This window comes from Tachysurus fulvidraco, chromosome 19, assembly GCF_022655615.1.
Source record: "Tachysurus fulvidraco isolate hzauxx_2018 chromosome 19, HZAU_PFXX_2.0, whole genome shotgun sequence".
Classification (NCBI taxonomy): domain Eukaryota; kingdom Metazoa; phylum Chordata; class Actinopteri; order Siluriformes; family Bagridae; genus Tachysurus; species Tachysurus fulvidraco.
The window spans coordinates 14,001,864-14,073,952 of NC_062536.1; the positions used below are offsets into that span (position 1 = coordinate 14,001,864).

The window sequence follows — 72,089 nt, forward strand, 5'->3', positions numbered from 1 at the left end:
TGGATAGAAAGCTTCAAATAACACGGGTCTTGAATGATAAATTGGGAAGGTGAGAAGAAAAGCACTACAAGTTATGTCAATTCTATGGTAAATGGATTGAAAACAAGTAACACCCAAGCAATGCCGCTCGCGCAAGTCTATATTTATCCTCGCTTGTATTTCTCGATGATGATGATGATGATGATTTCTCGAGGGGTGCACATCCCATACGGTGCATTCAGGTATATTGGGACATCAGATACATCTTAGAAGCATGGAATTTCTTGTCGGATAAGTTAAAGCCAACATTTTGTTCCTAAACCACTGAAGTCGAAATGCTTGCGAAATGATATGACATCATATTAGTAGGTGTGATAAACATCAAACTGGAAGCCAACCATCCATCTATTTTCTGTTCTATCCTACACAGTGTTGCAGGGAGCCTGGAGTCTATCCCAAGGGACTTGGAATGCATAGTGGGGGACACCCTGGACATAGTGCCAACCCATCAGAGCCCGCGACTGCACACACAATCACACCCATACCAGTCAGCCTACAACAGCTTTCTGGACAGAGGAAGGAAAGTGGTGTATCTGTAGGAAATCCCCAAAGCACAGAACTCCCCAAATGCAGAAGAGAGGTAGGAAGCAACCTCTGACACAAACCTAGAAGGGTGAGGTAAACATGTTATCTGTGACCCCCCCCCCCCCCAAACTGGAAGCCAACATAGTTATGAGTCATATGAGTCATAGTCATATACTGTATACATACATATGATCTGGTGAGCAACTTTTATTTAGTAACTGTCTGGCATGGTTGTCCAGACTATGGTTCAGGTTAACTGCGGCAGTCTTAAAATACAGAATATGATTAAATTATGTGCATTAAATGGTGTTGTTACTGTACACTATTGAACATATAGAACATATTGAACATTATTTAGTCCTACTACTGGTTTTGCCAAGATTTTTACTTACTGATCATGGATGTCCAACAAATGTCTTCGGCCTTGTCCCCAATGCACAGAGATTTCTCGTTTCTCTAAAAGTTTTGATGATGTTATGCACTGTAGATGATGAGATTTGCAAAGCCTTTGCAATCTGACGTTGAGGAACATTGTTTTAAAGTATTCCACAATCATTTTACGCACTCTTTCACAGATTACGCACTCTGCATATTCTTTCTTCTGAGAGACTCTGCCTCTCTAAGACATCCTTTTATAGCTAATCATTTTACAGACCTGATATCAATGAACTTAATTACTGTAGTTGCTAGATGTTCTCCCAGCTGAATCTTTTTTAAATCTCTTGCTTTTTCAGCCATTTATTGCCCCCATGCCAACTATTTTGAGCTCATTTAGTGAATAAAAGTGTAAAATTGATCTGTTTAAACATTTTTTTCATTCAAATAAAAAAAAACAACAACATCCCAACATTTCTGAAAGTTAGTTTGTAGTATACTACTCTCTTATCTTGGGTTATGCTACTGTAATGCAAGAAATAAATTATAAATTGGGATGTTGAGTAGCTTTTAGTGTTTTATACTGCTAATATTATAACTAATATTTCTCCTCATCTGTTCATACAAAATGTAAGTAAATAGCCATTATTGTTTATTTGTTTTATTAATGACAAGAAAGCTTAGAGCATAAGAAAATTCAAATGATGTCTAGATACATCTGAATTCATCCTAAATTTCACATGTGAATCTATGATCTCACAAATAAATAAATCATGATCCTTGTATCTGTTGTGATATCTTTATGTTTTTATCTGTAACATGCACCTACATATGTTTTAGAAATGTGAATATCTTTAAAAATATTAAAGGTTCACTGCCAAGTTTGTCATAGTTCGTTCACATTTTGCTGGCATTTGGGTTTTGCAGAACTGGGTACGTAACTGCCTATACAGTAGTTTAAAGTTTTAAAGGTGCATTTTTCTAGGTAAATAAAACGAAAAAAAAAAAACGAAAAAGAAAAGCTACAGGTAAGTTGTTTGCTTGTGGGTACTACCTCAGTTTTTCTAAGCAGGTATGTGATTATGTTATATAAAGTATGATTACAGGTGAATAAAGCACACAAAGATGCATTTGACCATGAACTAGTAAGCGTGATATTATATGTGAATACGAATGATTACAAATGTCAGCCATAAAACGGGGTTCATTTATTTAACTCGATCACTCAATTATGTGCAATCAATCTCACATTGAATTGTACAGTAGTTTGAAAAAAAAAAAAATTCAACAAAACAGAATGTGTTGTAAAGCTATGCAGAGTTAGAACCAGGAACCAAAAGAATACTCTAAATATGAACATAATGTGCTGTGATCATAAGGAAATTCTCCTCCTCTGATTGGTGTCACTGGATGCAAATCATTTGAGAAAACCTTGTTTCAGCCGGTGTGTGATTCAATCCCTGACTACCTTTAAGCGGCTGTTAGAAATGCATTAGGCTCTACATAGAGTAGATGTGGTTTTATAGTTATATGTATTAGCTGACATGACTCTGACCTACCTGCTTTAATTGTAAAAGCTCTTTCAATAACCTGATTGAAACATTCTTGTTAAAACCTCCACACTGTTGTCTCTTGATGACGGAGTTTCTAGTGCAAATACAGTATAGCTCAGGAGCTCCACTGAAGGACACACACCCACCCAAGCAAAATGACAAAGTCATGCATTGCATAAACCGACACAACCGACAAGCCGACCTTATTTATTGTAGTGTCCAAGGATCCATTGTATTATTCAGTTAGCTGAATACATGTGCTATCCATCCTTGAATCAACGTGGGCAGGAAGAATTTCTTGTATTAGAGCAATAAGTTCTTATACAAATAGAATATTTGATATATGTTCTTCTATGCAGTATTCCACTTATGTTAAACACCATCACACTTTTTGGAAAAACTGATGCTTTTCAGATTAAAACTAATTCAGCCTAGAGCATTTGCCTCCCACTTGGCCTTGAAACACACATGATGGTTTATTGGTTAAGGGTAGTTACATTCATGCGTCACTAAAAGATGAGTTATAGTTCGGTTCTTCTTGTTTAATATTTCAGCATTTTATTCAGAAGACTTTATGTTTATATAGTTTATAGCTCATGTATTAATCTTTTTAAAGATGTAAGAGGTCAACATAATGATTGTGAGGACAACCTCTCTCTCTCTCTCTCTCTCTCTCTCTCTCTCTCTCTCTCTCTCTCTCTCTCTCGCTCTCTCTCTCTCGCTCGCTCTCTCGCTCTCTCTTGCCTGAGTCTGAGAATTTGTTTTGTGTTCTCTCTGCTTCTTTTCTGTCTGTGTTTGCTGGACCGTACCCTCAAAACACACATTCACCATCCCCCTGCACATGAGAATGCCATTTAGAAACCTTTAAACAGGACACACAAACCCATGGTGATAAACTAACAAGACAACAGACAGGGATGTGCCTCACAGAACCAAACCAGAATCACAATGAAGGTTTGAAAAGAAAAATATCAAATTAATTCAAGTCTTCTCAGTCACCCAATTTTATTTATTCCATGCAATTAATTAGTTATTTGTCCTCTACTATTCATCAAGCATAGTCCTCTACTATGCTTGATGAATTTAAATTTTCAGTGACAATGTGGTTTGAAAATAATTTTGTTTCAAATTGCAAGACCGCAGCTGGTCGTTTTTGAATCGTATTCCCCTTCCTATATTCTAATTTGTCTTGAACCCAGACTGTGAGAAATGAAAAATCATCATGCAGAGCTTGCTATTAAACAAAAAAATAGGCTTGTTTGTATTCCCTTTCCGCCAATGCCAGTAAAACTTTATTAAACATCTTATCAGAGCCTGAATATCAATTACTGATGACATCTGGTACATTAAATGCCCACAGGGCTGTCTCACTAGGCTCTTTGCACTGGTTCAGATATGACAGACACAGATAAAAAACCTCTTACTCAATATCCATGTTGGCATATTGGATGTTGCATAGGAAGTGGGTGAATTTGCCTTGTGCCCACTTTCTGTGGCATTCTGTCTTCTGAAGAAGTTTTGGCCTTTATGAATTACAGATATTGAGTAGTGTGGGTTTATGGAAATGAGGACAAAATGAGAAATCCTAGATCTGGTGACCAAAGACAACCAGAAGCGTAGTATAACCACTCATTTCATTAATGTCCTACATAATAGTATTGCCATTTTGTGTTCTCTGGCATTCCATACAGTATTAACATTTTCCTTTCTTCGATTAGACAGTATTTCTGTCTTTCTTCTGCATCGGGTATTCTTTCAGTAGCAGCACTCGCAGCTTATAAAAAAAGGACACTGCAGTCTATTGGAAGACATAAATAAGCCAAACAGGCCTGTCTAATCAATGAAGCTCTTGGCTTACTGTGGAAAACATCAAATTAACCTAGACACAGAGGGTCAGACAACACCTTCATCAGCAGATGCTGTACTTTGCATAATGAAAAGGACACTTGTGACAAATCCCCCTCTTGCTTCACCACTCTGTCTGACCAGGAAATGGTGCCCGAGTTTGCTTTTTAAGGCAACGAAAAGGAAATTTTGGAAAATGTCACCGTTTGTATTTGCATACTTCCAGCCAACTGCTTATACCAGCATCTCTGGTGCTAGTGTGCTAAAGTAATGAAAAGCTTACAAAATATTCCTATACTAACACCTGGATTAACAAACAAAGCCTTCATAAGTTTACAGCCATTTTAGAATAGAAACACTAATCAAACACTAATGCACAGACATTGTCACAACGGAGCTTTGCAGAAATCCCAAGTAATGAGATGTGAAGAGAAACAAGACTCAAACTTGTAGTTAGTAGAATTATAAATCATTTCTGTATACAGGAGAGAATAGACATCATGATGTTCAGTATGAGAATAATGCGAATAAGTGTGAATAAGAATTAATGAGTGCAGTGACAGCACAGTATATCGTCCACATTGTTTTGAAATGCTGGACTGTTCATATACTTACAAAAAAAGGTACCAAAAATGGTGTTTGAATATATGAATGTTTGAACTGTAGATAGTTTCTTAAGAATACCTTCAATTAATTGTTAAGGTGCATAATGGAATTATAAAGTCTTCTGCAGGTATATTTATACTTTTGTACACTGGAGACAAATTTTGTATAAGCTATGTGTAATTAAATGAGTAGAAGACTGTTGAATTCTTCTTGGGTATATGAGATTAAACCGTCGTACAGTATTTGCTGTGCAAATGATTGATGCTGTCCTGTTTGACAGTAAAATATTTTAGCTGCGCACATTGTTACTCTGAATGTATCAGCAAACTTATATAGATAATACAGTTTTTCATTCATTTACCCAGTGTTTCTTTAATTAGATACAGATCCACCATGACCCTGAGCAGACTAAAGCAAATCCCGGGAAAACTACGTCAGATGTTAAGCTAGTCAATCACAGTTGTACATCTGATGTACATTATTTAGCCCGTAAGCAGTGCAAGGTGGGATTTTATGAGCACATCAGGGCTCTGTGTAGGCCACTGGAGTTTCTCCAACAGACTAGTTTTCATGAAACCCACTTGTTAGTACAGGCAACAGATTCAAACTGTTGCTACAAAGTTGCCATAAAGTAGGAAACATACAATTTTCTATAAGATATTTCAACACCTTTCTGTGGAGCCCAGGCACCAAAACATTAGGGGGAAAAACAACAGCCCCAGACTATATCCCTCCTCCTTAAACGTTACTGTTGCCATGCTTCATTCCTGTAGGTACCCTTCTCCTGACATCTGCCAAACTCACTTTTGCCCATCAGACTGCCAGATAGCGAAGCATGATTCATCATTGCAGAGAAACCATTTCCACAGCAGACAGCATGTTCCACCAAATCCATTGGCAGCATGCATTATACACCTCCTGCTGATGTTTTCCATATACTGATCCTGAAATTTTGTGAAGCAAGTTAATGAAGCCCATGCCCTGATGTACAGCTCTTGACCTGATGTTGATCCAGAGCAATTTCAGTAGTGAGTAGTGAGTGTGTCTATCTGGAGCCTTGAATCTATCCTAGGAGACTTGGGTACAAGGTGAGGGACACCCATCCCAGAGAACAACCTCACACACACTTACACACCTATTCACACACTCCAGATATTTTTTTATCAGCCTCTTTGGACTGGGGAGGAAACTGGAGTATTCAAAAGGAAACTTTAAAGTATGGGTAGAACATGCACACAGGACACATCTATCTATTAAATTCAATTAAATTCAATTCAAATTTATTTTTATAGCACTTTTAACAATTGACAATGTCTCAAAGCAGCTTTATAGAACATAAAACTAAAACTAAAGGTTAATATAAAAGAATAATATAAAGATTAATATAATACAGAAATTCAAGATTAATATTAGATATATTTAAATGTGTTTGTATTTATCCCCATTAAGCAAGTCTGAGGTGAGTCAGGTGACTGTGGTGAGGAAAAACTCCCTTGAATGGTAGAGTAAGAAACCTTGAGAGGAACCATACTCAAAGGGGAACCTCATCCTCATTTGGGTGACACTGCAGGGTGTGATTATAAATATACAGTCTGATAAATGTTGTATTGATGAGGAGGTTGTTGTCCTCAAAGACCACACGGAGTTGGCAACTGGAGCTGGTAAATCTCTAGATGCCTCAGGATCCTCACAGAGTCACCCTCATCTCAGTGGAGGTCCAAAATCTTCATGGCACTGAAGACAATTGGAGCTGGTACAATTTCTGGATTATGGGATGTATTATGTGTACAGCTGACTAAAGAGATGAGTTTTTAATCTACATGTAAACTGAGAAAGTGTGTCTGAGCCCCGAACACTATCAGGAAGACTATTCCAAAGTTTGGGCTAAATACAAAAACACTCTACCGCCTTTAGTAGATTTTGTTATTCTAAGAACTACCAGAAATCCTGAGTTTTTGTAAATCTATCTATCTATCTATCTATCTATCTATCTATCTATCTATCTATCTATCTATCTATCTATCTATCTATCTATCTATCTATCTATCTATAGCCGTCTATCTATCTATCTATCTATCTATCTATCTATCTATCTATCTATCTATCTATCTATCTATCTATCTATCTATCTATCTATCTAAAGCGTGCATGTGCTGATGAGAAATGCTGATATGGATGTAGAGTGGAATTGGATGTGCAGTAAGATGAATGGTAAGTGGAGCAGAACGGCCTGCAGCAGAGGGGCGGGATGGAGCCGTGTTTCCACCCCGCCTCTCACTGCCCCTCTACTCGGACACAAGCAACAAGCTGCACTCTCTCTCTCTCTCTCTCTCTCTCTCTCTCTCTCTCTCTCTCTCTCTCTCTCTCTCTCTCACACACACACACACACATACACACGTTGTCGGGAATAAAAAAAAGAAGAAAGAGGATTTTCTTCGTCTTGGGTGAGTTTAATTTTCATCCTAAATTGCGGTGCGCTTTTTATGGGCTACTTTCCCCGACATGCACAATGCAGCAGAGAGAAACGCAGGTGCTCTGCGGTACACAGCCTGCACACGCTTTTCTACACTGTGACTTGTTTTGTAGCCTATTGTAGGTTTGATCGAACTCACAGGGAAGTTAGTTTCCTGCAAAACAAACAAGCAAAAAAACCAAAACAAAACAGCATTCTGACGACCGCAGGAGGAAGTGTCCTGCTGTAGGGCGCAAAAAAAAGCTTATATTTCCGCTTCTCTTTTAGGAGCTTTTATATAATGTCATAACAGACATTGAAGCCAGTGATGGTGCAGAAACACTGGAGGTTTTATACTCTTTTACACCGCGTTGCCAAGAAACCGCAAGTGTTTCCCCTTTAAACACCCAATAGTTGTGTTGCACAGCCAGGAAAAAAACCCTAAAATAAATCTTACTTAGATATTTGGCAAAGAGAAGCCTGTTTAAAACTGTGTCTGCACTGGAAACTTCCAGTATTTGTACGTAAACCCAATTCGAGGAGAAAAATCCATGAAAAAGTATCAAAACAGACCAAAAACATAAAAATCCCTGGAAATCAATATGACTAAAGTAGCTTACTAACCAAAAAACATTTTGATTCAGATTGTCATGACTCAACTTCCTGCCCAGTCTTTAGATACAAAAATAGTCCAGTGGAAAATCCAACTTGGCACAGAAGTGTGTATGGTTTTTTGGATCAACTTTAGCCAAAAACAATGACCATTAACATTAACAAACTGTTTGGAAATGAGTTCATATTTCTAAAATCTTCAGTTTCACGTTATTTTGACTCTGTTTACTGGATCTGCTATGGAAATAGAAGAAAAATGCAATGCAAAATGCAATGGAAAGGTGCAAAAACATTTATAGATTTAAGTTGAACTGTAGCCTTGAAAACAGATCAATATGAACTTCTTGGGAATTGGGCTAATAAGCAGTTAGCAGAAAATCTTCCATTTTAAATAATATTTGCTGTGTTTCTTGTGTCACCAATGGAAACTGAAGGGAGTTTCCAACCTTTGAGAAGAAAAATAATTCAAAACAAAATCCCACTGTGCACATATGTATAAAGTTCAAATACGGGGAAAAAATCTTCAGTAAATTAAAATCCTTGGGAATTGGGTTTATATCTCAGTTTATAATAGAATTTGCATCATGTATTCCCTGATGAAAAATTCCACATGGTAAATCTCCAATTTACCGGCTGCTAGAACAAGCTGATTGTTGATATATACTCCTCCAAAGGAAAGTTTTTGTATTGCTACTATGACTGAAACATTATGGATAAGTTGTTTTCAAGGAAATAAAAAAGTTAGAAAATAGCTGACCAGTTTCTAGAGATGGTCTACCAGTTTGACCAGCACACAGTGTGAATAATATGTGGTTGCAATTGACAAAAATATTATTTTAGAAGACGCTAAAGAATATTTTAAAAATATTTTCAAATACTGTATGTGTATTTTTTAATTTCAGAGGCTCCACATATACCTTTAACCAAAAAGCTTCAAAACTCAAAGGGAAAGGTTTGTTGATTGAAGACACTCAGATGGGCTGAGTGAAAAATCTTACCCAGTAAGGAAGCTTATTAAACGCAATCAAGGCCAAATTTGAAACTTTCAAAACATTTATGAATTGGCCCGGAATTGAGTGCATAAACATTCAGCCCCAATGCAAGCTGTTTGGTGTGGAGATAAGAAAGCCTTTAAAACAAGAGCATCCCACAAAAATAGCAGTCACTTCTCCAAGCATCATTAGAATTGTGTGTTGTGATCAAATCCAAGCAATTTATTTTCACGGAAACCACTGGCAAAGAAAAGCCTCCAAGCCCATTGTGGAAGATCACTTTTTTCTGTTTTGTGGTTTGTGGTTCAAAAGCTTTTGTGAAGATGGTAGCATCATGAAATGTGTAATGTGAAGTAATACCCCCCCCCCTTACAGGATGAGGCTCAGCTGTTCTTCCCTCCAGCAGAGACTCTGCAATACTTTAATAAAATAAAATTTAAGACTTAAGAAAATATTAAACGCTGCATGTTCGATTGATTGTTGCTTTTTTGGCATTGTCAATAATTATGCATGAATTTATATATGTTGGGGTAATAATAATTTAATGTACATATTGATGGTAGAAAATACAATAAATGTAGGATACAGTAAAAAAAAAAACCTCAGAATGATTGAAGGTAGAATTATTGACATTTTATGTGCAACTTTATCCCATAATGCACCAGGGAATGGAAACAATATGGATATCAAATAATATCAGGATAATATATATAGTATAAAGTTCATCAATGGTCCCACTTGTGCTGCTGTCTCAAACCAGTACATCCAGCTGTTCACATTGTAGCTTTCTATTAATCGTCAGTAAACCTCTGGGATAAGGTTGTTAGTTTTCTGGACTATTTAATGTTTATTTGTATTTATTATTCAAAATAAAATCTCCTGATGAAGCACCTTGGAGATAAGGGAATAGTTCTCCATCATTTAGCCCTCTAATGGATCCATTTCTTCTTGACACATCCCGTACATGCATCTGAAGTAAATAATAAATACACCTAGCAGCAATAAGCAAACCTGAGGCCAGTGTTATCTTGTATTTGTTCTGTCCTCTGTTCCTGAACCAGCTGTGCGGATTTGGGTGGGTTTTTTTTTTTTTTGGTGTATATTTTTGACCACTTCTCCCCAAGCATGCTTATTTCAGAGGCCATTATTTGCCTGTTGTTTTGACACATGCTGTTTTCATGCTCAGCCCTCAGATAGTCTTTATCACTTGTGTATGCTGGCAATTCATGGGCCACAGCTAGTAATTAACATGTCACAGGAATGAGCAGTTTGACTGCTGTCTTTCCATTTAAAAAAAAACCTCAATCCAGTCATCAGCCTCCTGGTGCTGCTGTTTTTTTCTGCCCTTTTCCTTCAGTTCTGTATTAGTCTTGCATTTTAATTAAATTTTATTTATATAGTGCTTATTAATTTTGGGGTACTGATGGCACAGTTGGTCAAGGTTCAAGCCATTGATCCCAAGATCAGGGTTCAAGCCATTGTTGGGCCCTTGAGCAAGGCCCTTAACCTGCCCCAGTGGCCCCGTATGATGGCTGATCCTGTGCTCTGAGCCCAACATCTAAAGCTGAGAGAATTCCACTGTGCTGTAATGTAATAATGTAATAATAAAGCTGTCTTCTTTTTCTTCTTCTAATTATCACTACACAGCTTTGTCCTTAATTCTACTTCAAATAATACACCGGCTCTATAGTTAAGTGTGTTTTGATTTTAATACTGAACAATTCTGTATCATTGATGAGTGAATGTAAATTTCAGGAAATTTTTTTTTAATCATAATTTAATAAAAAAAAAAGATTCAATGTGAATTATAGAAACAGCCCAAACTCGTCAGGTGTTGCGTCAGTTTTCTGCCTGGCAGAATTGCTTTATAACAGCTTTCCTTCTTCAAATACGACTTTAGAAATGTTAAAAATACAGGTTTATGTCTTTAGTCGATGTGAAGTATCATTCTCTTATTATTCACGTATTTATTGTTGCTTATATTTAGCTTATAAAATCAAAGCTAATGTGACTAATGTAACGTTTCACAAAGTAATGACTGTAATGATAAAGGCTAACGTTGGGGGTTTGGATTAGCATTTGCATACATTTCTAGAAATTTATTTGTAGAAATATGAAAGAAATTTGAAGCACATTACACTAATTTGTTTAAATTGGTGCAATTTTTATTAGATAGTATTGAGCTGAGAATCAGTCTTGATTCATTACATACTAAAACCCAGGAACAGAAATATGTATATTGTGTATATAATAATAATAATAATAATAATAATAATAATAATAATAATAATAATAATAATAATTCAGTTGATTTAAAATGGAAAAAAAAACCTAAAACAAATGCATTCTGTTTCCACTTTTGCTAAATCGTTGTAATTTATAAAACAAATGCCAATCTTTCCAACACTTGGCGCTATCATCATGTAGCCATACATAATAAGCTTTAATGTGACCTGCGTAACCCTTTTGTTCAGCAGGAAAAGATGGGGAGCATGTATAAGGATGAACAGGATGACTGGGTGACAGTCTGTCTCAAGTACCTTCTCTTCGTCTTCAACTTCCTGTTCTGGGTGAGTCTGGAGTGAGCGTAGTGTGTGGTGTGTCTGTCTTTATGCATTTCAGTGTTTAAGGAAAAAGTGTGGGAGTTTGACCTGGGGGCTAAAACTAGAGTCAGAGAAAATGAAAATAAAGACTTTACAAAATCAAATCATTGTTGGTGAGACTCAGGTGTGTGTGTGTGTGTGTGTGTGTGTGTGTGTGTGTGTGTGTGTGTGTGTGTAGGTTATTCTTAAACAGTGAATGATTAATAATAGAGCTCAGTCAAGCCCTTATGGTTCACAAAAGCCCCTTTTATGAAGAGAAATCACTTTTAAATTGAATGGGAGGGAGGTTGAGCGTATGTTTATGTATGTGTGTGAGTCATTGTCAGTAGCGATGTGGGGGCAGACATACAAGTCAGTCTTTTGTTTTCCTACCACCTCTCAGCTCTCAGTTCCTCTCTGCCTGCCAGCATTTCTGGCTTCTGATCAGGCAGCTCAGCAGCACATAAACCAGAACAGCACCCTCTAGAGTCAGATTTGTTTGTAGATTTGTTTTAAAGCTAACGGCAAAAAGCTAACCTTGGTATGAATTCTCAACACCTTCAAGTGTGTGTCTGTGTTGTGTATTGATTCCCTGAGATTGTCTTACAAATATATCTATAGACTGAAATCACTTTGTCGCTGATCCTCAGGGAAATTTGACAGCATCAAGAACAGGCTGTCGAGCAAGCAGTGAGCAGCTATGCTCAGGGAATGAAATGGAACAGTTCTTCTTTATCAATTTCACATATGAGTGGTTCGGTGGTGTGTAAACAAAAGATTAAAAAACAATCAGAATGAAAAACCTTTAAAAAAAGTTTAGGTGTTACATTAAGCTAGGGTTAGCTTTGTAAGAATAAAACACGTCACTGAAGCTCATTCAGAAGTGTTTTTTTTAAATATTTCTTTTAAAACATTTACAACAGCAATGGCAATTTTTTAAATGTATTATGTATTTTATTAATTTACTAATTAATATTAATCATTAGGATCAAAAGCTTTTTGTTACATGCACTGTGAATCGATGTGTATGTGACTTTTTTTTATTATTTTACTTTATTGTGAAACTTCTGTGGGATAAGTTATTATTTACATTCTGTCAGCTATAGAGGTATCTCTAGTTAATAAGAGACAAAATACCTCATATTGTCAGTTATCTCTCTGTTACACCTTCCATAACAATAAAATAAATGTCTTATTAGAGGAAGCTTCAGCATATCAACAATGTTGTGTCTTGTTAAATAACATTTCTTTAATTATTAGTCATGGATTATGGTGAGCGTTTGTCATACATGTCCTTGCGAATGAGCTGTTACTATAGAAACTATACTGCATTAGAAAGAGCACATTAATCTAACTCTTGGGCTGCGGTTATTGTGTGTAATATTTTGTTCACTCTGTTAAACTCTGAGCCTCTCCAGGGAACTACGAAACTAGAGAACACAGATGTTTTCTTTTTTTAGTCTGAAACAAAGCTGGCTTCAGCACTGAAGTGGGCAGAGTGGTATGTGGGGTAGCTCATCAGGCAGATGTCCCCGGAGGGTGGGGTCTGATTCTCTGGGGCTTTTGTTTGGATTCAGAAGGAAAGGGAATGGAGGGCTGGAATGTGGGAGAGTTCACTGGAACTTCCTTGAGCTATTATGATGGCAGGGTGGGCTAAAAATGAAAGAATGGAAGTGAATGTTCAAATTGAACTAGAGTTTGAAGATGCAGTGTGTAGATGACTGTATTTTTTTAACAGCTCTATTAAGCATGTAATTTTAAAGATAAGTTTAAAGAAGAAAAAATGTAGAATACTTTGCAATATTGACAATATTGTAGCTAGTATTTATTTATTTATTTACTTACTTATTTACTGACCTATTTATTTATTTATTTATTTATTTATTTATTTATTTATTTATTTGGGTTTATTTGTTTTGTTGTTTAGTTGTTCTTGCTGTTTATTTATTTATTGAATTTATCTATTTATTTATTTATTGAAGTTAGTTGTTCTTGCTATTTATTATTTATAGTATGTATTTATAATTATTATTGTAATTGGGTGTGTTTGTTTGTTTGTTTATTTATTTATTTATTTATTTTAATAATTACTTTTTATTTATTGGGAATGTATTAATTAATTAAGTTAGTTAGTTAGTTAGTCAGTTAGTTATTACATTTCAGTTTTCTATTTTTTTTTTTGTGACCCAGAATATTTTGCTAGCCTAGCCAATTAAATAAGAATGCAAATATATATATATAAAAAATAATTTTAAATACACACAATAATGTATAAACAAATTTAGGGTAAAAAGTGGATTTTGTGTTTAAGGAAAGAAGGTTGATTATTATATTAATGTAATCAGCTGCAAGACAATATACACGATTATGAAAATATTTATCATTTCTATAATAATAACTAACACCAGAGCTAGACAGCAGATTTTTACATCATTTATTTCTAACAAAACAGATGAGAAGAAAGATGTGTATGATACCCTACATTTTGGAAGAAATTGAGAAAATGAGCATTTTGATGGAATGACGAAATTGTTTTTTGTTAATTAAAAGATATCTCATATCTCTCTCTCTCTCTCTCTCTCTCTCTCTCTCTCTCTCTCTCTCTCAGATGGGGGGAGGGGCTGTGATGGGGGTGGGAATCTGGACCCTGATTGATAAAGGAGATTATTTGAGCCTACTGGCCTCTAGCACATTCGCCGTGTCAGCCTACATCCTCTTGCTGGCCGGCGGCTTGGTCATGGTCACAGGATTCCTGGGCTGCTGTGCTGTCATCCGAGAGCAGAGGAGCCTCCTGTCTGCGGTACACTCACACATATAGATCCCACACCACTGGTCACTCATGTCCAGCATCTAAAGCTATTAATCACTAACATGACTGGCAAAAAAAAAAAAAAAGGAACTGATAAATCATGTAATTACATGTCTTGTTAGTCGTTATCTTCCTGACCATTATATGGCGGCCTGCTGCTGATTCTGAGCATGACTGTGTGACAAATGAGCCGACACACGTCCCACTCTCCTCCATTTTTTTAAAGCAAGAGAAAGTGGATGTGACTACGTGGCTATTACAGCTGTTCTATTTATAGCTGACCCTCTCTATTGCATGACAGTCAGTTAAGAAATGGTGCCAACATAAGATGTATCTCATTCTTTCTTTTGCGCCATTTAGATTGCATGGTTAATAACAGCAGCTGGATTTACTTCCCCGAAAGCGTGATGTAAAACTCTGCAAATGAACTATGTGTGTATTTAACATTCTGCTTACCTTAAAAGGAAACATCTCATACTGTCTTTCCCTTACATCTAATCATAAAAACAGAAACACACACCCACACACACAAAATCACCATCACACTGGTCACAGCTTAGAGAGAGCGAGCAGCTGTACAGCACTGTAATGACTGGCCTTGAGTTTGCCCCTGTAAACGTTCTGCCTCCTGTCTTGCTGACAGGAATTATCCTCAGCCATCTAAGTGTGTGTGTGTGTGTGTGTGTGTGTGTGTTTGTTTATCTATGTTTGTGCCAGCTGTTCTTTTGACATTGACGCTGCCAGTGATTGTGTTCTGTTTGTTTGTTTTTTCTGTCCGTCAATCACTCTGTCAATCACGCTAATGAGAACTCTTCATCCCTTACACACCGTACACTTTATTGTGTGTTTCTAACATGCGCTTATAATGTTTAAAATGATGTGTTTGACACAGACTAGAATTTGATGGGTAACAAAATTATTAGCACAAAAAAAGAAAATATAAAAAAAAAAGTATTGAAAATATTTAGTCAAACAGTTGCCTTAGTACTATATTGTGATGGAACGTTGCATGTATTAAGTAAGTTAGAAAATGATTTAAAACGGATTGTTTAAGCCGAGGCTTCATCACGCGTATTATTCCGCTTCACACTCATTTCAGTGTAAAATACAGAACAGCCAGATAATTCTCCTTTGAGCAGTAAACCGTTCTGTGCTGTGAAAAACCTTAACAACAGGTAACACGGTAAAACCCGAATAAACACTGACAGCACTTTTTCCACGAGAGAATCATTTTACTTGTAAATGAGATAAAGCTTGACAAAGACTTATATAAGTTCTATACATGCAATGAATATTTGAATGAAAAATAAAACAAGACAACAACGACACTTTTGATCTCATAAATCTATAATAGTATTATCATAAATTCTTATGAATCAGGATGAGCCGAATTGTGCATGTTTATAGAGTTCGAACTTGACTTTCAAGCAGCCAAAAGACCTATAGTGTAGCATAAAATGCTATTGATGCTAAAGCATCTGCGACAGTGAATTCACATGTGACCATCTTTGTAAATAGCTGAATTATGTATGATTGTAGTGCTACAACTTGGCTTTTATGTAGACGAGTAATCCCTATTGACTGTTTAGCTTATAGAAACCTAATCTTTTGACAAATTGCAAAACTGACTCTATTTCAGTTGTTCTGTCAGTCATGAAACTGTGATTTCTTTTGTTATTGTGATGTCATTCTTTCAGAATTTACACTTCACTTAGGAACTAATTAAAAGTGAAAAGACAAATGGGTATCTTTTTTTTTTATCGGTTCGTCTCACAACTAGTGTAGATGAAAATGGAGATAATGCCCGACTAAAAGATGCCTCATACATTTTGCATGGTTCTGGGAGTGCATAGGCACGTAAGTGATGGTCAAGGAGACAGTAAAAGACAAGGCACTGGTAGTAGTGCTGAAGAGGAGTTTACAGCCTGTAGGCGATTTTACGTTGCTAATTAATGCAGATTGTTTCATTTAGCTAACAAACAAAAAATATTCTTGTCACCTTTTGTGTACATTTCATTATTACAAATACATGTCATGTTTCTCTATGTTGTATAAGTCTCAGACATTTTAAAAGTCTGGCTTGTGTAGACTAGAGTAAACAACCCGGTTTGTAGGTTGTGTCTTTTTTTTTTTTTTCCCTCAAAGTCTTTGTACAGAAAAGTCATACGATTTACTACAATTATAGGTGCTGTGTCCGGATTTTGTCTGGTTACTTTTAAATGAAATATGGTGATAGTACAATATATAATGATCAAATATTTTGATATATTATACTGGGTTGTTTTATCGCTTCCCTAAAATGCCTAAAGACTAAATTCGGTAGATTGGATACATGTCCAATTAGATAACGAATGACAAAACATGACAGATGACAGAACTGGAATTGTGTACTGAGGATACACAACCTGAACTAAGTAGATCATTAGGAACTTGAAGCACTTCATTAGAAATCATGATTGCAGCTGGATATCTGTCTGGAAGTGTGTGTAGGTGTTTGTAAGTTCACCGTACATCAATCTTCATATGGTGTAAGTGAGACATTGTCATATAATGTGCTTCTCAGCCCCTATAGTTTCATTATTGAGCTTATTGAATTAATAATTTAGTCTTTAATTATTAATTCAACTAATGACTTTGTATAAAACTGTTGCTGTAACATGCTTACTTTTTTTTTTGCTCTTGTCCTCCTGCAGTATTTCTCCTGCTTGCTAGTGATCTTCCTGGTTGAGCTTGTTGCTGGAGTTCTAGCATATGTGTATTATCAAAAGGTGAGTCACACACACACACACACACACACACACACACACACACACACACACACACACACACACACACACACACACACACACACACACACACACACACACACTTAAGCATTAACAAAGACACACAAACAAACGATCAAACTTGCAAAAAGACACACACACTAACATGCAAAAAGACACACACTCACTTAAACATACAAAAAACACACTAACTCAAACATGCAAAAGGCACACACACACACACACACACACACACACACACACACACACACACACACACACACACACACACACACACACACACACAAACATGCAAAAACACACACAGACATGGGAAAAGAAACACACAAACTCACTCAAACAAGCATAAAGACAAACACAAACATGCAAACACACACGTACAATCTCACTCAACCATGCAAAAACACACACAAGCTCACTCAAACGTGCAAAGATGCACACACACTTAAATTTGATGACTCAAATATTCTCCATTTAAATTTTATTTATTTATTTTTTAATAAGTGCATCACTCAGGAACCTGAAGTGCACTTCTGCTTGTTGGAATTTTAATGTGTAAATACTACACTGGTGGATGTGGTAGCCCATTGCTCAAGGTGTTGGAGTACCAATCAGAAGGTTATGAGTTTTAATCCTAAGTCCACCAACATTTCAACATCATACAGCATCACAAATGACTTCTCATGAGGATTTCAGATCGCTCTTTTACCGACTGCACCTCTTCGTTTCCCAATCATCAAACCCTCTCACAAAAGTCTTCTTGTATTTTAGTCAAAACATCCCACATTTATTTGTCTTCATCTCTCCTCACTTTCTCTCAGTTGAGCGAGGAGCTGAAGCAGCATCTGAGTACGACAATGACGAAGAACTACGCTCAGCCAGGGAAGGAGGGCATCACTCAGGCAGTGGACAGCCTGCAGCAGGACGTAAGACAGTCCACATTAAAATCCTGACCACCAGGACATAGGGCCATAATTTAAAACCTTGCATGGGGAAATTATTATTATTTTTTTTAACACAGATAGTATCAGTATACTAGTATTATGTAAGGATGAGTATATAATGAGTCAGTGTGGTCATTCGGTTAGCAGCAATTAGAACAAGATCATGTCAACATAAAATCTAACATATTTGATAAACAGGAATAATACTGCTTTTCCATTGTCAGTTTTTATATATTTCTTATTTATATTATTTTGTTTACTGACAAAATAAATTAAACAAGTAATCAGTGATTCCTACAAGGAAATTTCCTGTTGGAATTTTATTATTTTCTTTATAAATAATATATTAAGTATACTCAAAGTCATATAACATTATTATATATACATTAATATAATAATATTAATGATGGTAGTTACTAAATAATATTTGTTTAAATGAGTAACTGTACAAAAATCTATGATTTTTTAAGGAACAGGTTTAAGATAGTAAAAAGTTTCTCAGATCTTATTTGACAAATTCTTCAAATTCGTGCTTGAGTGTAGTCTGCGCATCAAGTGAGCAGATTTATACACAGAAAAGGAAAGAGACACTGTGAAAGGAAACACAGCTATCAGCATTCTCTATTTTTAACCAGAACATGAACAATTTTTTTTTTTTTTTCAGAATATGAAAACTTCAGTCTCCAGTTTTTTGTTGTTTCCAACAGTGCGTGGGATGACTGAGGCACTTAGTCACTTAGTTCATTTAAATTACACTTGCACTAAGACAGGCACATTATCCAGTCCTGATTATTAAAATAATACTCGATTCCTCAAGTAAACAATTAGACATTGAAATTTAAAATCAAAGCCAAATTACTGTTACTATTTTGATATAACAGCAATTTCCCAAAGTGTTTGTTCCTCTTACAAAACAGCAAATTATGTACAGTGAATATGAAAAATCGGTTTTGTGAGATAACAACCAACACCGTTCTGGTGAAAAATGTAATCTAATACTTAAAAGCACCTTTTGCTTGGAATACATTAGATTTGGGTAAGAGTCTAATTCCGTAGCACATCTTGTTTTGTCAGAATTATTCTGCTCCATCGTCCAAAAATGCTCTAGATCCCTTTGCATTGCTTGTGGGGTGGGGTGGGGTGGATTTCCTGTGAACTTTCATCTTCATCTACTCAAGCCATTGATTTATTCATTTGGATTTGTGCTTTGGGATTTTATCTTTTTTTATTTTCAGCTGTCTAACAGAAGCCTGCACATTTTGTGCCAGAAATAGATTGGTATTTGGAACTATCCAATAATTCCCGGTATCTTGACTAGAGCTCCAATACCAGCTGGATAGAAACATCCGCAAAACCTAACATTAATGCTGCCACCAACATGCTTTAGCAATGGTATGGTGGTCTTTGGGTCATAAGCAGTCTGTTAGAAATATCCCAAATGGTACTACTTTGGTCTCATAAAATCTTAACAAATTTGGCAACATGGTTTGGGGTGAGTTAAGTGAGCTGGATGTTTTGTTTTTTCATATAGACACATTACACAATTCCCATTATTGTGAAGAATACGAGATTGTTGTCATATGGGGCAGTGGTGGCTCAGGGGCAGAAGTGGCTTGGGACAGTGGTTGCACAAGTGGTTTTAAGACTCTAGTTTGTTGATTAGAAAGTTAGGGTTAAAGTCCCAGCGCTGCCAAGCTGCCACTGTTGGGAAATTGTGCAAGGCCCTTAACCCTCCCTACTCCAGGGGTGCTGTATCATAGCTGCCCCTGAGCTCTGACCTCAATTGGGAGTGGAACCACTACTGTTAGAGCAACTGTTATTAAGAATTATGTGACCTAACACCTTATGACATTTCACACTGCAGTTTAAGTGCTGTGGAAGCAACAACTCGTTTGACTGGCAGAACAGCGTGTACATCCAGTCCCCAGAATCTGAAAGCAGAGTGGTTCCTGACAGCTGCTGCAAAACTGTGACACCTGCCTGTGGCCGGCGAGACCACCCTTCTAACATCTACAAAGTGGAGGTGGGTGTTACATGAATCTCGTTCCCACAGACTCGCGTAAGTTATTTTAAATGAGGTAAAGTTGTAACCAGCACTGGGATGCTTAATAATTATAATTCTTTTAATATGCCACTTGGGGAAGGTGTGAATGAGGAAAGTACAGCTATAAGTCTAGCAGCTGCTCATGTTGACATTATAGCAGTTCTCTCTGAGCTGACAGGAAGGTGCTAATGCTAGAGCTAACTCCCCATTGAGCCATATACAGTACATTACATTACAATATCAGTCCACAATCTGATTAGTCCCTTCGGGTGAGATTTTATAGAGGGGTGTAGTCATACATCAAAATCTCTTAACTTAATGAAATCTTGTAATGCCAGATGACAAAGCGTAAATATTTGAACTCCCTAACGTTCAGGACCTGTCATCAGATCCAGCCTTACTGTTATTACTCATGACTGCATGGCTTTCCAAATGGTTAAATGTTGTAACTGAATAATACGCTTTAGAAATGAAACTCAACATTTGTAACATGGGTTAACATAAGAGAGGGAAATTGCCATTATTTGGCTAATAATTCATCAATGGCTAGCCATAATTTATATTTACCACTTAGCTAAATTACTACTAGTACAAACATTGTTTTCTGTTAAGGGGAAAATGTTAGACTGTTTGTAAAGGACAGCAGAGTTTATGTCTTCTTGACGTGTTCTAAAACCCTTGGAAGTTAGCTAGACGTGTGACTAGCTAGCTAGCTAAAAGACAACTAACTGGATAAACTAAATTCTCATGCCTCATCACTTCCGGTGTATATATTTTTATTTTTATATATGTTTAAATTTGATGTGCATTTTATCCAATCCTAGTTGTTTTCATAATTAACAGGACATGTTTTTAGCTAATGTTAGCTTGCTTGTTCATTACCGTTAAGTCTGTGTGCTGTTTCTGGAGTGGTGTATTTTTAACCAGCAGCAATTAGAAAGTTATTATGCATATATAAAGTATTTTTTGTCATTAGGTTTTGACCTATTGTCAATATACTGACTTCACTGACTAGTTTGGCAAAGCAAGGAAGTACAAAAGGTTTTCATAAGGGGTTTTAGATAATACAGCCTTTAAGTTTTTGCAGTTTTTTTCTGCTGAATGTTTTAGCTTCCGTCCGACTGGACAGACAAACATGGTGCCAAGCTTTTAGAAAACAGTGTAGTCTGCACAGAAATTAAATCTGGCATGTGGGTGAAGGTGACCTGCTCTCACCAGCAGAGCACAAGCGCAGTATGGTGTTTGTGTCTGTTCTGTGAAGTTTAAATTGCTCTTGTGTCTTGCAGGGTGGCTGTATTACTAAGCTGGAGCAGTTCCTGGCTGACCACCTGCTCATCATCGGTGCTGTCGGGATCGGCGTGGCCTGTCTACAGGTAATGCCTTGGTTATTAGAGCTCTAGATCTTTTTGATTGTTCAAGCTGTTACTTACAGTATTATTTAATTTAACTTATTAGAATATATTTTTGCTTATACCTGCTTTAATACCATAGCTATGAGAGATTCTCAATTCTGATTGGTGAGAAGATAACAGCAGCTTTATTACAGCAACTCTAACAGAAATCACAGGTTTATATCAATGCACTCATTCTTATATGTTATTGTTTCTATGGCAACAGCTTATTCACAGGAAATTGGATTTACATTTATTTACATTTACGATATTTGGTGGACATCATTACCCAGATCTTTAGATTTGATCTCAACTGAGCAATTGAGGGATTTCCTTCTTCTTTTGTTATTTTACTTTAAATAGCTTGGTATGGTATGGAATCAGATGTCAAATTTTTTATTTATTTATATTATAAATAACTGACAGATTTTCATTACCAGACAAAGACAAAGTTAATTGTAATTTAAGCATCAACACGGCACATTTCAGCTTCTTTCAGGACCATTTATATTGAGCAGGTAAAATGGCTTTAAGGTTTAGAATAATGCCACCTCAACCTTGAACCTACACTGAACCATTGATTCAACACAGAACAATAAGGCACTTGAACATTGATCTGATGTTTAAGTGACGACTAAAATGGACTGTTACCTAGATCTGTGGGTCAGTCTAAAATGGAAGACTATATTTACCTCAGACCTCGATTAGGCAGTATTGACAGATCCCTCGCTACCGCACGAACAGAGAGAGGACTTCCAAGTTTAGTCTTATTCTCCAATGTCAGTATGTTGGGTGCTATTGATCTGTTTCCCATTATATAAACCCAAGCACTTGTTTCTGTTCGAGTCAGATTGCATTATATGAATTTTCTCTGACATGTTGAAAATATGGCATCCGGGTGGGAAGGGTTCACATGGCACAATGTCTTACTGAATGGTTAATTGAGGATGAACAGGATGTGAATCATATCTCAGACAAACTGTACACCTGAACATGTGATATACAAATAATCTTCAACAAAGACACAACAAATAGAATAAAATGACAGACATTTTTGTCATTTTTATATTATTCAGACACAAAATGTAAGACAAATGGCTCAGAATCGCAGACAGTATGCTTGTAAGTGGGCAAGACTTTGCAAAGAGTAGTTTAAAAACATTTTTTTTATTACACCGGAAATGGTGTTAGGACCCTCTGGTGGTGTGGAATGATATTGTTAAGTTACCCTGTGACAATAAAGGACAATAAATTGGGCTTTTCACAATTTTTTTTTGGTTTTGTTTTGTTTTATTTGTGAGCAGCTGTCTGTATAAATATATACAATTTATTAACATACTTATGGGTTGAATATTGATGGTTTGTAGTGGAACTAAGAAAACAAATCATAGAAAAAAAAATTTAAATGGTCAGGAGCCGAATGGATGGAGGCACTTAGGAGGGCAGAAAGTACAAACCCTAATAAAGGGACACCTTAAATGGAGTTGAATAACTAAAAATAATTGAACATACTACACTCTTTTTTTGATAAAATGCTTATGAGTAAATGTGAAACCTAAGATGCTAAATACCTTTCTGAAAAAAAATGTACCTTGAACTGTGGTATCTTGAACATATTTCCATATGGCTGTTACATGACACTACACGACAAATACAATTTTGTTTTGCTCATAAGAAGGCAACAATCAGTTCTTAATACATCAGGAACAAGGCTCACTGCAGTAGCACTGTTCATGTCCTTGAGCCACATGCACCAGAGTGTCACATGGCTGACTAATCACCGTGGAAACCTTTAACTGTTTTAAGAATCTACTGTTGAAATCATTTTACAGGAAATAAATAAAATAAACTCATAAGTTAAACTAAAAGTGGGCAGAAGCACCTCTCGAGTGAGTGCAATAATTAAATTGGTGCTCTTCAGCGAGCTGTTATTATTATTTTAATAAACAGATGGTATTGGTGCACAGAGGTCAAGTGCTCTGTAGAAATAATTGTGTAAAAACAGGACGAATGGGCATGCAGGTGACCTGGCTAATGTTTCATTTCAGATGGAGATACTAATTTATATGTTGTCTGTTTATGTGTATTTTATGTGTATGTGTGTGTATCTCATTTCTCCTAAATATATGATCCATTTGTGCCTCAGTAAACATTGTGTTTCAATACTTTGTCTTTTATTAAGTCTCTGTCTTGCTTTCTCTCTCTCTCTCACTCACTCTCTCTGTCTCTCGCTCTCTGTCTCTCGCTCTCTGTCTGTATATGTGTAAAGTAGTATTTTCTCTTTCCTCAGTAATATTTAATAAGCTGATAATCATATACTTTTCATCCAATTAACATTTATGTATTTTAATGATTTGTCTTTTGTCTCATGTCTCTCTCTCTCTCTCTCTCTCTCTCTCTCTCTCTCTCTCTCTCTCTCTCTCTCTCTCTCTCTCTCTCTCTCTCTCACTCTTTGTATGTGTGTGATGGTTCTGTATCTGTAGTTAGCAGGAGCACTGTTGACTGCCTGCTTTATTTATCTGCTTTATAAAGAAGAGGAAGAAGACTTCTCTGATGTTTGAATGATCAGCCCCGCTATCTGGCTCCTCAACAGCCATGTGGGCGGAAGGTCTGCCTTGTGTGTGTGTGTGCTCTCACATGTGTGTACTGTATAAGTGCATCATGCATGTTAATACAGCATGTTGTCATCACCTCATCGTGGCTGTGCTTTCCGAATATGAGCACAGAAAATGCTTGTTCTGCTGCTTGCACGTAACCAGGCTCAGTCAGTATGCAGACCACACTGCATGGCTTCTCTTCCTTCTTCATCCCTTAAGTTATAATCATAGATATATGACAAATACAAATATATGACAGTTTTATAAAACAGCAACATCACACACTTGTATCTAAGTGTGTAAGCCATCGCAGGTATATAGAAACTTCATCACTACACTTTCTAAAACGTTATCTTTGTGGCACAGATGTGAACTTTCCCAGAGATCAGGAGCAGACACAGTACCAAAAAGGTCAACACCTAGTGTCAAATAAAGTTTAAAAGACAATCTTATCAGCCAATAAGAGAGCAGGAGCCGTGCGTTTGGTAGTTCACCCAGAATGATCTAGAAAAATAAATCGTTTTTGAAAAACTGGAATATGACCAACTGAAGTGACATGGTCTTTTTTTATCTGAATATTTAACATTTTTAATAACCGTGGCACAAATTTGGATCTTGACTGGAATGTTATTAAATTGAAGGCACGAACCTGCTCCAGGATGACAATGCCTCTGTGCACAAAGCAAGTCAGTGTAGAAGAACCCACGTATCCTTCACAGAGCCCTGAACTCAACCCCAGTGATCCCCTCTCGATGAATAGGAATGTCATCTACGTGCCAAACCTCCACACCCATAACTCACTGCAGCTTTATGGCTGAATGAGCAAATCCCCACAGTCACACTCCAACATCTTGTGGAAAGCTTTTCCAGAAGCACTTATGGGTGTGATGGACAGATTTCAATATATTTTAGCCAGTATAAATTCTGTACATGTTGACAGAAACTCTTGGTAGTGAGGCACTACTCTATTTACCACAGTTATATTTCAATTTAAAGACAAAACAAATTACCTTGAAATTATTGTTAGAATTTTTACATTTTTCAGCAAAAATCTCCATAATCCCTTTTCATTCTTCAATACCATGTCAGTAATTTTACAAGTCTCAAAATATACGTTAAAACTAAGTCTTTTAGTCTCAGTCTTTTCTGAGAGAGAAAGAGATGGTCGACCTGTCATTCTTTATCCAATTTCATATATTTTGTGTTGTTGAAAATTGGTGGTGAAATAGAATACGCTGTTTATCTGATATAGGATACACTGCACATTATGTATGTAGAGCGTTTGTCTCCACTCTTTCCTTTCGGATCCTTTTTTCCTTCTGATGCTTTTAAGAGATTATCTTACACAAACACACACACACACACACACACACACACACACACACACACACACACACACACACACAAAAAAAAACTTGACCGATTCTACCTTTCATTAATTATTTGCAACTTCCCTTTTATGGGTAAATTAAAGCCTGTAATGTTCCCTCATCCATCCACCCCCCCCCCCCCCCCTGACTGGCTCTTAGTGTCAGATTAAAACTTATAGACTAAGTAGTAGATCGTGTGTATGCAATTTTTCAAGTCCAAGACATTTTTGGTGTCTGGCGATTGTTTTGTTTTGTGTTTTGTTTTTATTGAAACTATGAACTAACAAATCATAGAAGTCTATCAACCAATTCTACTTTAATTCAATCTTAGTACAATAATTAAATTTTTTTTTTTTTGACAATCATTATTATAGAAAAATTACAGATTATCCTATTTATTTTACAACCAGAAAAAAAACATCACAAACACAAACACAAACATCACAACTAATGAAAATACAAGTAGGTGTGGTAGCGGAGCATAAATACAATCACTTGGGCCAGCAACGTAAAACTCCTTAAGACTATATGAGGAAGAAATCTTAAGAAGAACCAGACTCCAAAGGGAACTCATATTTATCTGGGTGACCAGTTTATACAGGTCTGTTCCGTTGTGGCATTAAAGTTTATCCCATGCACAAAGTGGGAAAACACTTCGAATACTTCTCTATCACACATCACCAAGCACACATGCTTTCACATGTATATTTACACTGAGGGGCAATTTATTATGGGTAATTCACTTGTAGCTTGTGTATCTGTGAGGATGATAGGCAGCTCCACACAATTCTTCACATCAGTAGGTCATGATTTATTTATTTATTTTATTTATTTATTTGTTGTTGTTTTTTTACTCAAATTCAATTTTAGATTTCAGTTTTGTGGTTTTCAGGTTTCATTTTTGGTTCTGTTTTATTGGTAGAAAGAGATTCACTTATTTTCATAGAAATTATTGTCCACTATAGTACTCTTGGATGCAGCCTGTGCAAAGCCTCTCTCTCCTAAAAAATAAATTAAGATAAAATAAAACAAAAAAACAAACAAACAAATAAATAAATATTAATACCTATTAGCTAAGATTAATTTTTATTATGTTATTGTTTTATATTCTATTTTTTATTTATTCTGTTCTATATAGATGCCATTGTATACATTTGATAGGAAATGGGATTTATAGGGAGTAATGTCGTACCTTTCAGTCTCTTTTATGCAGATCGTCAGATTTTACTCTTCAGATATTATTTATTGTGCCTCATAAACCCAAATATGTAAAAAAAAAAAAAAAAAAAAATTCAATTGAATGTTTACACACAGGCTGTTTACTCTCTCTCTCTCTCTCTCTCTCTCTCTCTCTCTCTCTCTCTCTCTCTCTCTCTCTCTCTCTCTCTCTCTCTGTGATTTTAATAGTCATTACAAGTCTAACTCTTTAAACACATGCACGTGAATAGTTACACACTCCCACACATGCTAATTGACCCGAATGCAGAACTGCTGCCATAAGGGCTGCTTTACACCTCGGTTTCCATAGTAACTGGATGCTGCTCAATCTCTTTATCAGATGCTTCTATAAAGAGCTTCTTCTACAAATACAACTACATACACTTATAGTTAAAATAATAACTATTAACTATTCGCTATTAAAATACTCAAAATAAATTGGCCTAAGAATGATGCTTGAACTTCTTTTTTTTTACTTGTGCTTATGTCACTTATCCTAAATCCTGATGCCCATCGATGAATTTCTTCTCAGCACTGACCTTGAAGTCAAAAACTAACAGCTTATTTTGTCATTCTTTATAAGTGCTCAGTACAGTACAATGCTTCTCTAGAATATATACTGTACCACATATATTCATCTATGGGCTTCTGTGATGCCAGTGCAAAATTATTATTATGCAACTTTATATATACACATTTCATCTGTGTGGGTTTTTTTTTTTTTTTTCAGATCTGTGGGATGGTGTTTACTTGTTGCTTGCACAGACGGATAAAGCTCGACCCGTACTGATCGATCAGCAGAAGCTCTACGTGTTGCCTCGAGTCCTTGACGCCAGTTCACATGCTTGATTTGACATTCCTCCCTTTTCTTTTTCCTAAAATGCATGAATGTACTCTCCCTCCAGTATAAAGTTACACGAATATGTCTTACTCCTTCTTTTAACCTTACAGTAATTATTTATTTCCAGGAGTCTTGTCTCTGTAATGTAGTAGTCTCAGCAAGAATGTAATCCGGTTATCCTAATGCTTGTGTTCTTATTACACCCAAAGGTTTTTATATAATCTACAAAAGAAAAAAAAATCTATTTTTTTCTATGAGCACTCTATATGTAACCAGTTAAAGCTGCTATCTTTATGCAACTAGAAGCTATTTTTTCTTAATCATAATACAGTATAATGTATATAAATCATATAAATGACTGTGATGCAGTCAAATGTATTTTAGCATTTTCACGTGAGCTATGAATGTGTAGTAAATGTTTTGCTAACAAAATGTACACTGAGAGCCTGAGAACTACTGAGATGCTAAAAATAACAGGGATTTTTGGAGTATAGCATACTCTATAAGCACCCTATGGTGTATTGCATAAGAATTCACCTCACTGAAATTTTACAGTTATCATGTATATTAGGTTTAACATTTAAACTTAGTTGGGATTAATGTATGAAAGGGTTCATTTAAGGGTCTGGGCTTTGACTTGTTCTGGTTGTTGAACTACCCATGTAAAGCGATGGCTGTAATGTTTAAGGTTGTTGTACAGCTAGAAGGCAATTTGCCCTGACCAGTTTTCCAATCCCTACAAATGAAGCTTCATGCTGCCACCACCATGCTTCACAGTGGCAATAGTATTTATAGTATATAAGTATATATAATGAGTAAAAAAAACAGAATAAAAAAGTTCAGAAATGAAGTTTTGTGTAATAAAATTTAATGACAGGCAAAAAGTATTGAACACGCTTATTGAAATTTATTTAATACTTCGGACAAAAGCCTTTGTTGGTAATAGCGGCTTCAAGACGCCTCCTGTATGGAGAAACTAGTTGCTTGCATTGCTTAGGTGTTATTTTGATTTTCTAAGTTTTCTTTGTCAGTATATATGTTTTATTATCTCCAATTCAGACATTAGGCTCTCAAACTGCTCTGATACCTGATGCATTAACCTGAAAGTGTGAACTTTCTTTATCTTTTTAAAGAGGCCTTTAACACACAACTGCCTTTAATAATAGAGCATTAAGGGCTATAAATATTTTGAGATTTGGACATGTTAGATACACGCAACCTTCATGCAGTCTCCATGAGTTATTTAAGCAAGTACTATAAAAATTCAAAAACATTTTCTGCCACCGCTTGATATGGTTGTCATAGCAACCTGCATCTAATTGGGGGAAAGAATCTTTGCATTTTATTGTCAGCAGTTGATGTTTAACTTTTAATTTGTCTTGTGCATGAATTTAGTACTTGGGAGAATGGTGCAAAAATAACCGACTATGCTTTATTTAGTTGGTTTATCATTTATTCAGCTACATTATATTGTACACCTATGATTATATCTGTCCAGTATGTCATATATTTGTTGCCTAGATGCCTTTAGAAAAATATGTGCCTCTTTCAAAGGACAGCAGATGTACTACTTTATACTGATGTAGCAATGGCATGTTCTATGTACTAGGTGTGTATACTGATCCTTGTTACTGAAAATAAAATATCTTTTGGAGATAAATTTGCTGAATTCAAGTGTAGTGTTCATTCTGAGACATTGCCACCTTCTCTCCAAAAAAAACCAAAACCTTATATGGTCAGTTCCTAGTTGAAGGCTATAAATTCATAATGCACCTATAAAGCATGCTGATGTCCATCTGTGTTTATGTTAAAAAGTTGTTACTTCACAGGTCCATGCAGACAAACATGAGTAAATATTCATGACTGAACCTTCTCCCCATGTCTATGTGGCTTTTTAGGTTTCTTTGGTAGATGGTTGACGAATTGGCGATGCCATGTGGAGTGTATACCCACCTCATTTCATTAGTGTTCCATGGATCCTTCACAACCCTGGATATGTTCAGGGCTCAGGATAAGGTTCAGGATAAAGCAGGACTAACAGAGAGTGAGTATTTAAAATGTGACCTGCTTTAGACAGCAGGTGGAGACAGAAACGCATATTTACAGGCTAACTGCAGCGTTAAATGTAATGTATATGACCGATGTGTTACAGCTAGGCTCAAAATATAAGTATGTTTCATAGGTGGATTAGAACCAGGATGGCAGCCCTGACGTCACATGGCGGCAACTGGGTAAGTTGTGTAATGAGTTTTGGAGTTCCTAGAGAAATTAAAGCCAGATTTCTTATAGGGGTAGAACTCGATTCTGGTTTTCCATAGGAACACCTTTATCAAAACTTTAACTATTAATCCTCATTTAATCCCACAGCGATGCTGAATTCCCAGTCTGATTACTCAGAAGGTTTTGATTCATTTTCTATAACATCAGTTCTGATGATAGTGTAAGTGCCATTAAAGTTTTATATAGATTTGCTATTTCTAATACCGTAGTTGTTACTACAATGCCTGCTTCACAGGGATTAGTATGACAGACACAACACATAAACAAATGTTTTAAATGTGTGTAACTGTTGATATGGTAACTTGTCTATGAGTTCTGGTCTCCAGGGACCTCTTTGGAAGAGTCAGTAGTATATCTTTATGAATCCAGGATGGTCTTCAGGACGGAGGGATTTGTGGTTGCTCGATTGCTCGACAAGGCAATGAATTGCTTTTTTTTTTAAATGTGTAAAAAAAAAAAAAAGATGCTAAAGAGGAGGTGGCTGTTTTAATGTTGTGGAACATACAGCTATAATGTAACTATAAACGGATAAAAAGTGTCATTCTTCAGTAAATAAAAAAAATCCATGGTATAATATATTTATAGTAAAATATCATATTTTTCTCTAACAGAATGTTTGAAGTGTTTTAGTCTTTATGTAATGCATGGAGGATGATTCATGTACATGTGGGTGGACGTGCCAAACTGCCTCCCACCCCAAACTGTCTTTATAAAGCGAGATAGCATAGGTGTCATTTCTTTCTACACATCGTGCATAAGGCAGACCTGTAAGAGTGTGAAGTCTTGAAGAAACTAAACTGTACATAAAATATATTGTACAGTCTGCTCTCTCAAAACATGCTCAAATGCTTTTAATACAGGACGTTGTTTCACAAAGGATCTCCATAGGACGTGGCCCAAAAATCTTTATTCTCTTCCTCCTATGAATTACTTTTTTCATATATATAAAATATATGAATGTACTGTAGATCAGGTCATAGATCAGTCTTCCATAAAGCTGAGCGTGTAAGTGATCAGGCTCCTGTATCACAGACTCGGCGAGCCCTGACTCCAGAACCTGTGTTATAACCTGTAGTAAATGTGCCAGAGAGATTTAGGATGGGATCAAAGCATGAAAGATATTGCCTTTGAGATACAAAAGCTCTGCATGTGAGAAGGTCCAGAGTCAGAGTCGGTCATTGCTGCAGCATAAATCTGCCCCTGTATTACTGTCAGCATGTGGACATGTGTCAGAAACATGCAGGCCCTCGGAGAGATCAAGTACGCCAGATGTTGGTTTCCCAGGTCGGGCCTGCTCAAGAACTCTGCCAAACAATGTCCTCGAGCCACTCTAAAGACAAAATAATGTGCAGAGGAATTGAGCTGTTGGATTAAACTGAATTATTCATTCAACTTCGCAATTTTATTACACTCTACTGCATTGACAGAATTGTATTGGGGGGGCATCAACGTGCATAAAGCCTTAAACTAGGATGCTAGGAGGGTTAGAATAGCTTTAAGGACCCTATCAGAAAAGATTTTTTTTTTTAATGCCTTTTTAAAGCCATTTAAAAGTTTCCCCTTAATTTATATTACTGAACCAATTCATACTGATCTTACCTGCTTTTCCACATGTCTTTCTAGTGGCATCAATAATATCATGTACACTCTTAGATAGAAAGTTTCCGGGATTCTTATAGGTAAAATAAATTGTCATTCCCTTTTTAAAAGAAATTATATATTATATATAAGTAGCTAAAACCTATTCACAGAAGCTTTCCCCCCAAATTGTATTTGATATCTAATTGAAGAGCATCATTAATATGCACCTTCTCTTAATGTCTGAGATAAAGTAATATCAGAGCTCCAATTTGAAGCTTTAAAAAAACAACTTACAACTTAAAAACAACTTAAGGTTTTAACGAGACTAAATTAGTCCTATTTGGATTATTGACTCTGCTTCAGTTATCTTGATATAGCTTGGAAGTAAAAAAGGAAAACAGTGTCATTAAATCCTTTTGACTTTTTCTTTGTGTTAAAGCTGCATTCGGTCTCTTAGATATGATCAGTTCTATTGGATTGAGTTTTATTTTTTGCAGTACAGTAAATACTGAGATGTTAAAAAATAAAAAATAATAAAGGTAGGAGCTTGTTATTTTTACAGGCCTCTGCTGCTTTTACATTTGACTAAAGCCCCTTGTAGATTCGAAGTCTGACCTCTGGCTGAGGTGGAAAAAAACGGCTCCTCGAAACCAGAAATTCTGGAGAGTTTCCTCAACCCAAATTCCAGCACGTGATGTCAAGTCAACATCATCAAACATTGACTATCTTAAATGTCAAATTTACACTTTTTTTTTTAAATCACAAATTTAAATGATTAAATTTACTAATTCCACTAATTGAGTTTGTTTGTCGTCTTTGGCTTTTTTTCACAGAAACCATCTGAATTGGCAAACATACAAGCAATAGATTCTTCTTTTAAACTCCACCCAGTAAATATGCATGTAAATTTGTTTACTTTCTGTGCTAGCTGTACTCATGTTATATGGACATGATTGGAAGGAGTGTTGTGATGATCTGTGGAAAATCTGCAGAATATTGATCTTAATATATTATGTTTGGTTGATTTTGCCTGTGGAATCCTAGAAAAACTGATAAATGTGTCATGTGATTGGAATTTGGGGGAAAGTGGAGCAGTGGATATGTTATGACTGGGAGTGAAAATCATTTCAAAACCATAAAAAATTGTAAAGAGAAGTCCGAATTGAATATATAAGTACAGTACAGGGCCAGTATTGGGAATCACCGAATTATTATTTACATTATTACATGTTTCCTGAAAACACACACACACACACACACACACACACACACACACACACACACACACACACACACACACACACACACACACACACACACAAAGTACAGAATGATGTATCCACACCTTAAAGGCAGGGTCTCCGATTTTTAAGAAATGCTTTAGAAAACTGAGTCGGGCCGAATAATAAACAGAAATCAAAACAAAAACATAAACAAACGTGTAGCCAATGAGCAGAAAGGGGCGGGGCTTGTCAATATGCAGCTGACTCGGGAAATTCAACTTTTTTCCTTCTCGATAGGTGAGTAACGTTGGTTTTGCTTTGTTACACAGAACTAATATATGCCTTTGTCCTTTACATGATTATGCTTGTGTGGCATTTTTGCTTGTTTGTTTATCTGCAATCGTATTGTTCTTCCCTTCAGCTATGATAAAGACACATTTCTTTTCATTAGTTGCCTGGGTTACGTATGTATGTGTGGGCGGAGCTACCAATACAGGGGTGGGACCCATTTGGGTTAGGGGCGTGTTTGTTTTGGTGATCTCAAATGTCGACATTGGCTTTCAAAAATCGGAGACCCTGCCTTTAAACCGACATTTTTCTCATCTGATATTTTATCATGCAGCTAATCAAAGGCTGAATGTAAACAGGCTGCACTACATTACTCCAGTCACAGCTGTGTACAGTGGTTTAGGCTTAAATAATGTTGTATTACTTCATCCTTTGTTAACTCTTGACTTTATTTTTAGCCTCAACAATAACAGTACAATAAAAATATTCTGATGCTTATAATCCAAAATGAATTGCTGCAATCCAAACATGGCAGAAGTTTGACTGGGAAATGTGTTTATAGGACGAATAATTTGGGTGTCAGAGGCAGGATTAGTCTCTTACACAGACATAGAGAAGTAAATAAACAAATCTTTTCATCGTCATAACTAGCTACTAGGACACACATTACTGCGTTATAGATTTTATTTATAATTCGATTCGATTGCCTTTTTTTTTGGTAAGCAATCTGACAATCACACAATAAATCCAAGATGACAGATCTTTTAAAGTTGTTACTTGTATAAGACAAGCTAGATTGATTACAGTAATGCTAGCTGATGTATTCTGTGCTAGTTACAGCGAAGCTCAATGGAATATTTACATGTATGGTTTATTAATTTATTAATATATGCTTTTTTAAAATCACTGATTAGAGAGTAAAACTGATATCGCCATATCGATTAAATCGCTGTAACTGTATTTCAAAATATTTACCTAAGTAAAAGTTACATTCAATTAAATAAATTTCAACTTCATCAAAACTCTGAGAAAAACATCAGAGCAGAAGATAGAAGAACGGAAATATACCAGTGGTTAAAAATTAGCCATTACAGGTGTAGTAAATAATGGGAATTGTAATGCGGTAAATTTAACTTTGGTGACGATGTAGATCTCAGTAAAAATTTGATCCTGGTGTACTCTCATAGCATTTTGTGTCTATATTTATAAAAGGTCTATATTATACAATAGGAGGATTAATCTTATTCTGTCCATACTGATTAATATTAGATCAGAATTTATGATCTGGGACAAATAACTTCTTGGTGTCTTTATTTAAGGGAATAAAAATTACATTAAATTATATTTTAGCCTTTTTCTGCTGTCCTCGGTGTATGTGAGTCATACCTGGAATTTAGTGATTTGTGTGAAGCCTAATTGGAGAATATTGGATTCTGGCTTGCTAGTTTGTCGAGGTTATATTAAGAATAACTGAAGAGAAGAAACTGGCTGAGGAATCTAAGTTCAGGTCAGCGGTTAATGGAATTCATTTCTGGTAGTTGTTGTGGTGGCTGGTGGCGTCAAAGAGACCCGAACCTTCTTTAGTACTCTTGTTTCTCTTTCTTACTTGTTCTCTGTCTTTCTTCTTTATTATTATTTTTTTACCCTCGCTTTTGTTCTGGAGAAAGAACTGCAGACAATTTGGCATACCACTGCCCTGGGGTGAGTGTTGGTATGTGTCATTTTGTATCAAACTTCAGCTGACACAGAGCTATGCATATCTTTACACACACAGATCATTTCCACAACTCACCACAGTCATGCTTAACATTGCAAGGCCTTAGTATGGTCGGGGACACACATGCCTCGCATTACAGCTGGCGTCTTCACTGCTGCTATAAGAGGCATTTCCATGTGTGTGGAAATGAGCTATATGAACTTTATTATATTCATGTTTTTTCTGCTGTCAGTCAGTGTAGGTTTTAATGTCTGAGTTTAGGTTATGGAATTGTAAAAACAAAATGGCTGAGCTTTTGTGCAGCACTAAAGATGTCCAGCAGAGGGCAATGTTGCCCCAAAGTCGTGCACCTTAGGGACACTTTATGAACAGTAATGGCATTTACCATTATCAGGACTGATAGCAACTAATACAATCACTTCACAAATTTTAAGATAACAAAAATATGATGCATATGATACATTAATACACTTAAACCCTAAAAACTCTGCACGGATGCTGATCACTTTCAGGGCTCAAGAGAAAAAAAAACTGAGTACAGACATATTTCTGCTATTACTGATTATGAGTCCACTTTATCACATGGCAGTGGTGAGAGATAAATAATTAATGATAAATAATTAGACAGATTAAAGAGAGGGAAGAGAAAGAAAAACAGATGTGGGGGGCCAGATCACATGGGCATTGAGACAAATCACCATGACGACAAGCCTTTAAATCCATGCATGTGAGCTTCCTGCCAAATTCTGCTCCAAAATATCTAAGAATAAGAATGCCTTCCTTCATACTTCTTTTTGGAAAACTTCAGGCCTTTTGTGAGAACCTAAATATATTTTAAATATTTCTAAACATTGTTACAACAAATAATAGTTTTATTACAATTTGAGTTTGTAAATCCACAGCAGTATAATAAATTACATAAATGACACTTAATGGTCTTTAACATCTTTCCTGTGTATATAATTGTTTTTATCATGTAAAATGTTAAACAATATAGTTTTTAATCAATCTGGTGAAACCATTTACTTTTTTTCAATTTGAAAATGGGATATATATATATATATATATTCCAGTATTTTCATTTTTTCAGATTATTTTTTTACACCATTAGAGATCATATTTCTCTTAAAAAAAGAATTTACTGCATAAGCCTTCCAACATTGTTTCACAATTTTACATGTTTTAACACTATATTAATAATAATATTAAAAATACTACTGTTATTACTAATACTAGTAAGAATACTAAAAATACTGTACTAATAATAATAATAATAATAATAATAATAAAAGGTTTAAGTAATAATGAAAATAATATAAATTATGTATATATACATATATATATAAAATAAAACATCAAGATGCAGAAAAAAGAGACTGCTACATTAACCATTATTTTATCTGCTATAAAGTAAGTAATAACTTCATAACTTGTCTAGTATTAATAGATAATAGTAATATTACATGTAATATTAATGACTTATAATTAATAATTTACAGTATAATGTTAAACTACTACAAGTGTATAGTGTAATATGTTGTTTATTAGCAAAAGTAAAAATTGTAATTGCTGTGGTATAAGAGCAATAAAACATTTGTACATTAATTAGCCTTTAAGTCCCAAAAGATACTGAAAGTTCACCTTGTTTTTTTCTGTCATGCTTTGTGAATCAATTATATTTACAGCATTTGGCAGCATTTTTACGCTATTATCCAGAATGGCTTTGATTTTATCTCATTGTATACAACTGAGCAATTAAGGGTTAAGGGCCTTGCTCAGGGGCCCAGCAGTGGCTGCTTGGTGGACTTGGGGTTTAAACTCACAACCTATCAAACGGTAGTCCAACACCTTAACTACTGAGCTACCACGTCCCACAGAGCAGCACTTCTTTTACACTCTTTTCGCTCTGGAAGATGAGTATGATGCCTCACTTTATTGTAAGCCTTCACTCTCTGTATTTAAGCTTTTTTTTATATTACCTTAATAAGCTGATGTGCTCAGTCATGACATGTTCTTTTATTATTAATGCTGCCTTCAGGTAATATTATCCTACTTGCCGGTTCTGCAGCAGTGACTACTTCAGAATATGTTAACCTGTTCAATTTTTCTTATTTTTTTAATTTTGCTTTTATTTTCAAACCCTGACATGTATTACTCAGTTAGCTAGCATGCTGACGATAATGAAATTGTGTTCAATTGACAGTGATTTTCATTCTGTAACAATGTACAACATACGTAGTATTGTTGCTGATCTACATAAAAGTCTTGTGTGTAATTTTCATATCATTCAGATCACACAATACCAGGAATCACCCTGTACTGAGCACTCTGTATTTTTTTGGCCCAAAAGTGCTTATTTTAGATGGTCACTGGGGGAAAATCACAGTAACATTTACTACAATACCAAGAGAATAATACGATACAAAGAGAGTAATCTGCAGCTTGCCAGATGCTGCGATGTTTAAGTTATGCAACGAAAAATCATTTTAAAACAATACTTATTAAGTTAAAAGCACATTTTCAGAGTCTTAAGCGAGTGACTGGGGGATGGTTTCATTATATCCTCAACAACTGTACATGAGTAATGGATTCAGCCTCTCAGCTTTGGAATCATTTTTTAAACCACTGACATCTGAGAGAGAGAGACAGAGAGAGAGAGAGAGAGAGAGAGAGAGAGAGAGACACAGAGAGAGAGAGACACAGAGAGAGAGACAGAGAGAGAGAATGCGAGAGAACGAGAGAGAGGACACACACACACAGAGAGACACACAGAGAGAGAGACACAGAGAGAGAGACACACAGAGAGAGAAACAGAGAGAATGAGAGAGAGAGAGAGAACGAGAGAGAGAGAAACAGAGAGAGACAGAGAGAGAGAGAGAGAGACAGAGAGAAACAGAGAGAAACAGAGAGAGAACAAGAGAGAGAGACACAGAGAGAGAGAGAGAGAGAGAGAGGGGGGGGGGGACAGTGAGAGAGAGAGAGAGAGGGGGGGGGCAGAGTGAGAGAGAGAGAGAGAGAGACTACTGAATCTTCCACAAAATTAACCTGATGCTGAAAAAAGAACACACACATACAGAGAGACCGACAGCAGTAGAACCTGCGACAGGGTCCGAGGTGAACACGAACCGAGACGCTGAAATCCTGCCAAACTTTTTATTTTTTTATTTTTTAATCTAAGCTTTGAATGCAGCTATTCTACAACATCAGGAGCATCACTCATACAGTCTACCAGTTCCTCCAGCATTAATAGTGACAGATAAATAAAACACTGCTCTGACCCTTCATTTATTAGGAGTCGAGATGCTGCTGCAGTTGCTATGGACACGCTGTTGCTAAAAGGTTTAGCCATTCATTTGTGCTTCTAAAAAGTAATGGAGGATTTGAGGCTATATATCGACATGTAAGCTATATTCATTCATCACACATTTGAATTTATGAATAGATCTGATCCTGAATGCATGTGTTAGTGTGTGTTTTTTTTAAAGGACAGAGCTGTGATTATCCATGCTCAGCTCATAGAGATACAGATATTTTATTTATGATGTGACACTTTTATGCTTCTTTAATTACACACCGGACTTGCTGTTGTTGTTTCATCTTGCGCTCAGAATAAAGTCTTGTAATCCAGCACAAGCCGCCTTAAACTTAGCATGAAGGAAAATCGCTGTGGCATTTGAAACCATTTCTCAGCCAAAGGTCACAATCTTCTGTTTTAAGCCCTCAACCAATCAGATCTATGCATTTAGTTTTGGGTGTGTGCCATAGAGGTCATCAGATGTTATACAAGCAGCTATAGGTCAGAGTCAAAGGAACGAATCCCAATTATGCTTCGATTCAACTTCAACACCCGAATGCAATGCGAGACTGCCCTCGAACCCCCTCCTTCACACTCCAGCAGTTTCACACAGTTCCTGGCATGATGCAGGCCGGTATTCAATGGAGTGTTTATACAGTGATGTCAGATTGTTTGTCCTGAGCATCAAAAGCTCTCTCATTTGTTCCTGTTTATAAGATATCAAATGTTGAAGCACAAAAGGTTCCGATGTCTGTTATTTATATCGCAGCAGTGCGCAATGCTGTGATGCACAAATAAATACACACACATACTGTATGCATTCAGATTGTTTGATTGAGTCTTTTTTTCTAATGTGGTTGCTGTCTTGTCACACAGTGTTGCAATTCTCTTCTTTGTGCTGGTCGGTATCCATGCTTCCTCTGTGTCTGCCTTTGACTGCAGGAATGACCGCCTTCATAATACCCCTCATATTTTCCCACTCGTACCCCTGCTGCTGTAGCCTCGTCTGTATGAAAAATGGACTGTCGCTCTCTCTCTCTCACACACACACACACACACACACACATACTGTACACAAGTCCGCAAAACCTGCCATCCTGTAGTCCAGTGGGGCATGAGCCAGTGGCCCCAGAAAAATCCGTTTGGCTTCATGGAGATTAATGTGTAGAAAGAGTGGGATGACATTTATGAGGGAAGCAGAAACAGAGACAGACAGAAAGGGGGGAGAGAGAGAGAGAGAGAAAAAGAGAGAGAGAGAAAGGGAGAGACAGCACATGGGTACTACAGTCAATTCATATCCTCCACTCTATGGGACTCTTTGAGGAGTAAGATGAGAAGCTTCGCTGTGGTGTCGGAAATAACTTCCCTTTTGTTCCAAAGCAAGTCTGCAGTCAATACTATTGATGAGGAACTTCAAGAGCCAATCAAGCGTTAACACCAGAGTAATCGAGTTATTCGTTCGCATCGCATCCGTGTCACACTCTTAATTGGCTCAGCATCCGACCGCGGGACATGTTTCCTATAGAACGCGTATATACTCTCCTGCTTAATATAGTGAGGGGCCTCCAATTATAAGAAAGCCTTTTCAGGAAGATAAATAGGAGCAGGCTGTGTGAAAGGCCACTTGTTTGATGTATGTAGTCTTTTTTTTCACAGTCCTGGGGTGATGGGGGTTATCACTGAAAGGCAAATTAGAATAGATTATATGCTGATTAAAGGACCTATGTCCCAGTACACAGTTCACTAAACTTTTAGGCCTCTGGTTTTCAATGTTCTCCCCAGGGGTGAACAAATCATGCATTCATAGCTGGCCCACAATTCATGGAAGCTTCAGAGTGCTAAGGTCTGTTTGCAGTCTTCTTAGGGGAGTAAGAGGAACAAACTAGGTTTCAGATTATTATTATTATTATTATTATTATTATTATTATTATTATTATTATTATTATTATTACTACGCATTGTTTGTCCACCTAAAACAAAACTGCTATCAACATGGCTATGAGAAAAGGATATTGTCTTGTTATGTGAGGGATTATTTTCTATTTTTCTGATTTTTTATTTTTTTTTTAAACCTACAAATCATATTCTGGAAGAAAAAAAAATTTCTGGAGTCTTGAGCTTGAACTTGAACTGTGCCATTTGAGACGCTTGGCAACTCTCATTTATACAGTATGAAAGTGCTTCATTTAAACCAAAGCAAAATTAAGAAATATCCGAATTTCATAGCGTCTGATGCTTTTCGGTTATCCAGTTTAATCTATCTCGTCTTTTCTTCCCTCACAGACATTTTCCAAGAAGTGTTGTTAATAATCCATACTCTCTAATTTAATCCATACTCTCCCAGTCAGTGCAAATCAGTATCCTATACAATATATCATGCTGGACTTTTGAAGGCAGTCGCTGTCGATCTTGGATTAGCTTCCTGTGCAGCACCGGATTTCATTAAGGTATGAAAAGAAGAACTGATTCCACATCAGCATGAACTTCCATTGGAAAGATTCATACAAACAATACCAAGGGATGCTTCTGGATGGAGGATTATATTTAGATTTTGGAAGGAACTGTAAAGATTGTAGGATAATTTTGTTCTTTATTGTTGTTCTGGGTGCCTTGATCGTCATGTGCTGCGCATTCATCTGACTTGATGATAGGGTTTTTCCTATTCAGAATAATTTTGGCATTGTGCCCTTTGTAATTCATAAAGTTGAAGTGCTAAATCATCCACTAAATTCTACACATTTTCCCACGGAGTCTGTGACACCAAAATACTACCACGTCACTTCACATTTATGGTGAGGAACAGAGTAGCAACAGACTCCTTGGAATCGTTTAAGAGCAAGAAATTATGGTAGACACTTATACATGTCAACTTCTCCCATCTGTTAAACCGATGCCCCCCTCCTTTCCTCCTCCATATGGGACATGTGTGCAGGTCTCATACACTGCTGCATGCTGTAAATATTATGAAAGCTCTTGATGAATTGAAGAATGGGGATTTAAAGCCCTCGGGCAGATGTTATGACCAGGAGCTGATGGTCACTTTGACTAGGCGGAGGCGGAAAGTCGATATTGATTTGGTTCTGGTAGAAAAGATCACCTTGCAGAGGGACCGTACTAGTGCACAGTGGCGCTCTTGTTTCATTCGAGACAATTGGGGGATGGCAGGTTTTTAGCCCTGTCCAGACCTTGCTCAGGTTGTGAAGGGAGAGCAGGGAGACCCATGGTGGCTGGGGCAGAGACGTTTGGACAGGCTGGGCTGCTTAATAGGGCCACTGGGAGGTAGAGACATGACACATCACTCATGCACTTGCAGAGACCTGGCAAGAAATAACAAGCACCCTGACATCCACATAGCTGCTTAAGTGTTTCTGTCTTCATACCTTCTTTTTTTAATGAAAAATGTGATCCTTTTCTAGTAAATTGGACTGAAAATAACATTATAAAACTTGTATACAAATTAAAAGCATATTCATTTTGGATCAAAATAGATTTCAGTATTTATCTATAATATCTCATATCTAGTTGCATAGAAAACATGTAAAAAAAACATCTACAACTTGTTTTGACCAATGAATCATTGTTTATTTAAACACAACCGGGTTGAACCAAAGCTTTCTGTTATAAAATACTATAATAATACTGTATACTCACTACATAGGGTGTAACACGCCATCAATCCATACCAGTTCATTAAATTTCCATTTTAATGATATTTAAGGATGCTTTCATGCATGTTCGATTCTTTATTGATTTCAGAGTGAGTGCTAGTTATGGATGTATATTGCATATACGTAAACAAAGAAAAAACGCAGCTCAGAAAACATACTTACATTACTCTCATGAATTAGTAAGAAAAATAAAGAATGGAAAAAGTTAATAGATAATCACAGGACACAGGAAAAATAACCCTGTTAACCATTTTGTGTACTGTATCACATCTAGAACTGTCCTTTAGCTCAGTTTGTACCTCAAGTTTCAGTTTAGAATCAGAATAAGAAAGAGGGAATGTGGTAGCTTAGTGGTACCGGGATTGAATTACCATTTGGAAGGTTTTGAGTTTGAATCCCAGGTCCACCATGCTGCCAAATGATGGGCCCCTGATCAATGCCCTTAACCCTCAAGTGCTGAATTGTATAAAATGTGATAAAAGTTGCTCGGGATAAGTGCATCTGCCAAAGGCCATAAATGTAAGAATCAGGTTTCTTGGCCAATGCTTTTACACACACACACACACACACACACACACACACACACACACACACACACACACACACACACACACACACACACACACACACACACACAAGGAATTTGGTACTGGCTTTTGGTGACCCTAAAAAGTACCAACATAAATGAATGACACTTTACATTTGAATTTACAGACAATGCAATATGAAAAAATACATAAAGACCAGAGTATAAAAAGTATGAGACAGGTTAGATTTGTATATAAAGTGTAAAGGAGTGCAATAACAGTAGCGTACATCATATATTGTGAGCATTTGTACAACACACAACACATAGTACAGAATGTGTGAACAGTGCAAGCAGCAGTCATGTGTGTAACATATGGTGATGAAGTGCTGAGTGACTGTTCTTACAGTACAGTATTTATAGATGCAAAGAGCTTGTTGGTGCTTTTAAAAGGCAAGTTGCATAGAGTCAAGGTCATTAGCAGCTTATAATTACATAAAATACCCCAAATACTGGTCATGATTGTTTCACCTCCTACAGTCAGGTCAGTGCAGGGTTGAATCAGTTTCGAGGCCACATCGGACTAGCCGTTTTGGTTCCCAGCAGAGAATGATTGTTGTGTTCTCATCCACCGAAATGAACCTCACAGCAGGGGAAAATGCTCCAGGGTTAGATCCAAATAAAAGAAACACTGCGTACTTGAATGTTTAGTCATTTAGACAGAATAAGCAAATCTCAAATTCAAAGTTTCCTGGGAAAAGGTATTATTTAATTGCAGCAATAAATAAAGGGTTGCAGTATTTGCAATCAGTGTACCAAGATTGAAATGAATTCTCACCAATTGTACCGGTATCTGTTTAACGGTCTACTGTAAATATCTGGTATCTGTATCAGGGATTTAAACCCAAAGTGGGTGTGGCTTAATGTGGAAGAAACCCTCAGAGGTAGAAATGTCAGGATTAGCAGAAAGCCCTGTGAATTCTACCTCCTCCAATGCATATTGTTATTTGCATTTGCTTCCAAATATTATCTGTCATACCGGTTACATCCTCACACGAATCTTCAAGATTTTAACTACAGATTTTGATCAAATTGTCTACATTTAAAATGATAATAGCCCAATTCATACCGTGCAAGTACACAATTCTAATGTATTACTTATCACAGTCTGTTCAGTGCAGCGGTGTCAGCGCCGTCATCTATAAACGGCTGACACCGTTACTCTGAACAGACTGCGATAATGTAATGAATTCTGAAAATGGGTGAACATTCTGAACATTTTTCAGCACGATATGATTTAAGGCTGTGGTACAAACCTGCCTTTACTTTCTTTTCTTTTTCATGTTATTTAGCTAACAAGTTTAGGCATGTGTTTACACAAGTGTATGTACATATGCAGATAGTATAGATTTAAAAATAAAAAAAAAAACAACAATATTCCAAAACCGTGACATAGAAGGCACGAGGAAAGCTTGGGGCATACAGGAAGTACCATAGGCTATGTAAAATTAATTTCCCCCAGATATTTCTCACAAAATAAGCCCACAAGAGAGGTCTTCCTCAGCACTAGTGTGTAGGAATTAGACCAGCTCTATGCTAATGAAATGCCATTATCTGAGAGAGAGTGTGAGGCAGGAGCACCGTGGCTTTCTGAGTGCTTCGTTTTAGCGCTTGTCAGATGCACTCATGCTGTCACTTTCCATCCAATTTCACATACATAATCGGAGGAAGGTGCTTAATAACAGGCAAATACTTTAATATAATTTTGCTCTTATTTTCAATTCACACAAGAGTAAAGGGATTTCTCCTGGGACGCGAGACATACAGAGGTTATATTCTGCATAATACTAATTGCATGACTAAATCACTGGGTTTAAAGGAGTATTCAACCATTTTCCCAACCTACACTACATATGGCAAGAATACCATGAGCAAGAATTATGATAGATTTTTAGTAGTAACAAAAAAACTTATTCGGTCGAAAATCTGGTATAATGCAAGTCTAAGGTAAGCTGTTATCACAATAAACACAAAATCAAAACAACAATCATTACAGTATAACAATACATGTTTATCTATAAGAATATCTATATATAGATATCTATTTTATCTATATATTCTATATATATCGTGACGTGACATACGGCTAAGTATGCTGCGGTGCCCCGGGAGCAGTTGGGGGGTTCGGTGCCTTTCTCAAGGGCACCTCAGTCGTGGGAGTGATTCACAAATGCACAGAACGCGATTCACAAATGAGCAGGAAGCAATTCGCAAATAAATACAATTTGTAAATATTTTTTTTATTTGCAAATCCCATTTTATTTATGTGTGAATTTCATTTCTTTTTGTGAAATTTGTAAAAATGTTTGTGAAACTCTTTATATTTATTTGTGGATCATAGTGTATTTATTCAGAATAATGAAACAATTCTGACCCCATATATATACAGATATAATATCTATATAGATCTCTGAAAGGACAAAACTGTAATTTGTTTAGCTTTGCATGATATTTGCATGTTTATTTGACATTAACTTTCATTATAAATGAGAGTTACTTAAAGTAAACAGAGTTCCTGTGTGCAGGGAATCATTTTGAATGGATAAATATATGTTATAAAAAGTTAATTTTGAAAGAGCATTGATGGTTCCATTAAAAGGCCCTTAGGTATCCCAATTTTGGAGTGTTTCTTTAATAACAGACTGTACAAACAGCCAGTAGCTCATTAAGACACATTTATGAGCATCCTTTTTCAAAACAGACAGGAAACTATAATTCTGAACTGAGTAGGACTCTGTATGGTTTGTGTTGACTCTTTGTGCTACTTACTAACTTCACCTTTAGTGTCAGAGCACAACATTAAAGTAGGACATGTTCTTTTAGCTCCCGTGGGCTGCTGTAACGAGCGAGCTGACCTTGAAATTGTTTTCAAGAGTTTGCGATAGTTTGTGTGTGTGTGTGTGTGTGTGTGTGTGTGTGTGTGTGTTTGGGTATATGCTGAATCGACATAGTTGTGTCAGACAGAATAAGTCATCGATCCTCCGGCGCTGTGTAGCATGCACACACACACGCACGCACACACACACAGACACACACGCACACGCACACGCACACACACACACACACACACACACACACACACACACACACACACACACACACACACAAAGCAAGTGATCTGCTTAGAGCAGCAGCAGGTACAAAAGCGCTGAGATAGAGGTAGAGCTCACCCATGTGTGTATAATCTATTGGTTCAAACTACATGATCTGTGTGTATAGCCACAAAACTGATATTCAGTTCTTTTTTTCTCTGTGTGTCTGTGTGTGTTTGTGTATGTACTTTTAGTGGCCATCAAAACACCTTCCTAAAAACCAACACACATTTTTAATTGTGTTGTCTCTCTCAGCACTAGACTCAACGAGGTGTATGTTTGAGCTAATTGTTCTCTTATGTTTCTGATCTCCTCTTTTATTAAAAATGTGTATTTGTGTGTGTGTGTGTGTGTGTGTGTGTGTGTGTGTGTGTGTGTGTGTGTGTGTGTGTGTGTGTGTGTGTGTTTTCAACATTAATGCACCTGCTGAAGTACAAAACCAGGCCATTACCACTGCATTACAAGCAGCTATCACATGCCCTAGCCCTCAGTACCCTTTTTCTGTGAACACACACACACACACACACATACACACACACACACACACACACACACACACACACACACACACACACACACACACACACACACACACACACACACACAGCCCCTCACCGCATGATATGGAGTCATTTTCTCCTGTTAGGCAGTAATTACCTTAGATAAGGGGCAATTAGGGATGGTATTTGGTAATGACCAACACTGGATGTGTTTAATTACAGACCCCTCCAGTGCAGTGTCTGATTCCTGTAATGGAGAGGACTCACCTTCATCTAATAGCAGTGACAGACCCTTAGGGTGAGAAAAGAAGCCAAGAGAGGCAGAGCAAGCACAATAGAATGGACAAACTGGTGTAAAATCATGAGCCAGCACTTTTCTGCTTCAAGTTTTCCATTCCAGGTCATGACCTGAGTGCTGATATGGGAATACACTGTGATGTGCAGGGCAAAGGACAAAGGTTAGTACACAGGGGAAGGAATCTGAGCTCGGGTGCAGGCTGGAAAGACGACCCCGGGTTGCATGCCATCTCTTAGCGACACCTGAAATAGGCAGCAAAATCCCACTAGGCATAAACATGGCAATCTAACAGGCTCGATCCCTCACTATTAATAAATCATCATCCTCACATCAGCACTTGGGCTATATAAAATCATTATGTTACAGTATCTTGATATTGTATCTTGCTTTTGCGCCGCCGCAGCGTCTGCTTTCGCGATTTCTATCCGGGTGCACTTGTTCTCGTTTAAGTACTCCATGTCTGCTCTTTAACACTTCCATCTCTTATTACACGCTGGTTTTCAGGCTTACTGAGGGGCTTATTAAGAGGTTTTAGTGTAGACTATATTGCTCATACCCGTGCTGACAGTAAAACTGATAACATAATACTTAACATCTGATGAAGCCATCGGAAAACACTAAGGGCATGTGATGACTGGCCCTGACCTGCCACCTCTGTGACCCATGACCTTGTTTCCTATGTCTCAGGATCCATTTTTAGATGCTTTAATTGGACATTCCCAAGGGAACCTACTGTAAAAAGTATGTGGCCTTTGTAGGGCTTTGACGCTTTGATGCTACAGTGGCAGACAATAACATATAGACTTGCTATATGATAATAGTAGCTCAACATAATTGATTAGTAGATAATAACAAACAGATAAATCGCATATTAATTATTCATATTGTCATCACTATATATGGTTGCTGTTATTTATTACATATTTATTACATTTATTTACATATCAGATTAGTTTCATTTTATTTACTGCACCCTGAACTGCATCCAGCTGCTATTTCTACCTCCTACGTTAATGTAAATAACAACTGCATCTACAGTTACTGCTTAAGGTGTAATATTTGTATATAAGGTTCAGTATTTGTGTGGTAGAGTAGTATTTGTGTTGTGTTGTCTGAGATGCGTGTGTTTTATTAAACGTCGTGACCAAAACTTCAAGACCAGTTAGAGATATATGCAAATGTATCTGAGGAATAAAATGATTCTGATTCTGAAAATATTTAAGTAATTTTCCAGCTGGGAAATTTCCAAAACATTGTTAACGTGTTATAAAACATTCACAGAAAGTTCAAGATTAATTTCCCGTCCAATTCTCTTTCCTACTTTCAGCTTTTGTCTTTACTGTTGTCTCCTTTGTATAAAGCAACTCTTAAGCTCCATTGCATTTCCCAGCTCTATGCCCACCCATTCTTCACTGCCTCACTATTCCCATTCATTATTACCTGTCATAATTTAGACAGTCCTGTGGAACTTTCCTTTCTGACAAGCTGTAATTCCTCCTGTCTCTCGGTCTCTCGCCCTCTCGCTGCAAACATACACAGTCAGAGGCAGGGGCATGTGTTCCTGATACCGTCTTAAAGCACATGAATTACAGTCATTGCTCCACATGTGACATGTAATTATTCTTCAGGCGCATTGGCACATGTGGCAGATGCTGTGGCATGATGCCAGAGTTTGATGTGAAGCAGGAGTGTGAGATACACCATGCATACCCTCCCTTCCTGCGTATGATGAACTGTTGACACTGGGGCTTATTTCCTGACCGCCAGTCGACACAGTGGACATGACTTCAAAACCACATGCATGGTCTTTTGACAGCCTCGTTTAACTTTTATTGTGCTGGTTTATACACGAGGGTTAAAGGCTTTCAGAATGTCAGGCACTGGATGGCAATTATATGAGTGTAAAATGAGGAGGCTACAAAGATCAGAGACAGGACTATATATAGCAGATAGTACAGTCCCACACCCAGAGGGTTGACAGAGAAGGACTTACACCCTCCAGAAACACACACACACACACACACACACACACACACACACACACACACACACACACACACACACACACACACACACACACACACACACACAGCCATTGCGTTGTTACCTCACTCAGTAGCATAGCTAGGAATTGATTTCATTGGAGGAATGAAGTGGCATAATAAATAAAAAACACTGCAAGGTGCAATAAACTCAAACATATGAATGTTTGTTATTTTTTAGAATTTGTCTAAAGTGATTAAATTACCCAATTATACAAGTTTAACCGCTTTCACTCAGGAACACATTTTATCCAGATTATGGGACCCAGAATCATATCATGTCTCCATCTGAATGTCCTGAAAGACAATAAAGAAAAATTCTGAATATTTCTGTCAATTAATGGAATTCATGTCATTGACTGTTCTGAAAAAGTCCCCATGACTAGCTCTTTATTCTGCAGAACGTCCTGGGGGTTGAAAATCTAGGATTTTTATACATAAACATGAAGATTTGAATTCTGAAATATTTGAAAAATACAAAAAGGAAATGTGTGATATCTAAAGTATTTAATATTCTAGATTCTCCCCCCATATTCCTCGGTAACTATTTAAATGTTAGCGAATGTGTGTTCAAATATTGAGCATGTTAACTGCTTTGTACTAAAGGTCAGATTTTACTCATGTCTAATCTCTTTATTAAGATTAGCATGTGGAGTCCTTTAAAGCAAAAAGGTGCAAACATCATAATAAATACTTTAAAATTCTTGAAGTATTAAATCTTCTGGAGTTTTTTTTTCACTCAGGATGTTGTTAATAATTTAACTTGCTATACAATTTGCTTTATTGATTGAAAAAAAAAATGAAAGCAAAATAGAAGCAAGTGCTCCTGTGTGACTTGTGGACTACTGGAGCTAGCTTGACGTAGCTACTCGTACCTGATAGAAGGCAATAAAATGTGATAAATATAATTATAGAATGGATTCATTTGATGCCTGGGGAGATAAATATAAAGGAATCTTAAAGATACATTTGTAGACCATTTAAAGAATATCACATTCATAGTAAATATAGTAAATATTTTTTGCTTCTGCTCTATTAGACCAGCAGTTTCACATCACACATCCTTACTGTTCACGCTATATGTTCTCCTTATTATCTCTGAATGCTAAGTCGCTACCTCCCATTTGCATGCGTGGCTTGGGGAGGGGAGTGTCCTTTTTTCATGTCACGGTTACCTGGCATTTATCGCTATGGTTGCGCGGTCTCCACGGAAACAAAGCATACCAGATTTAGTGGTCTGGAATCCATCTCCTAAGAACAACACACATATATTAGGACAAAGAAAAATGGCCCACCATTGTCTCTGCTTTTTCTTTTCTTCTAATTTGGACCTGAGAAAAACCTGCACTGAGTAAGGATTTAAATTGAAGGGACGTTTAGCCAAAAATTATATAAAATAGGCCTAGCCAATGCTGCTAGATACATTTTCTCTCTCTCTTTTTTTAAATTTTTTTTATGAATGATAATCATTAAGAAAAAACTATTTGCAAGTCAATAAAGAGATATAAATCATTTGCAAAACATATAATAATCTGTAACCCACTTTAAAGCTTCCCATAATTTTTTAATTCTCAAGTAAAATATCAATTTAATTGTACATTGTTATGAAATTTTTAATGTGTAGTTGTACACAAATATTTATAAACCAGGATAAGCTTTAAGTCTCACTAATACGTTTGAATCTAATAATAAATCAGAATAAAGCTTCTAAGACAAGACCGTAAATAAAAATAATTACTAACTAATAAGTACTAACGAGAACTTTGAGAAGAAAGAAACAGAAAGCTTATCTGTAAAATGAGTTCAATTGTTATTTTGAGAAGATATTTATTAAGATTTAAAAAAAAAAAAAAACAGTTTACAGTGTCAGTGGTTACAATCAAAAATAAAAATTGGAGACAAATCTTAAGTTGTTCAGCATGGAAAATGCTTCAGTATGGCAGGCTTTGGATTGGAATTAAAAGATTAAAACTGTGATGTGGTTCTTTTGGAAATTATTATACATCCTTTTCTAGCAAAAAGTGTTAAATTAATTGTCAGTCTATAAAACAAGCAAATATCATTTGTTTCTTTTCTCTTTCTGATTAAACAGAAAACAGAAAATGTTCTACTTTCTACTTCTAGCTACTCATATCAAGGTGAAGTAGGAGCAAGGACACTTTCCTTGTATGCACTCTTAACCTTGTATTTTAGATTAGATTGCATCAGTCCATGTTGTTATTATATGGGAAAGCTGTTAAAGCTAAAGTTTGCATGTTCTGGGATTGTCATCAAACTTGAGCCATTATTACTGACAGCAATGACATCTCAGGTACTGTGTGAAATGGAGTGAATATGCTTTTAAATGTAAACATTGAACTTCACCTAACAGCTTAGTGTAATAGAGTCGGTCATTTCATTCACAGCCACTGAACGTTTCAGGTCTAATTGGCTCCCCTGTGCAGATTGTTGGACTTGTAGATACTTGACAGTCCCTATTTAAAGCCTCTGGGCAAGTGTGAAACTCCGAAACAGATCGCTTCAGCTTATTTCTGCATTCTCACTAAAGCATATGTCTTAACTTATCGACCAGATGACAAATTAGGACGGTTCTGTAGTTCCTACATTCAGCCATGGGCTTCTGTTATGTGAGATGAGAAGCTTTGTCCTTTTAAGTGCTGCTTGGTTTGAAGTGTGTGGGATTAGAAAGACAGCTGACCCGTGTGAAAGTGGTCCTGGGGGAGCCATTTGATGTCCTCGTCTATGATCACTCAACCATTTGTGTCCACTGGTGTGTCCTGTTTGTTTCTGTCCGTCTGGTCTCACACGCGCTCACTCTCTCAATCTCTTTGTCTTGCACACACATGCACACACAAACACACACACATACAAACAAACACACACGCACACACACACATACAAACACACTCACAGACAAGCATGTGTAAACAAGGTGAAAACACTATATTTTTTCAGAGGACCAAGCTGCTTCACTGTTTGTCTTAGTCTCCTTCTGAGGACCTTCAACTGGCATAACAATCAGGACAACACATTAATACTGTGAATAGACTTAAATCTAAACCTAACCTTTAAAACCAGTCATAAATATTTTGGTCTTTTAACCAAATATTTAAGTACATTCATTCATTTATTCATTTTCTACCGCTTATTTGAACTTCTCGGGTCACGGGGAGCCTTTGTGTGTGTGAATCCTTACTGAGGACCGGATATCATATCCTCACTTTCAACTGGTCCTCAATAGCACAGTGTTTTACATTGTGTGTGTGTGTGTGTGTGTGTGTGTGTGTGTGTGTGTGTGTGTGTGTGTGTGTGTGTGTGTGCAGATATGGTTTTAGGTCCTCAGAAATAAAATATCCTCACAATCACCCTGTCAAATACAATGTGTCAGGGATTAGAGGTGAATCTTGTTGAAAGATTATTCATTCATTCATTCATTTTCTACCGCTTATCAGAACTTCTCGGGTCACGGGGAGCCTGTGCCTATCTCAGGCATCATCGGGCATCAAAGCAGGATACACCCTGGACGGAGTGCCAACCCATCACAGGGCACACACACACTCTCATTCACTCACACACACACACACACTACGGACAATTTTCCAGAGATTTTTGAAAGATTAGACAAAGTTTATTTATAAACAAAACAATAAACATCACAGACATGCATATATGATAGCTTTCTATTAAAAAATAAATTGTTATTGTTTTTTTTTGGGGGGGGAAGGGATGCATGGTAGGTTGAATGGCATCTCTGGAAAATTGTCCGTAGTGTGTGAGAGTGTGTGAGTGTGTGAGTGAATGAGAGAGTGTGTGTGTGTGCCCTGCGATGGGTTGGCACTCCATCAAGGGTGTATCCTGCCTTGATGCCCGTATAAGCGGTAGAAAATGAATGAATGAATGAATAATCTTTCAACAAGATTCACTTCTAATCCCTGACACATTGTATTTCACACACACACACACACACACACACACACACACACACACACACACACACACACACACACACACACACACACACACACACACACACAAACACGCACACAATGTAAAACACTGTGCTAGTGAGGACCATTTGAAAGTGAGGATATGATATCTGGCATATCTGATATATGACACAGACACACAATGTAAAACATTGTTTTTGTGAGGACCATGTGACTGGAATACATGACAATTGGTTCTTAGAAAGGATTCACACACACACACACACACACACACACACACACACACACACACACACACACATACACACACACACACACACACACAAAAGATGTAAAACACCATGTTTTTGAGGAGCAGGTGACAGTGAGGACATATTATTTGGACCTCAGAAAGGATCTAAATACACAATCTAAATGTCCACACACACAAACACACACACACACACACACACACACACACACACACACACACACACACACACACACACACACACACACACACACACACACAAGCATTCACTGGAAGTAATAATGACTATATTTAAATGTGTTTGAGGAAACACCCCTCTCACACACACACTGAGACTAAATGATTATTTTACCACATGTTTATCTTTTCTGTTTGAGTTTCTCAGTTTAGCTGGGCAGGCGTTCACAGGTTGCTGCCAGCTCAAGAATGAAGAGTGCTTGACGCAAGCTGTGTATTTAATAGGAGGAGCTATTGTGAAGATAAGCTGCAGACAGATATTTGAACATCTGGTTGGTCTCACTGAACAGGTGGAAATGTACATGGTAATAAGCATGTCTTGCAACGTGACAGATATATTATTATGTGCATGTACACATTTAAGCTTCAGCTCACATAACTGCTATCATTTATTGTGGATTTCAGAGATGTCTCCCAAATCATTTGGATTTCAACATACAAAAAAGGACCTACAAAAAGATTTATTATCACTGTACTATAGTAAAATGTATTTTATTATTTCATTATTTATGAATGACATGAATTAGGACATTTGTAATGAACAGATACAAACATCGATTTTGAAAAGAAGGTGTGTGTGGGTTTTTTTTTTTTTTTTTTTCTTTTTTTTTCAAGAAAGGTTCACAGCACTGTGCACTACTACTGTGAATCTCTGTAAATATTGTAATTGAATTGTTTGATTCCAGCAAGCTTGCCTCACACCTCAGGGGTTGTTGGTTCAAGTCCCCCCTCCACCCTGTGTGTGTGGAATTTACATATTCTCCATGTATTATAGGCGTTTCCTCTGAGTATTTTGGTTTCCTCCCCCAGTCCGACAACATGAGTTGTAAGCTGATTGGAATTTAAAAAACTGCATGTGTAAGTGTGTGTGCAATTGTTCCCTATGATGGGTTTGCACCTTGGCTATTGTTACCCTTGCCTTGAAGCCCTGAGTTTGATGGGATAGTCTCTAGGTTCCTTGTGACCCTGTGTAGGATAGACAGTAGAGAAAATCGATAGATTAAGTACTCAACTACTTCTACATAATCTGTCAGATCTAGTCTTAAGCCTTTGAGTGAAATTTAGTTAAACCTTTTTATCATCTTTTTGCACCAGTGTTTGTAGCACATATTCATTTGTTTAATATGTAGACTTTTGGTACTGTAAGAAAAGCTTATCATATTGTCTGCTTTATTTCTTCTGCATAGTTCGCTTTCGGTATAAATGCCAGGCCAGGCTGTGTAATAAAACTCTGACTCTGTTAGTGGTTTGGACTGTAGACTGCATTGAGTCTGTACAGAACGGGTGGTTTGAATCATTTCCACAGGGTCCAGCGATGCAACATGTAAATCATTAGATCAGATTACATTTTCAATTTCATCCATTCATACATTTCAGCTGGCTCAGCACTGAGCTATCATCTGGTTTTGGAGATTACAGTCCTTCAGACAATATAGACATGTCCAGTCTGATAAAGTATCATATTTGTACCAGTGGCAGATTTGTTTGACAGTCCATTGAATAACATGCCTTTGTACTTTGTTACATGTAATCATCTGCCCTCTCCAACTGTTTACTGACAAGCTGCCCACCCTCAAACGGATGCTACACACTTATTGGTTGGCTTTCTGCCCCCTCTTTCCTCTCTTACTCTTCAGGTGGCTGTCACTTTCTGTTGGTCAGGTTTTGGCTCTGCTTCCTTCCAGTTTATGAAACACTGATTATGCCAGAATCTGTAATGATAAACAGCCAGAGAGACTCAGGCAGAGCATTTGTTAGTATTTCTCCCATATGGATCAGATAGCAAAGCATGCTGGGTAATAGCTCTCAGATGGGCTGTATTTGTTTCAAACGGAATGTTTTTAGGGGCTCTGTGTAAAACTGAGACACTGTCAAACAATACTGTTGAGTCTGCTGTTTTTTGATAAAGTGGTAATAAACATCTTTGACCTCACAGTACATTGGACCTGCCTTTTGTGAAGGGTTTTACCATCGATGCTCTAATGCACTGACAAATTGTTATGTCTCATTGCTTGTTTTTAGGCAAGTATTGCTAAACCCAATTCCTGACCATGATTCAAATTCTGTGGTACCTGGAACCCATTTGCTTGTCTGATGAGATAGCAGTGGGTGGTGTGAGAAGAACCCGCCAAAAACATTTAAACACTCAGCAGCCTTCGTAGATCTGATCGTAATTAAAGGTGACGTGTCTGAATGTTTAGGAAGTCTGCTAATGACACAGTATGGTTTCGATCTGAGCTCAGACGCAAGAAGCAAAGCTTTAGTAAAACAATGGTGTAAATAACGTCCAGCTGATCAAACCACTCAGGACATGGACATATATAAACATGTACTAAGCTTGCCCATCTGCATAGCAGTTGTTTAAGCCATGTTAAGCACAACATGTTCAGACAAATCTTATACATGTCCAAAATCGACAGCTTTGTATAATTTATTATGTCCGCGATGAACATATACATAACTGCAGACATCAATATTGACCATACGAAAGGTTTATATCATCAGCGAAAAGGAAATTTGATTGTGTGAATGAGGGAGTAAACAAGCAAAATAATGTTTGGAGATTGTGCAGATTCATCTCAAGTTCTATTTGCCAGTAAACATCCCTGCCTTTCGGACAGGAACTGGCTGATTAAAGCTTCTGAGTAATGAAAGTCTGGTCTGTGTTGTGTCTGATACTCTAACAATGTTTGTTCCAAAACTGTTAACATACACCTAAAGGTCAGACGATTGGCCATTCAAAAGAACATAAACTTTCATATTTCTATTCATTCTTTTTTTTTCTCTTTATTAATTCCTAAATGTAGTTTATTTAGATGCACATGAGGAGAAGGTCAGGTTATACTTTCACTGCAAGTTGTATACTGTATATAACTGTATACTGTATATGTTGAATCTTGACTTGGGTATCACTGTAGGCTATTGTTATTAGGCTATTACACCATAAACTGTCAACACTGAGGTCCCAGCCCTATGTGAGGGCACCTGAGGGATTTTTAAGCAATTATTATTTATAACATTGTTCTATGCATTAATCTTTGGATGTTTGGAGTATTTATTAATGAATAAAACTGTAAATTAAATCTGTAAATTAACCCTGTTTTTACACCAGACCACAGCGGCAAAATACTGTCACACTTTACACTGATAGTGCACAGAATAACTGTTTAAATTATTAATTATGCACAGTCAAGCTTTTGAGCTAGAAACACTACAAAATATTACAATGCTATATTTTGCAGCGTATTTCAAGAATCTAAATAGCTTGTCATATCAGTGTGCTCTCTGGTATCAGTTAAAAACCAACAATTTCAAGGGACTTTCATTTATGCGATCATGCACAATGGCAATATTTATTACAGTATTTTGTTGTATTTACTAAACCAGTGCTAAAAATCTCGACAATGCATGTTTCCTGCTCTTATCCATGCCAGCACTTGATGTCAAATGGGTTTGATGCTCATGTTAAAAATCATGTTAAAAAATGCAATATGTGAACCAAAATAAAGAAGCTAATTAACCCACCCATTTAACTGCACTTTATTTACAGTAATGTTCGGGAAATTATTAAAGTTACATGCCTATCGTGTCTCCTAATACTCGAGAAGCCAATTCAAAACTACCAGCATGTTTTGGGAGGTTGAAGAACACCAGAAACCCTGGGAGAACATGCAAAACATAACACACACACAGACACACACAGTAACCTGAGCTCAGGGACACTGGAGGCAGCGACTCTACCCACTGCTTATTTTATTGTAATCCTACAAAATTATGCAGTCATGTTGATGTAGAAATGAATCTTTGGACAGCACCACCGCAGCTCAGGTCATGTTATAAAGGCCAGCGGGAAATCATGAGCTGTTTAAGTGAGTGGAATGCCTTTTGGCAGGTGCTCCACTAAAACTTGAGAGCCCCCGCCGGTTCTGAGGTGATCTTTTCACTCTCTTCAGTACCTGTGAGAACGTCTGTTCTGCTCTCGAACGCTTCAATCTGATTAAGCAGGAGGGTGCTTTTTCGAATAAGCACTCCAGGCTACTTGTGGTTTTTAATTTGGGGCTCTTGACAAGCTTTCAGATCATTTTGTGGGAGCTGCAGAATAACTTCCACTCTAGAGGGAGCTGGCAGGTGTTGAGAAAAGATGTTTTTTTTTTTGCCAGATTCCTCTCAACATGATTAAGCAATCAACCCCCATTAATGAAGCCTAGGAAGGGTAAACATTGTTAGTTGTAGAAGTGATTTTAATCCATGTGTGTCTAAAATGCAGATTTATTCAATACACTGGACAGGGTTTCATTTCTATTTTTAGGAAAAGCACTGCTTTCGAACTTATATGGTATCATCAGCTAGAACAATGGAATGTGAAGCGGAATAAATCTTTTATTTCAAAACTACTAGAATGTTAATACTTCAATCTGCACAGCTAACCAGGGATAATTACTCCGGTGGAAAAAAGGCATACTTCTTGCCAAAATAATCTAAACTCACTTAGCCTGCTGTTGATATCAATTTCATTTTGCATGATTTCAGCTCTAGCTGTTTCTTTTAAAAGTTAAACTTGAATAAACTGTGGTACATACCAACAGTTCTATTTCCCCATCACACATCGCACATTTTTGTTTCTTTCTGATTTCTTCCACATTGTGGTTGTTAACCAGTAAAAGCCATCCGTCATTGAGAAGGGTGGCCTAGTAGAACAAACTGATCTGATTAATTTTGGCATGTGGTGTCCTAGTGGTTAAGGTGTTGGACTACCAATCAGAAGGTTGTGAGTTTGATCCCAGGTCTACCAAGCTGCCACTGCTGGGCCCCTAAACAAGGCCCTTAACGCTCAGGTGTATAAATATGAGATAATGTAAGTTGCTCTGGATAAGAGCGTCTGCCAAATGCCATAAATGTAAGTGCATGTCTTTGGATTTGGGAAGGAAACCTACAAGACAAGGACGAAACATACAAACTCTAACCACTAAGCCAGCATGTCCTCCAAAGAATTTTATTATAACATAAACCATAGCTTCAACTACCGCATACTAATTAAATCTGGATGTACTTTCTATTTATATATTGTCATTCAGGGTGAAATGTTGTCAATGTTATGGAGATTTTTATTTTTTTGTAAATGAACTACTTTTGTTCAAATTAATTTACACACTGTAACTTTTCTGTTCTAATATACTTATCGGTGTGATTTTTTTCTATTTATGTCTTGTGCGAATCAAACAGAAAAAGGATTTGCGTCACTGAAAGCCCGGTATATAACAAGCCCTTTTTCTTTCACACATCTAAGCATTTATTCAGTCATTCATATCTTTGCCTACACGCAAATACTTCCAAATGAAGAAGGCACTATTTGCTCCAACCACATGCATGTTTTTGATGGTGCCGATTTCATAATCCACATCTTTGTTCTGTTTTACAAATGGCAGTGTCCACCATGTTCTGTTTTTTTCCTCACACACATACACATACACAAATGGAAGCTTTGCTGATTTTCCGAGTCTATGCTGTTTTCTCCAACTGAGTGTGAAAGCCAAAGCTCTTGAGCAGAGTGCAGAGGGAATGCATTAGGGGAAATAAGCACAAATATTCAACATTGTGCACAATGTAAACTAAACTAAGGCTTGTTGGATGTGCAATGCTCTTTAGAGGATTGGCCCACACCCTGATTATGGGTGTCCTGGTTATTGTTGAGAACAGAATTTCTTTCTGGTATATTTTGTGCAGACCGTTTTCAGGTCTGTTTCCTTTCATGTCTGTTTACTTGTGCGTATTTTGTTGGTGTGCAACTACAGCTTTGTACTGATCATCCGAGCACAGTGTTTTGTATAGCAATGGCATGTGAAGGGTATGCTGGTTGAGTATGAAATGAGGCAGGTCAGCCCCAGGAGTTGAGGGTGGCTTTAATGGACATGTTTGAAACCCTCAGGGGCCAATTGTAAGGGGAGGGGTCACCCCAGGGTCATGTTTGCTCAGGGTGTATGGGAGCGTGCCGAATACCAATCCATTTTACCCCTGGTTGAGTGTGTGCGGCCCTGCATCTGGATGCGATTGAGGTCTGACAGAGGCGAATATAATTCTAGATGGACGCGAATTTAACACAGGCAAAAAGTCCAGACTTGATGAAATTATACGTAATCTATAAAATCTAGATTTTCTGGTCTAGGCAGATTTTTATGCAGATTTCTTTAAAACCACAGGCTTATGTCAGATATATCTGAATTACCCGAAGATGACATATTTATATGGACATGTCTACTGATTTGGCATTAAAGTGTAAGACAAAGAGGAATTTCATTTTCTAACCGCACTGTTGCTGGAAAAAAACAGTCGAATCTCATTAGGTTTAAGCCCAAATTCTGCTTAAAAGAGCAGCTTTATTTATGTGACGCCTGGCTGTTAGAACAGAACAGAAATAAGAGCCAAGGGAAGGACCCACTGTGTGACTAAAGGAGTGAGGAGAGGTGAGAAACCCACTTCTCAGAAGTCACCCCAAATCTGCAAATCACTCAACACAAAAGTCCCTTCCAGCTGCCATTTGGCACCATTAGGGAATGAAACACTAGCCTAAATCACTGGACTGTAACTCTTTAGTCATAAGCAATTGTTGGGAAAACTCTCACCTAATCATAAAATTATGCACAGACCCTTTCAGCTTTTATGCGTCCCCAAGACGACAAAACATACAATATCATCATGCTTTGTACTGCAGCATCATATTATACCCTAGGACTTAAGTGATATTGTAGGATTAGAAAACAAACTTGGATTATATACCATAGGCAAGCAAATACAGAAGAAAAAAAGAGAATACAATTCTGAGGGTTACAATTCCTTTGTTTGTTTTATTTAATCATTTAGGAATCCTTTGCGGAGGCATGGTGGCTTAGCAACTTGGTTAGCATTCACAGCTCCAGGGTTGGGGGCTCAATTCCCTCTTCTACCATGTGTGTAGAGTTTGCATGTTCTTCTTGTGCCTCAGGGGTTTCCTCAAGGTACTCTGGTTTCCACCCCAGTCCAAAGATATATAGTGAAGGCTGATTGGCATCTCTTACTTGTCTGTAATGTGTGAACAGGTATGCTTGATTGTGCCCTGAGATAGACTGCCATCCTCTCCAGGGTGTCCCCTGCCTTGTGCCCTAGGTTTCCTGGTACGGGCTCCAGGTTCCAAATGACCCAGTAGGATCAGCGATGCACAGAATACATAGATGGATAAATGGATGGGTGGATGGAAAGACGAAAGATAGTCACAAAGTATGGCTAAATGTAAAAGTAATATTAGTGAGTGTCATTACTGTTGATTATGTTGGCTTTGTAGAAGCCAACATTCTGTTTTCCTATTTAAGCTTAGACAAAAATTTATAAAATTTAATGCGGCCTAGGGCTTTCGAGCCACATGCACCAAATTCAGATATGGTCTGACGTTTGTTGCTATTACTCTTCTAAGCGATCCGAGTACCGGTACTTCTGGTACCGAGTCTCAAAGTGGCCTTTTGTCCCATAGACTCCCATTATAAATTTTGGAGGTTTATAACTCGGCAAGCTTTCGAACTATCTACACCAAACTCGGCCAGCTCCTTTAGGGTGATACTCTGAACAAAGTTTTAAATTGGTGTACCGACTGGCCTTTCGGTTGTGCTGCAGACCCGCCCCCAAAATATGCGAAATCAAAAAAATTTGCACAACATGGGCATGTGATATTTCAAAACACTCAATGAGGGGAACTTCCTCAGGAGTATTCAGATGATGTCACATGCTCGTCTCCACTTGCCTCCAAATGTTTTGGCACCCTATCTTTCTGTCCACTTGCCTCCAAAAGTAACACTGACCCTTATGTCCACTCGCCTCCAAAAAACACCGGCCTTTGGGAATACTTGCATCTTCAAAGCTAACATCAAAGTTTGTTGTGACGAACTTCACAAATCTAGTTGAAATTATTTTGTCTTCTATGTAAAGGAATATCACTGATAAACCTTATGATTTTCTTATTTTTCTAATAGCCACACAAAAAAGAAAACCTTCATAGTATCAACCTTTGAGTCTTTCTACTGTTCTACTGTTTATAGTTTTGAAAATTAGAGATATTCCTTAACTGAAATGTGTCTGTTTTCTATTTGTCAACTAAGTAAAAAAAGGAAAAAAATTGCATTCCAATTCCCCCGAAAGGTGCCTTTACTTCAAGAAACAAACGTACTTACTAAAATAATTGACAAATTAAAAAAAATATTTATTGAAATGACTTCTTGTTCCGATTTTTCAGCATCATTCACATCAGTTTCTGTCTCATAACCTGAAGTAAATCTCACTTGTGGATTGTGTATTGGATATTCTGTAATTACTCAAAACCTTGATGAAATCATGAGGAAATTGTGCTCAAGCAAGTAATTAAGAAGACAGACCTCCTTATTTACCTGACATCATCTCTGCAAGCATATTCCAAGACAAGTATAGAAAAACACCTAAATAATAAAAATAAATATTAATAAAAAAAAAGTCTCATTAAAAAATATTGTTATTAATTTATAACAATTTCCACATACATTTGGTGAACATATATATTTATGGGTCTGGTTCTGTTTTTAAAGGTTCTTAAAATAAATTATTTGCAGAAAAGTGAGCCATACAGTTTGTTGCATTCTAATAAAATTTAACCACAGCAATATCCAACAGCTTTTCCCAAATTGCCACATGCTTATTATTACAATATGAGCCAATGTATTTCCTGTGAGATGATTGCAGCACAGGGTTACTGGCTGCTAATGATTCATCTCACTCACTTAAATGATGGTTTGAAAACAGCAATGAAATAAAAACAAACAACCCTGAACAATAACATGTTGAGAAATCGTTTTTGTCTTCCTTTAGTGTATATGCATGAATAACTCCAGTGACAATCCAGGTATCCGGGTGGAGGTCTGATCGTCATCGTCATCAATCCCAACTCATCCGGTTTACTTTGGCAAGCTTTCTATTATCATCATGTTGGTAGAAGCTATGGAGGCGTTCTGTCCATACCTCTTTAGGAAACTGGAGGAAGCCATAAAACAAGAGTTGGTGAGTTGAGAAATTTCCTTTTCAAGGCTGATTCCAAGTCAATACAATGAAGCAGTTTTTGAGGGCACTCCAGTACATACAGTAGTGGCAACCCGGAGTCTGCCAATAGAAACAAGGATTTTTGTACTACTACAATTACTACTACTACTACTACTACTACTACTACTACTACTACTAATAATAATAATAACAATAACAATAATAATAATAATAATAATAATAATAATAATAATAATAATAATAATAATAATAATCAGCTCCAAAGCTTTCTCTGAAAACTTGTTTGTTTAACATTTATGTTTAACTTGTTTATGTAACATTTTTTGGAAGGAGTCTCCAATTTCAGTGTTTTGTAAAGCCGTAACCTTAAGTTTTAAAGCATGAGACAGACTTCAGGATGGAGATCTGTCCTTTTTTTTATTTTTTTCTTGCTTTTTTCTTTTTCTTTATTACTTTGTTGTCTTTTTATCTATGAGAGAGAGAGAGAGAGAGAGAGAGAGAGAGAGAGAGAGAGAGAGAGAGAGAGAGAGAGAGTTTAGAACTGAATATCATGGAACTTTTCCTGCAGCCATCCTACAACATTAATATATAAATAGATAAAATATAAATAGATAAAAAAAAATAAAAATGAAGGATGGAGGATCGGTGAGTTACTGTGGTGTAAAACAACGTACTCAACAGCAAAAATCAATATTGCGAGACCCCATACACCCCATAGATGATTCATTTTTCACTACAAGTCTTTGTTTTGTGACTATTCATCCAGACTAATGTGTAGATAGGCTCTAGTGAATTGGCATTGTAGATCAACTCACTGTATGATTGTTTATTCAGCGTTACACACACTCTCACCTGAAGTAACCTGGTGGGTAAGATGAGAATATCAGGAGAAGCCTGTGATTGATGATAGCTGAAAACAGAAGAAAAAAGTGTTGACGGCGAAGCTTGGCTCTGATTCTGCTGCTGGAGGATTGGAGGGGCTTGGACTCACCAACCCCATGAATCCTCTTTAAAGGTGGTCTTGATGTGTGTGGAGTGATAGAAAGTGTGGTGAAATTTGCATGCATGTGGTGTATGGAAAAAAAATTAATATTTAAGTCTTGCAAGGTATCAGGTTAAAGTTACACACAATATATATGTTCAAACAAAAACAAATAAATTAATACCTAAGCATTGAAATTATAGATCTTTAGTAAAAAAAAAAAAAAAAAAAAAGTGTTCCTTTTGAGATATTTGGATGATTAACAATTATAAGTATATATAAGTATATACAAAAATATCATTATTTTATAATTAAAAAATAATAAGACAATAATCATTGACATTGGACTTTCGTAGCAATCAATTGTTTACTTCCTCCCAAGAGGCCAGAGATGAAGCCAGGTCCTGTTCTATTCAAGTTCCAGAGTTAAGTCAGGTTAGTGCATCTGCACGCAGGCCTCCCATGTTGTGACCTTTAACCTCAGTTCCTTGGGAGTGCACCGATGATGAGCGATAGGGAACAGATGCCCACAAAAGCCCACAGAACAGTAATCTAACAACCTGCCAAATCTGGTTAATTAGCATAGAAAACTACTTCCTATGTCGTCTTCTTCATCATCACGTCCCAAACACTTCCCAGTGAGTTTTATTCAGCTTTAATCTGCTGTGAATTTAGAGACGCAATCTGTGAGTTTAGAAAACTTGTTCTTGTCCATGCACTTTTTTGTTCTGTTAAAGATTTCCCATTGTATTTAGTGAGCAGGAATATTCTTACAGCTGGCACTGTGCAGACTGGGACTTTGTGCTACTATTTCCATTTCAAAGTCGTCAAGCCTTTTCCTTGTTCATAACTCCTTCATGGTTCTTCCTGATTGGTGCAAGGCCTAGTGAGGGTGCTTGTGTGAATGAAAAGATCTCTTTATTTAAGCCAGACTTCAATAGTGGCATTTTCTCTATAGTCTATAATGCAGGGTTATGAGTGTCTTCACCCTGTCCTCCTGTTTGCTCTAGGATTTCATTTTCATTTTTGGAGAGATGCCCTGAGCATTGCGGATGTAATTTCATGACTCTGTGCTGTCAGAATTCTCGATCCATTTCGCCTGAGATGAAACGGGTTTATTATTACAACAGGGATGTAATATCAACCCATGTGTTTCCACTGGCCACGAATAATGGCCTGAGCATAGTGTCTTGCACTCTTATACCACATGAATAAAAGTGATGGGAGAAAAATTCAGAATGCTTTCGATGCCCCTTGGGGCTCAACAGTGCCCTGGTTGTTTCCTCAAGTGCTAAGACTCGTCTGTGTGTACAGTAGTTTTAGCCTTTAGGACATGCACCGCATCACTGGTTCTTGAAATGAGGTCCAGTTAAGCCTAGCAGTCCATGAAGCTGTGCACAGAGGATCATTGATAATATTTTTTATTTAGTTACAGTGGTGGAAATCGGTTTATTATATTTATTATTGAGTCCTTGTAGCTGCTATTGGACTGCCTGAGTGAGTCACTGAATTAGATATTCTAGATAAAGTCAACTTTAACCTAGCATGTTTTGTTTGAAGAAAGTTCAGGAATAGAAGATCTAAGGTTCTTTTACCCCTTTTTGCCAGTACATTGGTGTTCTATTCTGCCAATGGAATTGAAATGGACTTTTTTTAACATAATCAATCAAGTATTGTGTCGCCGCAAGTCTGATATAAAATTAGTCAGGAGACTGTTGCGAAACATTTGTTTGTACCTCTGTTGGAAAAACATATTTTTTTTAATTTTAGTAGTTGAAGACAACGGCTTCAGGTTTTGGATGATTATGAAAAAGCACTTGAGGCGTCTCAGAAAGCAGCAATGGGTTTGATATCAACGTGTGCTTTGAAGATAGAAACATTTAGTTTGAAATGAAAAACTAGCTGTTTTTGTGGGGTTTTTTTTTTTGTTTGAAGTTTTCTATGAATACATTTCCCCTAGTAGGCTAGGTAAAAATTTGCAGAAATTTTTATTAGAAAATATACAAATTCTTAATACCCTTAGTGTCTATTTTCAGAGGAGCCCTTAAGAACTCAACACGCAACCAAACAGGCTAAATTTCCATTTTTTGGCATCTGGTAAAACTGTTAAATAAAAACTGATATTAGTTTTTATTGAGCAACTATTTTAAATAATGTTTCTAAATTAATCTGTACTGAGTGATCAGTGGTATTTATTTTAAAGTTAAAGAAATTGAGACTCTATGCCATCGATGGAAATCTAGCACTGAGATGAAACTCTTCATAATTTCTTCTGGCTATTTGCTTGGTGAGGATCAGCTCTGATGTGAACGCAGTAATCACTAGGTCATTCATGGAACTGTGGCACCTATAGATGTCTCATCGGGTCCAGATGTGCAGTGTAGGCCTTGTAGGTAGTTTTATCTCACACGGAGGTCTGGTAATGGTTTGTTCACTTCCTTTGGCAATGGAAGGAAGACAAGGGAATAAAAGAGGATTTTTGAACTTGGACAGAAAAAGAGGAAACGATTCTGGGAGAGACAGATGAGCTCTGTGCAGCTGTTGCAAAGCATCACTTCACACTTACCTCACCCAACAGCAAACCAGAGCGAAATGTATGAAACCTAACCTTGCAGCATTCTCCTTCAGTATGTGTTCCTGTGCATCTGAAAAGACACATTTTGGCAACTGTCTATTCTCAAAAATGGAGTCATTCTTTGTTGCTGTGTGTCGTTTTTTGTGTGTGTTGTGAAACAGTGGCTCCGTTGATTGAAGGCATCTAGATAAAGCAAATTAATTCATTTTCTGGCTCTTTCTTGGAACATTAGAGAAATGCAGCACCGTATCTCCAAAAGGAAGCTTGATGAATGATTGCGTCTTTCTTTTCTTAGTTCTCATGATGGATGTTAGAGATTGCTCTGAATTGAAGGCTGAAAGATCACTGATAACCCCCTATTCCCATCCCTTAAATCCTCCCTCGTCCTGTCACCTCAGCAGCTTTTCTACCAATGTTTTCCCCCCTCACTACCTTTCCTGTTTCATTTTTAATAAAGCAGAACATTACACAAAACCAGTACACCCAAGCTTTAGACCACATATGTGTAGGATTTTAATTTACAATGCGGTTATGAACCAACCTCAAACCCCCATGTAGGCTCAGTCAGAAACAAGCTGCTTTATACGTCTAGACATTTCTGCTTTATTGGATGCTGCTGATCTGAAATATGCCTGGTGGTTCTCTTCATTTGGCAGAGAGTAATGACGCGCAAGTCCGCCAAAAGAGCGACCTGGTGGCTAATAAAAACCGCAGTGTGAAGTGCAGATGGTGGCATAGCAGTTAAGTCGATTGACTTGTGAGACAGCGAGACAGATTTGAAAACTATCGCCTCAGTGCCGGAGCGGCCTAGAATCTGCCCCCTGATTGAATAATCGAAGATGCTCTTGGAGGAAATTAGAAAATCACTCTGAAAGAATTGGGTTATCTAAGTAGAAAATTACAGTATTGATTTTTGTTAAGCCCGTTGCATGGCCCGTGAGAGCAAATTCGCTTTGGATGCATTCTCAGGCTGTCCGGATCGAATTGGCAGGTCTACAGATTGTGTTCTTCCATTATCTGCACTAAGTCTGAAATCTGCTGGGTAGAACCTGACGAACCAGTTATGGACTAGTGTGTGATATTTCCATGAAACCATCATCACATGTTCATGAAGATCTTAGCACCTCTCCCTGCTAAGGTTTCGAGACTTCAAAGACGTTGTGGCATTCTTTTGTATTGTCCGTGTACGTTGACTGAGCACCGTTCCCACCTTGGAGCTTGGTGTCGAGTTCCTTGCTTTTACAAGCACTCTGATGAGTCTATGATAAACGACAGAGCTGTATTTACCGTGTCAGGAGCTTTCTACTGTAGAGAATAAAAACGCCTCTGTGTTTGACTTTCTCCATGGTGACACAAATACTGGAGGCAGCCTGGATCTGTCACAGGAGATTACACCAAAGTACTTTGTTGTAGCAGAATGAAAGGTTCTTAGGGCCAATGAGTTCAGAGATCAACTTGGAGAGTACTCTTCGGTTAGATCTCTGCTTATATCCATAAATCTTTTTTTTAATGCAAATCAAATCATTTTGTTCGCTCTAAATGATACATATGAAGATACTTGGCTTTGGCTCTGTTTGCCACTTGCCAAGTCCAACCCACCAGCCAGCTCTCTCATATCATATGACAGCTACCAGCCAGATAGGGTCAAACCTTTTGAATACCAGCCAATCACATCATTTCAAACCGCTGCCCATGCTTCATCACAGGACACGGTAACACACTCTGAGAAAATGCTATCTACCATCTTCCACATATATGAGCTCACAGATGGCCATGATTGGTTGGTGTCCCTCTGAACTGCTGTCGCCATTCCTCCCACAACCAATATAGCTTGTCTTCAAAACAGCAGCAATTCTTCTAGGTACACTCGCACACAGTTTTTGAACGAACTCGGCTGGTAGGTTGTTCCAAACATCTTGGAGAACTAACCACAGACCTTCTGTGGATGTAGGCTTTCTCACATCCTTCTGTCTCTTCATGTAATCCCAGACACAATCGATGATGTCGAGATCAGGGCTCTGTGAGGGCCGTACCATCAATTCATGCTGGTTTGAAGGCAAAAGGTAGTAACACCAAATATTGACTTGATTTAGATTTTTCTTTTGTTTACCCTGTCTTATTTGTATATCTTATGTGTCCTATACAAATAATATCCAAATTAATTCAAAGCTTGTATTAGGAGTCGTATTTGCACATGGCAGCATACATGATTTTTTATTTCAGGAATGTACCCTCTTTTCTGCACAACTTGAAGCATTAAATCCAGTTATCCAATTATAGAATCACCGATATGGATCAGTGGATTCAAAAAGACACAGATGAGAAGTATTTGGCAGAAAATAAAAGAATATTAATGTGAGAGAAGTCATGTGAAGAGGGAAAAAATGCACTATGAAAATAGGATTGCAGACCGCTCTGAGAGGTAGGGGAAATAAATGTGAGGTAAATGTGGAGAGGCAAGGCAGTGACAAAGAGAGGGAAAAATGGGAGAGATTCATTTTTTAAATGCAGCGTTAGGTTTTGAGATCAATCCTGCGGTAGACAGGAGGCCAATGCAATGCAATCAGCATGGTGAATGGGAAACAACCGAGGCTGCTGAGGCAGCACTATAGCCGGCCTTCATCTACTCTCCATGCCTTCGTCTCGTCCTCTGGACCACTGTCGCACTCACTTCATCTCCCACTCACTATTCTTTCCCCTTTACAGTGCACATAGTATTTATGAGTCAGTCCTTAGCAAACTATGATGGATGGAACTTCTTTGGTTTTTGCCCATTCACAAGGAATAATGTACTGAAAGAGAATCCAGGATTGTATTCTGCATCTGCAGACCTGAGTTATGCTCCAGTACACATCATAATACAAAAATATGAAGAATGTACAGTAGTTAGATGTTTATAAATGTATATATTCTTAAACATAACAACCCTTGGCTGTAAAACTGTTTTCTCTGCCTTCAGAAAGCCAAGCATTATTTTTTTTATTTCGCCTTATTGAACCTCCATTGTTGGGGATTTGTTTCCTCGGTTGGCAATATATGTATTTTGCATGTTCTCCCCATGCTTCAGGGTTTCCTACCTTGGTACAGAGACAGCATGGTAGACTGACTGGCATCACTAACTTGTCCATTGTGTACTGTGATGGGTTGGCACCCTTCCTGGGGTAGAGGATAAGCAGTACAATAGATGGATGGATGGGTTATTTTTTTTTACCGATAAAACACTGTTAAAATAATGTAGAGTATATTTAATATAAATGTGTATAATGTAGATAAAACTATAATATAAATGTACATTTTTTAGTACTGTGTTTTTAACAAACATCTAACAAAAGCATATCAAGCTATTCATAAAAACCCTGTGGTTGTTTTCTAACATTTCTAACAATTAGCAATTCAAACATTGAATGTAGCTTTTTATTATTTGAACATTTTCTCAGACTCTAGCCTATATTATATTTCATTTCATTCCATCATTATTGCACATTAACCTGTTTCTAATTCTCAGGCTGTAATTATGTGTCGTTTTTAGTACTCTTTTCTTGCAATTTTCAAATACATTTTTTTGCTAAAAGATAAGTCAGACGCCTAACAGGAAGTGCTATTGTGAGGTGACATTTTCACCGCTATTCAGATTTAAAGAGCAAAATTAAACCAAATCCATAAAAGACTGTGGGGCCGTTCTGACAAAAATATCACCACAATGCCAACATTAACCTCTCAACTAGCTTCCTGCTCATGCATTTCATGTGTGTTAGAGATGCTTGGAAACTGCAGCACAAAAACAGTCCAAGCTGCTCCTGAGTGTCCCTCTGGGACTGTGGACTGCATCGTTTTCAGCTAAATACTGTTTCCACTGTGTTTAATTTTACACTTTCCTCTCAGATAGAACAATTGTTCTGAGACCTACTTGGCACCCTGTTTCGAATGAGGAGGTTTTGTTGCTGAAATCCATTCACAACTACTTACTAAAAGCTTATAGACTATAGTGTATAATTACACTAGGCTGAGATACACTATAACATGCTGAAGGCTAGAATTATTTCACTTCTATTATTTCAATAATAAAAAAAAAAAAGAAAGCAATAAGAGAAACTGAACTGGTCTTTGTTCTTAATCTCAACAGAAGTAGGGAAACTAAAATAAGGGAAAATAAAGTGTCTTCATTTCGTTGAGAAGTGAACAGAGATCTATCTAAAAGTGTCTCAATATTTGTTAGACATTGTAAGACAAGCCTTAGTGCTGATATTGTAACCAGTGCAGGCCTGACAAATAATACTTGTGCAAGTACTAAGAATCGAAACTATTAAAAATGATATATATATATATATATATATATATATATATATATATATATATATATATATATATATATATATATAAACAAACAAACACAAATAAATAAATAACAATGGGGGGGGGGCATGGTGGCTTAGTGGTTAGAACGTTCGCCTCACACCTCTAGGGTTGGGATTCCTGCCTCCGCCTTGTGTGTACGGAGTTTGCATGTTCTCCCCGTGCCTCGGGGGTTTCCTCCGGGTACTCTGATTTCCTCCCCCGGTCCAAAGACATGCATGGTATGTTGAATGGCATCTCTGGAAAATTGTCTGTAGTGTGTGTGTGTGAGTGAATGAGTGTGTGTGTGTGTGCCCTGCGATGGGTTGGCACCCCGTCCAGGGTGTATCCTGCCTTGATGCCCGATGACGCCTGAGAAGTTCGGATAAGCGGTAGTGAATGAATGAATGAATGAATGAATGAAAACACTTAAGGGAAATAAATAAAATTGTACAATTTCTAGGTATCACTTATCGAATGTGTTATTATTTTTAAATATCCATTTTTGCTCATTTTAATGAAGGATGCCTAAATTCAGGAGAGCACAGCATGTGTTTAAGACCTTATGGGAATAGATTATGGTCACATTCACATGCACACATTTGTGTGTTGTAAAATGTAATGGTTTGGCCACTTTAACAAAAGCCCTGACCCATTTCAGTGAAGAACCTGCCTGCTTTTCAAGAAAGGACGAGTTTTCCTCCTTTTCATGAAATCCAAACAAAATAAATAAATAAAGCGTAGCCATTTTCGGCTGTACTTCCCTTTCTGAGGCTCAGGTCATGGTTTTTAAAGTGTGTTGTGTTCTGAAGGTCGCATTCTCATTGCAGAGAACCGTTCCGCACCAGGGACTGTGAAAGGACTCGGCCAGCTCCACAGAACTCTGATGACAGCAAAACACAGCCACTGGTGGAACACAGCCACTGTTTTTCTAATATCAGGGTTAAAGGACATTTGTGTTTCATTTCCTCTTACCCAGTCAGAGCAGCAACTAGCATCAAAACATTTCACTGAGGGGAAATTAAATTAGCTTTTTTTGGGGGGGGCTTGGAAAGTTGTTCAGAACTGTTTTTTTATTATTATTATTTGTTGCATATTTAAAGCGTGTAGATGTGTATGGTTGCTTATAATCAAATAATTTCCTATTCATTTTCCACTTTACAGCTGTGGTGAACAGAATAGTCTATCAGAAAAATAAACCCATGTAGCACATCCCAACTTAAGGAAGATGAGCCACAACAGTAAGAGATCACATCGAGTTCACCTACATGTATGTCGTGCGTTCCGAGAGGCTTTTTTTTCTGCATTTCTTTTCTAAAGTGCAGAGATTTGCCTTCTGTCAGCTCCAAACATTCTTGTCATTGTGCTCTGACCTCTCTCATCAACAAAAAGAGAGAAATCTCACATCATTCTGTTGTGTGTGAAAATCCCAGAGCACTGCACTATTTTGAGTCAACTCCACAAGAAAAGCGATTCCATTCTACAATGATTAAAGCATCAGACAGCATTGTATTCTATACATTCACACATACTTTCCTGCAGGAGTTGAAAACAGTGTCTTGGTTTCGAACCACACATTTAAACACAATCTGATGATGACTTTTGATTTGATTCTTTGAAGTCATTTGCGTTAGTGGCTTCATTCAAACAGTTCTCTGTATAATAAACAAATCAGTTGATTTACACCTAATGAATTACAGCTCTCTCATGGGAAAGGGAATAAAGGCAACTAGAGCTGGTGCCCATAGACTAAATGATGTGGAGAGGCAAAGTGGTTGAGTCTTTACAGACCGAGTTGTTGGCTCAGCATTCAGTGTTCAATTTATTACTCCAGGGTGTAATATGTCACAAAGCAATCTTTCAGCCAATGGCTTGTAGCAAACATTGTTTAATGGAGGTCGATATTTTCCACTACTTACTGTAGGATCTCGGGGCTGCATGTGCCCTTATGGCTACTGCTGCCTTGAAATGGTCAATACATTACAGTAGCCAATACAGTGAAGGAGTCATTAATATCAGAGTGGTCAGTGCAGGACTGAGCCTTAGGGGTATTTCTGGGATTGTGCTCTATAGTCAATGATTTATACAAGGTCTGAGTGTGCATTGTGAGTCGTATTTCACTGCAGTGTTCTGTGTGTTGGCTTGTATAAAGGTATTTAAATATAACTGGAAATTTACACTTTAATAAGAACACCTGTACCGCCGCTCATCCGTGCAATAATCCAATGGAATCGAATCAAGTCAAGAAGCGTTTACTGTCGTTTCAACACTTTACAGCGGATGGAGTGAAACGAAATAACATTATTGAGCAGAGGTATATAAAACAACACAGAATTAATATCTATGTACACAGACATAGTTCTACAGATAGAGCATGTGTGCAAGACAATGCAGGACAGACAGTACAATAAAACACAATACAATATTGTAAACAGAGCAGCACTGATCAGTGTACAGATAGTTGTAAAGATGCTACAGACATAAAAAGGAAAGGTTCAGATGTTCAGGAGACTGCAATACAATGCATTACATCATGCAGAAGCAGGTCAAAAGCTTTATTTGGT

General features: G+C 37.2%; 1 protein-coding gene across 4 annotated transcripts; it reads left to right on the forward strand.

The window, feature by feature from the left end:
- Positions 1-7,235: 7,235 nt before the first annotated feature.
- tspan11 (tetraspanin 11) lies at positions 7,236-29,250 on the forward strand. Of its 4 annotated transcripts, none has more exons than XM_027151904.2 (9): positions 7,236-7,387; positions 11,477-11,569; positions 14,190-14,381; positions 17,084-17,158; positions 17,998-18,102; positions 19,985-20,143; positions 21,451-21,537; positions 24,039-24,163; positions 27,471-29,250. In XM_027151904.2, exons 2-8 carry the CDS (start codon positions 11,483-11,485, stop codon positions 24,114-24,116), a joined length of 783 nt encoding a protein of 260 aa, XP_027007705.1. In that variant the 5' UTR covers positions 7,236-7,387; positions 11,477-11,482; the 3' UTR covers positions 24,117-24,163; positions 27,471-29,250. The 4 variants fall into 4 exon arrangements, with proteins under 4 accessions (XP_027007705.1, XP_047660306.1, XP_047660305.1 ...); XM_047804350.1 differs by having other exon boundaries at positions 7,237-7,387; positions 24,088-24,163; XM_027151903.2 differs by having other exon boundaries at positions 7,327-7,387; positions 11,474-11,569.
- Positions 29,251-72,089: the final 42,839 nt, after the last annotated feature.

What these genes read in the sequence shown, in the direction of transcription:
- tspan11 (XM_027151904.2), top strand. Translation starts at nt 11,483, where the DNA reads ATGGGGAGCATGTATAAGGATGAACAGGATGACTGGGTGACAGTCTGT. An exon ending in AGAGGAGCCTCCTGTCTGCG is followed by an intron (nt 14,382 to 17,083) that starts GTACACTCACAC and finishes GTCCTCCTGCAG; the next exon opens with TATTTCTCCTGCTTGCTAGT. An exon ending in CATATGTGTATTATCAAAAG is followed by an intron (nt 17,159 to 17,997) that starts GTGAGTCACACA and finishes ACTTTCTCTCAG; the next exon opens with TTGAGCGAGGAGCTGAAGCA.